Below are 72,089 nucleotides of genomic sequence, written 5' to 3'. Positions count from 1 at the left end.
AAAGGAAATATCGGAAAGCAACTACACATTACATGTTATGGAGTATGCTCTTTGTTATGGAACAATAGGCTCCTACTATGCCATATTAAAAATAGAGATATTTGCATATTTGAGGGGATGCAAAGGATCTGAATAAAGGAATGCAAAGGGTCTCAGTCTAATGCTCGAACAGACGATATAACTGAAGGTCTAGGTCAGCGATGTTCCTCTGAGCCAAGATCTCCTAGCACCATGTCTCAAATTAAATATCTTCTATATCATTTGTTCTAATTGTTCGACATGCCAAGTAACATCATTCCATAACGGTTAGGGATACAAGACTCAGCAATGGAATAGTTGGATATATGCTAGCTTGGATTGGCAGGTTCAATTAGAATCCATAGTTTAATTAATTTTGCATACCCTCTCGATTGCAAAATCAAGACGTTATTGTGTTGCGATGTGAGCAGAGCACGCTCGAGCTATTTCGACCATTGTTTTTAGAATTGTTTGAGTGTATATGTTCAGTACTGGTGTTGTACTATCTTCAGTTCTATTGCAGAGTATGCCCTTCCTTTCCTGTCATACTAAGGTCACCAGACCAAATCTGATGGGGGCCGTTCCATCACAAACATTTTATACTTCACATGTAGTGCTTTCTCCATGATTCTACCACGCATGAAATTGTTTCTTCTCTTTTCATTGTACGTGATTATCCATGTCACAAGGGCAAAGCTTAGTTCCAACATGCCTAGGAACTACAACCTCCATCCTAAATTACTTAACTTAGATTTGTCTAGATACGGATGTATCTAGACACGTTTTTAGATACATCCGTATCTAGACAAATCTGAGACAACTAATTCAAGACGGAGGGAGTATATAATTGAAAATTTCAAAATGTGGTGCATGCATGCTTCTTATTTGTAGGTTTACAGTACAAAATTATTCTCTCCAAGCTTAGCATCCTATTTCTATTTTGCCATTGGATAGTCAGACTAATCCTTGCGCAACACTATCGTTTTTTCAGATTCACTCCATATTAATGGTAGTAAGATGTTATGCATATATTTCATAATACTACAAATCAATAATATACCTTTTTGATAATATTCAAATGGAAGAATTTAGCTGGAACAACAATTTTTTAAGGAATGATGTAATTCTACCAAGTAAGCATATCATTTTCTGATAGTGCTAGTATTCGACTAGAGGGGGGGTGAATAGGCGATTTTATTAAAGTCTTCAAAACACGGGGGCTTTGAAGACTAACAGTAGAAATGAACCTATTGATATGCAGCGGAAGGTAGACTACACTAGACAAGCCATAGTCAAGTAAGCAATGAAGTGAAAACACGAAGACTATCAGCAGCTAGGTAGTATGGATCAGGATGGAAGACAGTATGAAGCCAAACAATAAATAGTCTTCACTCAGTGAAGATAATCAGATCAGACAAGCAGGCAATGACTTCACGAAGATAAACTGTAAAGTAAAGGGAAGTGAAGGATAGAACCAGTTGCTTGATGAAGACAAGTATTTGGTAGACCAGTTCTAGTTGCTGTGACAACTGTACGTCTGGTTAGGGAGGCTGAGATTTAACTCAGAAGGCCGCGTCTTCACCTTATTCCCCTTGAGCTAAGGACACCCAGTCCTCGCCTAATCACTCTGGTAAGTCTTCAAGGGTAGACTTCCAAACCTTCACAGACTTCGTTCACCGGCGATCCACAATGACTCTTGGATGCTCAGAACGCGACGCCTAACCGGCTGGAGGATTCACAGTCCTCAAGTGTAACAAGTCTTCAGATCACGCGGACAGAAAGACTTCAGTGATGCCTAACACTCTTTGGCTCTGGGTGTTTTGGGCTTTGTCCTCGCAAGGATCTCCCTCTCAAATGCTTCGGGGATGGGTTGCTCTCAAATGATAAAAGTCGTGCACTAACTCTGAGCAGCCACCAATTTATGGTGTAGGGGGTGGGCTATTTATAGCCAGGAGGCAACCCGGCCTAATTTGTCCGAAATGACCCTGGGTCACTAAGGAACTAACACGTGTCCAACGGTCAGATTTCAAACACACGCGGCAGCTTGACTTGGGCTACAAGTAAAGCTGACTCATCCAGCTCTGGATAAGATTTGCTCTCATTGTCTTCGCTCGAAGACATAGGATTTGGTTGAACATCACATCAATCACTCTGATTTTGTTCACTTGGACCCCACTTAACAGTATGGTGGTTCCTATGACTCAATAAAGAAGAAAAAAATTACGAAACAACTATGTCTTCGCACCCCATAGTCTTCACGTGAATGTCTTCTCCAGTCATAATCTTCGTTGTGAATATCTTCACAGACCACCATTGTCTTCAATGTCTTCACACATTTTTAAGGGTCATCTCTGGTAGGTAAACCGAATCAATAAGGGACTACTACCTGTGTTATCCTGCAATTCTCACAAACACATTAGTTTCTCAACCAAGTTTGTCGTCAATACTCCAAAACCAACTAGGGGTGGCACTAGATGCACTTACAATTTCTACTTCAAAACCTAAGATTTAGGACTACATGTGCTAAACAAAATGTATGTGGTTTGTCCACTGATATTTGTGTCAACACACATAAATACAGTAATCCAGACCAGTAGTTATAGTCATATCAATTTTAGTGAGATGATGGTGCCGATAAATCTTTAGAGAACAATGGAACTTAATAAAAATTATATGTGACTTTTGGTCCTACTAATTATAGTACCATTTTTTTGGAGAATATAGTGCCAGTTATTACATGTTCGAAACAGTAATATATCTTCTGCATATTCGTAAAATTCTTCTTATCCAATTTGTAAAATATTTTACAATAAATAAATGTTACCTAAATGTGTAATCTGATGATTATTATAACTAGCCCATGCAGATGCACGGGTTGACGACTAGTTATTATTAATTGTGTTGAGATTGGCTAATATTATCATCTCTGGTGCTCATGTCGTCCGTAACCGGGGACACGGCTAATCGATTAGTTTAACACTCTGTAGAGGTTTGCGCACTTTACCCGCAAGATTCGATCCCTCCTGTTATGTCCTCGCACTGCCTAGTGTTTGAGAACGGGATGGTCGAAACATGGTCTTCCAAAGCGATCATTCGGCAGATGTCAGTGCCCATGCAATCCTATCGTTCGTCTACATCTACTAGCAATCTGACCAGCCAGAGTCACGACTAAGGCCAACCAAGCCATAGCCCATAATTGTTGGAAATATGCCCTAGAGGCAATAATAAATGGTTATTATTATATTTCTTTGTTCATGGTAATTGTCTATTATTCATGCTATAATTGTATTGTCCGGAAATCGTAATACATGTGTGAATACATAGACCACAACCTGTCCCTAGTAAGCCTCTAGTTGACTAGCTCGTTGATCAACAGATAATCATGGTTTCCTGACTATGGACATTGGATGTCATTGATAACGGGATCACATCATTAGGAGAATGATGTGATGGACAAGACCCAATCCTAAGCATAGCATAAAAGATCGTGTAGTTTCGTTTGCTAGAGCTTTTCCAATGTCAAGTATCTTTTCCTTAGACCATGAGATCGTGCAACTCCCGGATACCGTAGGAGTGCTTTGGGTGTGCCAAACGTCACAACGTAACTGGGTGACTATAAAGGTGCACTACGGGTATCTCCGAAAGTGTCTGTTGGGTTGGCATGGATCGAGACTGGGATTTGTCACTCCGTGTGACGGAGAGGTATCTCTGGGCCCACTCGGTAATGCATCATCATAATGAGCTCAATGTGACTAAGGCGTTAGTCACGGGATCATGCATTGCGGTACGAGTAAAGAGACTTGCCGGTAACGAGATTGAACAAGGTATTGGGATACCGACGATCGAATCTCGGGCAAGTAACATACCGATTGACAAAGGGAATTGCATACGGATTGATTGAATCCTCGACACCGTGGTTCATCCGATGAGATCATCGTGGAGCATGTGGGAGCCAACATGGGTATCCAGATCCCGCTGTTGGTTATTGACCGGAGAGGCGTCTCGGTCATGTCTGCATGTCTCCCGAACCCGTAGGGTCTACACACTTAAGGTCCGGTGACGCTAGGGTTGTAGAGATATATGTATGCGGAAACCCGAAAGTTGTTCGGAGTCCCGGATGAGATCCCGGACGTCACGAGAGGTTCCGGAATGGTCCGGAGATGAAGAATTATATATAGGAAGTCAAGTTTCGGCCACCGGGAAAGTTTCGGGGGTTACCGGTATTGTACCGGGACCACCGGAAGGGTCCCGGGGGTCCACCGGGTGGGGCCACCTATCCCGGAGGGCCCCGTGGGCTGAAAGTGGAAGGGAACCAGCCCTTAGTGGGCTGGGGCACCCTCCTTGGGCCTTTCCCCATGCGCCTAGGGTTGGGAACCCTAGGGGGGGAGCTTCCCCCTTGCCTTGGGGGGCAAGGCACCCCTTCCCCCCCACTTGGCCGCCGCCCCCCCTTGGAGATCTGATCTCCCAAGGGCTGGCGCCCCCCAGGGGTCCTATAAATAGTGGGGGGGAGGGAGGGCAGCAAGCTACAGCCTTGGGCGCCTCCCTCCTCCCCTGCAACACCTCTCTCTCTCTCTCGCAGAAGCTCGGCGAAGCCCTGCCGGAGACCCGCTACATCCACCACCACGCCGTCATGCTGCTGGATCTCCATCAACCTCTCCTCCCCCCTTGCTAGATCAAGAAGGAGGAGACGTCGCTGCACCGTACGTGTGTTGAACGCGGAGGTGCCGTCCGTTCGGCACTCGGTCATCGGTGATTTGGATCACGGCGAGTACGACTCCGTCATCCACGTTCATTGGAATGCTTCCGCTCGCGATCTACAAGGGTATGTAGATGCACTCCTTTCCCCTCGTTGCTAGTAGACTCCATAGATGCATCTTGGTGAGCGTAGGAAAATTTTAAATTATGCTACGATTCCTAACAGTGGCATCATGAGCCAGGTCTATGCGTAGTTACTATGCACGAGTAGAACACAAAGAAGTTGTGGGCGTTGAGTTTGCCAATTCTTCTTGCCGCTACTAGTCTTTTCTTGTTTCGGCGGCATTGTAGGATGAAGCGGCCCGGACCGACCTTACACGTACACTTACGTGAGACAGGTTCCACCGACTAACATGCACTAGATGCATAAGGTGGCTAGCGGGTGTCTGTCTCTCCTACTTTAGTCGGAACAGATTCGATGAAAAGGGTCCTTATGAAGGGTAAATAGAAATTGGCAAATCACGTTGTGGTCATACGTAGGTAAGAGACGTTCTTGCTAGAAACCTACAAACCACGTAAAAACTTGCAACAACAATTAGAGGACGTCTAACTTGTTTTTGCAGCAAGTGCTATGTGATGTGATATGGCCAGAAGATGTGATGAATGATATATGTGATGTATGAGATTGATCATATTCTTGTAATAGGAATCACGACTTGCATGTCGATGAGTATGACAACCGGCAGGAGCCATAGGAGTTGTCTTTATTATTTTGCATGACCTGCGTGTCATTGAATAACGCCATGTAAATTACTTTACTTTGTTGCTAAACGCGTTAGCCATAGAAGTAGAAGTAATCGTTGGCGTGACGACTTCATGAAGACACAATGATGGAGATCATGGTGTCATGCCGGTGACAAAGATGATCATGGTGCCCCGAAGATGGAGATCAAAGGAGCATGATGATATTGGCCATATCATGTCACTATTTGATTGCATGTGATGTTTATCATGTTTTTGCATCTTATTTGCTTAGAACGACGGTAGCAAGTAGGATGATCCCTTATAATAATTTCAAGAACGTGTTCACCCTAACTGTGCACCGTTGCGAAGGTTCGTTGTTTCGAAGCACCACGTGATGATCGGGTGTGATAGATTCTAACGTTCGAATACAACGGGTGTTGACGAGCCTAGCATGTACAGACATGGCATCGGAACACACGCAATACACTTAGGTTGACTTGACGAGCCTAGCATGTACAGACATGGCCTCGGAACACGGAGGACCGAAAGGTCGAGCATGAGTCGTATAGAAGATACGATCAACATGGAGATGTTCACCGATCTTGACTAGTCCGTCTCACGTGATGATCGGACACGGCCTAGTTAAACTCGGATCATGTTTCACTTAGATGACTAGAGGGATGTCTATCTGAGTGGGAGTTCATAATCAGATGAACTTCATTATCATGAACATAGTCAAAAGGGTATTTGCAAATTATGTCATAGCTTGCGCTTTAGTTCTACTGGTTAAGATATGTTCCTAGAGAAAATTTAGTTGAAAGTTGGTAGTAGCAATTATGCGGACTGGGTCCGTAAACTGAGGATTGTCCTCATTACTGCACAGAATGCTTATGTCCTTAATGCACCGCTCGGTGTGCTGAACCTCAGCGTCGTCTGTAGATGTTACGAAACATCTGACATACACGTTTTGATGACTACGTGATAGTTCGGTGCGGTTTAGAATTGTGGCACCAAAGACGTTTTTGAAACGTCGCAGAACATGTGAGATGTTCCGAAGACTGAAATTGGGATTTCAGACTAGTGCCCACGTCAAGAGGTATGAGACCTCTGACAAGTTTCTTAAGCCTGCAAACTAAGGGAGAAAAGCTCAATCGTTGAGCGTGTGCTCAGATTGTCTGAGTGCCACAATCGCTTGAATCGAGTGGGAGTTAATCTCCCAGATGAGATAGTGATAGTTCTCCATAGTCACTGCCACCAAGCTAGTAGAGCTTCGTGATGAACTATAACATATCAAGGATAGTTATGATGATCCTTGAGCTATTCGCGATGTTTGACACCGCGAGAGTAGAGATCAAGAAGGAGCATCAATTGTTGATGGTTAGTAAAACCACTAGTTTAAGAAGGGCAAGGGCAAAAGGGATACTTCATGAAACAGCAAGTTGTTTGCTGCTCTAGTGAAGAATCCCAAGGTTGAACCCAAACCCGAGACTAAGTGCTTCTGTAATGAGAGGAACGGTCACTGAAGCAGTACTACCCTAGATACTTGGTAGATGAGAAGGCAGGCAAGGTCGACAGAAGTATATTGGATATACATTATATGAATGTGTACTTTACTAGTACTCCTAGCAGCACCATGGTATTAGATACCGGTTCGGTTGCTAAGTGTTAGTAACTCAAAATAAAAGCTGTGGAATAAACGGAGACTAGCTAAAGGTGAGATGACGATATGTGTTGGAAGTGTTTCCAAGGTTGATGTGATCAAGCATCGCATGCTCCCTCTACCATCGAGATTGGTGTTAAACCTAAATAATTGTTATTTGGTGTTTGCGTTGAGCATGATTGGATTATGTTTATCGCAAAACGGTTATTCATTTAAGAAGAATAATGGTTACTCTGTTTATTTGAATAATACCTTCAATGGTCTTGCACCTAAAATGAATCTCGATCGTAGTGATACACATGTTCATGCCAAAAGATATAAGATAGTAATGATAGTACCACATACTTGTGGCACTGCCACTTGAGTCATATTGGTGTAGAACGCATGAAGAAGCTCCATGTAGGTGGATCTTTGGACTCACTCATTTTTGAAAAGATTGAGACATGCGAACCATGTCTATTGGTATATATGCATGAAGAAACTCCATACAGATGGATCGTTTGGACTCACTTGATTATGAATCACTTGAGACATGCAAATCATACCACATGGGCAAAATGACTGAAAGTCCTCGTTTTCAGTGAGATGGAACAAGAGAGCAACTTATTGGAAGTAATACATTTTGATGTACGCAGTCCAATGAGTGCTGAGGCATGCAGTGGATATCGTTATGTTCTTACTTCACAGATGATTTGAGTAGATGCTGAGTGTATTTACTTGATGAAACACTAGTCGGAATTATTGAAAGGTTCAAGTAATTTCAGAGTGAAGTTGAAGATCGTCGTGACAAGAGGATAAAATGTCTGTGATATGATCATAGAGATGAGTGTCTGAGATACGAGTTTGGCACACAATTGAGACATTGTGGAAAGTGTTTCACAATTAATACCGCCTGGAACACCATAGTGTGATGGTGTGTCCGAACATCATAACTGCACCCTATTGGATATGGTGCATACCATGATGTTTCTTATCAAATTACCACTATCGTTTATGGGTTAGGCATTAGACAACCGCATTCACTTTAAAAGGGGCACCACGCAATTCCGTTGAGACGACACCGTTTATAGAAACCTAAGTTGTCGTTTCTTAAAAGTTTGGGGCTGCGATGCTTATGTGAAAAAGTTTCAGGCTGATAAGCTCGAACCCAAAGCGGATAAATGCATCTTCATAGAATACCCAAAAACAGTTGGGTATACCTCCTATTTCTGGAAGCAAAAGTAATTGCTTCTAGAAACGAGTCCTTTCTCGAGGAAAAGTTTCTCTCAAAAGAATTGAGTGGGAGGATGGTGGAGACTTGATAAGGTTATTGAACCGTCGCTTCAACTAGTGTGTAGCAGGGCACAGGAAGTTGTTCCTGTGGCACCTACACCAATTGAAGTGGAAGCCTATGATAGTGATCATGAAACTTCGGATCAAGTCACTACCAAACCTCGTAGGACGACGAGGATGCGCACTACTTTAGAGTAATGCGTGATCCTGTCTTGGAAGTCATGTTGCTAGACAACAATGAACCTACGAGCTGTGGAGAAGCGATGGTGGGCCCATATTCCGACGAATGGCTCGAGGCCATGAAATCCGAGATAGAATCCATGTATCAGAACAAAGCATGGACTTTGGTGAACTTGCCCGATGATCGGCAAGCCATTGAGATAAATGGATCTTTAATAAGAAGACGGACATGGACGGTAATGTTACCGTCTATGAAGCTCGACTTGTGGCAAAGAGTATTTTCACAAGTTCAAGGAGTTGACTACGATGAGTTTTTCTCATCCGTAGCGATGCTTAGGTCCGTCGGAATCATGTTAGCATTAGCTACATTTATGAAATCTGGCAGATGGATGTCAAAACAAGTTTCCTTACCAGTTTTCGTAAGGAAAGGTTGTATGTGATGCAATCAGAAAGGTTTTGTCGATCCTAAGGATGCTAAAAGGTATGCTAGCTCCAGCGATCCTTCCATGGATTAGAGCAAGCATCTCGGAGTCAGAATATACGCTTTGATGGAGTGATCAAAGTTTTTGGGTTTATACAAAGTTTGTTAGAAACTTGTATTTACAACAAAGTGAGTGGGAGCGCTACAACATTTCTGATAAGTATATGTGAATGACATATTGTTGATCCGAAATGATGTAAAATTTCTGGAAAGCATAAAGGGTTGTTTGAAAGAAGTTTTTCAAAGGAAGACCTGGATAAAGCTACTTACATATTGGGCATCAAGATCCATAGAGATAGATCAAGACGCCCGATGATACTTTCAAAAGACAGCACACCTTGACATGATTTTGAAAGAGTTCAAAATAGATCAGCAAAGAAGGAGTTCTTGGCTGTGTTACAAGGTGTGAGTATTGAGTGAGACTCAAGACCTGACCACAGCAGAAGATGGAGAAAGGACGAAGGTCGTCCCCTATGCTTTAGACATAGGCTCTATAGTATGCTATGCTGTGTACCGCACATGTAGTGTGCCTTGCCATGAGTTGGTCAAGAGGGCACAATGGTGATCCGGGAAAGGATCTCATGACAGCGGTCGAACTTATCCTTAGTACCTAGTGGATTAAGGAATTTTCTCGATTATGGAGGTGGAAAGGAGTTCGTCGTAAAGGGTTACGTCGATGCAAACTTTGACACTAATCCGGATGACTCTGAGTAGTAAACCGGATTCGTATAGTAGAGCAATTATTTGAAATGGCTCCAAATAGCGCGTGGTAGCATCCACAAGATGACATAGATATTCGTAAAGCACACGGTTCTGAAAGGTTCAGACCCGTTGACTAATAACCTCTCTCACAAGCATAACATGACCAAACCAGAACACATTGAGTGATAATCACATAGTGATGTGAACTAGATTGTTGACTCTAGTAAACTCTTTAGATGTTGGCCACATGGTGATCTGACCAGTGAGTGTCAATCACATGGTGATGTGAACTAGATTATTGACTCTAGTGCAAGTGGGAGACTGTTGGAAATATGCCCCAGAGGCAATAATAAATGGTTATTATTATATTTCTTTGTTCATGGTAATTGTCTATTATTCATGCTATAATTGTATTGTCCGGAAATCGTAATACATGTGTGAATACATAGACCACAACCTGTCCCTAGTAAGCCTCTAGTTGACTAGCTCGTTGATCAACAGATAGTCATGGTTTCCTGACTATGGACATTGGATGTCATTGATAACGGGATCACATCATTAGGAGAATGATGTGATGGACAAGACCCAATCCTAAGCATAGCATAAAAGATCGTGTAGTTTCGTTTGCTAGAGCTTTTCCAATGTCAAGTATCTTTTCCTTAGACCATGAGATCGTGCAACTCCCGGATACCGTAGGAGTGCTTTGGGTGTGCCAAACGTCACAACGTAACTGGGTGACTATAAAGGTGCACTACGGGTATCTCCGAAAGTGTCTGTTGGGTTGGCATGGATCGAGACTGGGATTTGTCACTCCGTGTGACGGAGAGGTATCTCTGGGCCCACTCGGTAATGCATCATCATAATGAGCTCAATGTGACTAAGGCGTTAGTCACGGGATCATGCATTGCGGTACGAGTAAAGAGACTTGCCGGTAACGAGATTGAACAAGGTATTGGGATACCGACGATCGAATCTCGGGCAAGTAACATACCGATTGACAAAGGGAATTGCATACGGATTGATTGAATCCTCGACACCGTGGTTCATCCGATGAGATCATCGTGGAGCATGTGGGAGCCAACATGGTATCCAGATCCCGCTGTTGGTTATTGACCGGAGAGGCGTCTCGGTCATGTCTGCATGTCTCCCGAACCCGTAGGGTCTACACACTTAAGGTCCGGTGACGCTAGGGTTGTAGAGATATATGTATGCGGAAACCCGAAAGTTGTTCGGAGTCCCGGATGAGATCCCGGACGTCACGAGAGGTTCCGGAATGGTCCGGAGGTGAAGAATTATATATAGGAAGTCAAGTTTCGGCCACCGGGAAAGTTTCGGGGGTTACCGGTATTGTACCGGGACCACCGGAAGGGTCCCGGGGGTCCACCGGGTGGGGCCACCTATCCCGGAGGGCCCCGTGGGCTGAAAGTGGAAGGGAACCAGCCCTTAGTGGGCTGGGGCGCCCCCCTTGGGCCTCCCCCATGCGCCTAGGGTTGGGAACCCTAGGGGGGAGCTTCCCCCTTGCCTTGGGGGGCAAGGCACCCCTTCCCCCCCACTTGGCCGCCGCCCCCCTTGGAGATCTGATCTCCCAAGGGCTGGCGCCCCCCCAGGGGTCCTATAAATAGTGGGGGGGAGGGAGGGCAGCAAGCTACAGCCTTGGGCGCCTCCCTCCTCCCCTGCAACACCTCTCTCTCTCTCTCTCGCAGAAGCTCGGCGAAGCCCTGTCGGAGACCCGCTACATCCACCACCACGCCGTCGTGCTGCTGGATCTCCATCAACCTCTCCTCCCCCCTTGCTGGATCAAGAAGGAGGAGACATCGCTGCACCGTACGTGTGTTGAACGCGGAGGTGCCGTCCGTTCGGCACTCGGTCATCGGTGATTTGGATCACGGCGAGTACGACTCCGTCATCCACGTTCATTGGAATGCTTCCGCTCGCGATCTACAAGGGTATGTAGATGCACTCCTTTCCCCTCGTTGCTAGTAGACTCCATATATGCATCTTGGTGAGCGTAGGAAAATTTTAAATTATGCTACGATTCCTAACAATAATGACTCGCGGTTGCACACGTAAGCTTTCCGGCCTTGAAGTATCCATCCATCTCTTTGAGCCTGGGTGGCATTATGTCGGGATGATCACAGGTAGATACCAGGATTCCTGAGCATAACCATGATAGATATCAGGCTGCCAGATGCAATACCATTCCATCTAGAGGTATATTGAGTCCTTGAAGTCTTGATCATCATGCATGTCTTGAATTATTAATCCTCACGACACTCTTGTATCACACATCCAACCCCCATCTACTAGAGCGTAGCAATAATGCAAGGTAACGTCCCTTCCATGACAATGGTAAACAGGGGTATTGGGTTTCTCCTACCTCATGAATACTACCTCAAGTTTCAAGCTCAATATAACTACTCGAGGAATGTTGAAGGTGACACTAAATGCAATAAAGCATAGGTATGAAAATATGGTCAAAGTGAACTTGCGTGGTATTACTTGATGAAGACTATAACGTTCTCAAAAAGTTGATAGAACTAATCGTCACTCTACGAAGAAAATCTATATAGTCAAACAATATATTCACATAAGCAAACATACTAGCAAGCATTCTAGCAATCAAAAATAAAAATCAACAAATAAAAAATCAATAAGAAATCCAAATAAAAATTCAAAGGAAACTTCAAAAGAAACTATAAAGAAAACTATGAAGATTAACACACTAAACAATAATTTTTTTTGTTCTAATATAACTCAACAACAAAGGAAGCACTTAAAATAATAAATTAACAAAAAAGAAATAAAGTTTTTATTAAAATAACAGAAATAAAATTTGCTACAAATTTCTATGCAAAAAGAATCAACTTAAATTCATTTATAAAACTCCACTTATGATCAAAACAACTTTTCTTTCAACACAAAAGAAACAAAAAATATATTTTAACTACAAATAAAGTGCCTACTGTTAACTGACAGAAAGTAATTAAAACTTGTCAAATTGAAAAAATAAAAATAATTGAAAACAATTAAAACAAAAAGAAATAGGATAAATCCTAGAAATAACTAAAATAGTACCTTTTTTTGCTAATAATCAAATTTAAAATGAAACAAAAATAAAAATTGAAGTGCTACTAGATTCACAACTATTTTTGTGACAAAGTGCAAAAAGAATTAAATCAAAATAAAAATTTAAACTCAAGTTATAAGCAAAATAGCGGTTTGAGCAAATTGCATCTAATTCAAAATTTAAACATTTCAAACTCGGCCCAAATTGAATCTACAGAAACTAGATGAAAATTTGAATCTAATAAAAAAGAATCACTCAAAAATATTAGAAATCGTAAAAGATATTCAAATTCTAAAATCAGAACTATTTCTGAAATCAAAATTAAAAACAGAAAATAGGAATTTGCTACGGAGCGGTCAAGTGACACGTCGCAGCGCGAGATTTGGTCGGCTAGTGATTGAATTCAGAGAAACGGGCGGTCGACCAAACCTTATCGGAAAATGATTCAGCGTAAAAGAAGAGCGATCTAATCCTAGCCGTTAGATCTGGATCGGATGGAGGGAGAGGGTTGCCGGCGCTTACAGAGGGGAGGAGGAGTCAGGCAAGGCAGGGAGCTCGAGCTCGGTGCGGGAGGCTGCTCCAGGGGCTCCCGGCGACGACGGAGCAGCTCAGGCGATGCAGCGGTCGAGGGCGGAGAGGATGGCGACGTCGATTGGAGTCGAGGGTGACCGGAGGGTGTACAACGACGGCAATGGCGGGCGGTGGTGGTTCGGATGTCGGGCGAGGGATTGTGGGCGGTGTACGGGGTCTCTGGGATCGAGCAGGGGCGAAACGGGTCGAGGGGGTCCTCAGCTTTATAGGGAGGGAGACGTGGGGAAGGGGGCAGCCAAAATAGGCAGGGGAGACGCTCGGGACGGGGCTACCTGCGCCCGGTACGTGCGCCCATCCGTGCGCCGCTGCTACGTGTCGCTCATCCCTGCCTCTCCTCGGCGTGGTTGTTTTTGGCCGCGAAAAAAAAACAAAATACCAATCCTAATACGCGTCTGTTCGGTCCAGCGGGGTCCTCTCGTATTCTTCACCTCTTTACTCCTCTCTCTCTCTCTTTCCCGTCAGAGCTCGGACATGGAGCAGAGCATGGAGGATGGAGGGGATGAAGCCGCCGCGATGTCCACCCCATGCCCCCTTACTTCAGGAGTCGACTTCTCTCTCGCCGGATTGCATCTTCTCCGGCTGCTGGCCATGTTCTTCTCTCCTCGGTCGCGCAGCAGGTCAGGGGCAGCTCGAGAGCCCGACCATGGAGAGGTGGATCTTGGGCGGGCGCAGCTGCCTGCAGAGACTCACGAGCTCGAGCGCTCCAGCCCCGACCTGGAGGTGGTGGATAGTGGGTGGGGTAGTTGCTTCGACTAGCTGGAGCGCTGCAGCCCGTACATGGAGGCGGCGGATCCCGGGTGGCGCAGCAGCTCTGTACCGCCATGAGTGTGCTGCACATAGACGGAGGCAGCAGACCCGGACACCGCAGGCTCGTGGTGGAGAGCTCGTGCGGTGCCTTCGTTCGTTCACCAAGAGATTCAGCTCTACTACTTCCACAAGAGATACGACACAGCCACACAGGTAAATTTTCTTTTTTGCTTTGCTGGTCTCTTGATCTTTGATTTCTTGCTTGTTTACTAGGAACACGAGTTATGGTTGTGGGCATAGAGATAATTTGGTTGCTATTCTATTCAATCGATGTTCAATAATAAGTTCTAATGAAAAATAGTGTCAATTAAAATCGACTTCGGTGCATAGGGTTAATTTGATCGATATTCGATTCATTCCATGGCACCCCCGCAAAAAATAAAATTAAAAATCCATGGCAAATAACAAGAAAACCAGTGTCATCTACAAAATTGATTAAATTGGCTTTAGTACATGGGATGGAACTTTTTATTTAACAAGGGAGTGTCTTAACGAGCGAATGTGAGAAATTTTGTTCTGGCGTGACCAATCCTTTTGTCGTTCCATCCGCCACAAGCACGCGGGGTGGTGATGGGGTAGGAAAGGTGAATCGAGCTGGCAGCAGGACCGACAGTCATGCCATAGCTATAAACTGTTCATAACAAATTGATTAAGTTGGCTTCGGTTCATGGAAGATGACTTGATTTTGTCCTGTCATTATAGTAGAGGCAGAGGTTCCAATGCTCTGTTGCTGCAATGCCGAGTTGTGCAGTTGGAAATCGGTGTAGATGTGGTTGTTTGGATGACCCTATGCAGAAAAGTAGCAAAGTTTAATGATGCAGAAGTTTCGAAATGATAATAAAACATGACAAAGTAGAATGCTTATACCATTAGTGCATTGTATTGTTGGAATCCTGCCAGCATTCTTTGGTTCATTGGCATCGAGAATGCATTTCCAAGTGACGACTGCATTGAGGCACTTAGCAATGGGTTGTACTGCAAGTGCGGTGCAACCATTTGATTTGTCATAAACTCCAAATGACCCTACAAAAATGATAGATAAATGTCAATAAAATTATTTTTTCTATGTAAACCAAGCAGGATAGTTTTATACCCTCGATGTGCTTTCAGGTTGTGCTTGTAAAGAATCACCAGTCTTTCACTCTATGCTTACCGCCTCTCCGGACGCTAAAACCCATAACTTCAGCATACTTGTTATAAAAGGAATAAGCCTCTTCATCAGATAAAAAATTCATTCCAATCTTTGGTACCCTTTCATTAATACGATCTTTCGCATTGCTAGCTGCGGTTTCTTGCACATCCTGTATCAATCAATGTACATTATAGTTAATACACAGATGTTTAACAACCATGTTTATTTACCATCAGGGAAAAGGAGGATATGAAGACAAAAAATCACTAGGAAGATGAAAAGGAGGATATGAAGAATACAAGTAAGAATCTCACTGTTGGTGGTTCTGATCCATTATCATCATGGTTCCCATGACCACCCCCTGGAGAAGCCATCAGGGACGGACAAGAAGATCCTTCGCTTCAATCTCTAGGCCGCGCCAGACTCAGAGACGTTGCATCTGCTTGACGCTGTTGATTGATGAATGATAAAGAGTCTCCTGTTTGTTTCAGCAGGCTGTATTAATCTTTATATTTTCTGGTCCATTCCAATGCGATTTAGATATAAGGATGTTGTTTTGGCGTGATTAAGAGATCTGATTGGGCGGGATTATTCCCCTCCATTGTTTTATTCAGTTTTGATGACCAGCAAGTATTACGGGTCTTTTTTTTTTGGGGTAAAGCAAGTATTACGGGTCGATGCGTATTAGGAAGGATATTTTTGATTGTTTTTTCTGCGACTAAAAACGGCCCCACGAGGGGAGGCAGGGATGGGCGACACGTATCAGGGGCGCACGGATGGGCACAGGCAAGCCCCGTCCCACTATTACCCTAAAAAAATCAATCCCACATTATTAGCGCTGGATTAGTTACCATAGAAAACAAACGCATGCGTTGCAGATGCTGCCCCACCAAATTAGCTATCCAGTCAACCTATAATCTCTCGCCCATCTCTCGCCTGGACTAGGTAGCATATCCAACGCATGTGCTCCTTCCGATCCAACGGCCAACGAGTGGTCTCCATCGCCATCGCCGCCAGTTTCCGTTAGCACGAGTCTGATGCCTACCCTAGATCTCTCCTAGAAGTGTACTGTACAATGAAAAAAATAGCACGCTATTTCGCCGTTATAGCGCGGTTATAGCATATTCTGAAGGGAGACGTTACGTTTTGGCAAAATCGGCCGCTACGGCGCTAATTGCGTAATTAGCGCGCTACACACGCTATAACGTTGTAGCGTTACATGTTTTAACGTGCAGACCATGCAAAATTTAAACAACCACAGCCCAGCAAGCCCAGCAGGCCAAAACCAACCCACGACCACTACCTTTCTCACTCTTTTTATCTTGAAACTGTTTGAGACTTACAATTTTTATGTCCTAGATTTGGCCCTTATGCATATATTGCTTGCTCCTAGCAAAAATTTAGTTGCTTAAATACTTTATTTCTAGATATATTTGAAATTTTTTGTAAACGCTATTTTGAAATATAGCACGCTATAACTTGTGTAGCATTTGGAGAAGGGCCTCGCTATATTTTGTAGCGCGCTATTTTTGTTGTTGGTACTGTACCACCGCGCCGCCAGCCCCCAACCCCACCCCCGGTTCCGATGTTGGCTGTCCGCTGTGGCGGCGCCGGCGCCGGCGCCCACCTGACGGCCCAGAGAATAACTGCAGCTCGGAGTGGAAATGGCCGCGGGACCTTCTTGCCGCGGGCACCGGGGCCAGGGAGCTTACACACAGGGTTTCCTTCTCACCGTGCTCCCATCCCCACCGGATCGGTGCTTCATGGCCGTTGGTAGTGGCAAGTACTACTACTTTCTTCTGGGCAGCTCAGTTCCCTGATTCCACAGTTTATTCGGGCGTAATGAACTTTATGCCACTGCTTCTGCAGCGTTGCTCCCCTGGTCCTTCTCCTGGCATAGAGGATCGGCCCGTCATTAAAAACAAAAGGGACGAGGCATGGGAGGCGTTGAAGGCGGAGATGCTTGACATGTTCCGCCCTCTGATGCGCAGCGTAGCTGAGATTTGTTCGCTCCGCCGCGCATACGATCTTGAGGACTATCAAATCGGCATGGTCTTTGGTGCGTTTGAGTTTGAGTTGAATGACTCTGTTATATGTTCATTGTTTTAACTGTTGAATCACTCACATCATATGGATTATGTCTATTTGCAGGTGCATTTCTTGGATGTGTTGGCTGTTACCAACTGTGGAAGACGGCTCCTTCACTCTTTGTTGATGTCATGCTCGCCTTCATGTTCTATAGACTCAGTGTTGTATCATCAGAGTTGCATAAACGCCGCAAGTCAAACAGCTTGATAACCCGACTGAAATTTGGTAGTTTCCTTATTTTTTTAAATTGTTATTTTTCAGTTAAACGCATCAAAAGGGATTATATGATGCACAAAGTAACATAGATAATGGAGCAGATTGTATAGCAAACTACTACTCCCCCCTTTTCTTTTTACTCCGCATATAAACTTTGCCTCAAGTCAAACTTCCTAAAATTTGACCAAGTTTATAGAAAAAATATCAACACTCACAAAACTAATAATATCATTAAATGCATCATTAAATTAATTTTCATATTGTATATCTTTAGTAATGTACATGTTGATATTTTTTAATATAAATTTGGCTAAACTTCATGAAATTTGACTTAAGACAAATCTTATATGCGGAGTAAAAGGAAATGGAGGGAGTATCTTAGATCATTTCTAAGTTCTAACCCATCCCCAACTCCCAAAACCCCGCCCAATATTGCTTATATCTAACCCATTCCCTAAACTTAACTCCCAATGTTTTTTTGGTCAATTCTCACCTAACTTTGCATACAAAAACCAATTTGAACTATATTTCTACATTATTGCAGAAAAAAAGGGAAGGATGAAAAAAAATCCTTTTGACCCTTTTGTCAAATATATGTTCCGTGCATCTCCAGCAGGAGCGCACGTTGGCCGGCGGGGCTCGCTACGAACACCGCTGTGGCAGTGGGGGGAGGGGGAGGTGGCATACCAATTCGCCCTCGCTGATGCTTGAGACCACGGCACAATTTTGGAGGTGATGACAGTCAGCGCAGGGTGGGGGGAGTGGCTGCTGGGACCCTTGGGGAAGGTGTGCCAGGCACAGTAGGATGCTCGGGAGGCAGTGGTGTACTGGTGCAGCGGTGGGGAGGTGAGCTGCTGCAGTGGCTGCCGCAAGTTACGGCTCGTTGGAGGCAACGGGAGAAGGCTTGGGAGACGGAGATGGGTCACGGTGTGGCGGGAGTGGGCCGGGACACGGCCCACGGGGGTGGCTTTGCTTGTCATAGATGTCATCGACACAAGGTGGGGGTTGAGGAGGGAAACTTCCTCTCCCCCAGATACGAGTATTGGAGGGTGCAAAATATCTCAATTTGTCGGGAGGGAAGGGCTGTTTTTGAGAGCTTCCAATTTTTTAGGGAGCTAAGAGAAGTATTGCGGATGGGTTAGAGTGTGCTAACTCCCATAGTGGCAGTTTTTTTGGAGTTACAGATTTATTGCGGATGGGTTAGAGATGCTCTTACTTTTTGTACTTTTTAGTGCAGGAGAAGAGTATAAAGTATCCCTATGAATAAATAATAATACTAACACATTATCTTACTGGAGCACAAAGTCTTGTTCACAAATGTGTAGAGTGAACAAGACTTTGTGCTCCAAACAGATACTGTGAACACTGGACTGTTCCTTTGACTCAATACTGTTATGTAACTTAATAAAAAGTTATCAGCTTAATTCAAAACTATAGTCGCTTTGGGATTGAATTAACATATTTATAATGCATACACTACGGTTGTCTGGGTCACCGTCACTTGCACAAAATGCCATATACCCATTGCAAGACTCCTGACTTTATAAAGTTGTGAGAAATTACTACGAACTGAACTGTTAATATACATTTCACAAGTGACTGATCAGTGGCAACATTGATGTGTTCATTTTTTTAAATCACCAGTGGCTTTCTTTAGCAACCTCAAATAGCTTGTTTAGCATTAACTATAACTGTATTTACATTTGTGTGTATTTATAACCTAATGTCACTTTTTGTGAATTGCAAGTCATTCTACTATATTTTTTAATGGTCCAGTTTCATTTCTTTCTGCAGTAGTAGTTGTTCCACTTAGCCATATTTTTGGAGATTCATTGCATCACCTTCTCAATGTAGGTACCATACTTATCATGGTTTTGAAGGATATCAAGAAAAACTATGTCCTCCTGGATGCTATTAGGTCAGTATGCATTGTCTAACTGCTAAATCATTTAGTAGTCAGGTGCAACAGTTTTGTTTAGAGTTACCGCTTGCATTTTCAAATAACTCCTTCTAACGTTGAATTACAAATTCTTGAATGACAACTTATCCTCCAATTTGTACAGCACATAATTCTGTTTTTATGTATCCCTTTTCCCTTTCTACATTTTATTAGAACTTAGATAGCTTGTCAAACTGATATACCAACACTAAAACATCATAAGAATTATATTTCAGATCTATAGGTCAACCATAGTGGTAGCTAATGCTTTTTGGTGTTAAATTCATATCCAAGATGTGAACAGTAAGGCTTACATTCAACGTGAGTGATGGAAGAGAAAGATGGAGCAATTTTTCTTGCCCTCACTAGATTTTGTTCTTTGTATGTCACTTTGTTCTGCTGCCCGAGTTTAACTTTGTTTTTGATAGAAGTGTTAAGGGTTGTGGTTGTCTTACACTAATAATAGGGTGACAAAGATATTCATACTGCATATGAGTCACAAGCATTAACCAACGCATCATGTGTGGGCAATTAGCCTAGCAAAAATGGCCTAAAACAAGATAATGCAATGTTTCCATGGCCACATGAACAGTGATAACTTTGCTTCACATCCAGTAGGTAAGGAAATTTTGAATTGGCACATTCTCTCCCTGCTTGAGAATGCAGTTCATAATTCTGTTTGTCGAAGAATGCATGAAGTATCATTAAACTCTCATTGCACTGCATGCAAAGAGTACAAAAATGTGCAAATCACAAACTGTCGGATGCTTTCTTTCAACGTGTAATGGCATCTCATTCAGTCATTGAGTTGCCATTCAACATTGTTGGTCTAAAACGTATGTGTCTCTGCTCGAATTTTTGTCAAGCTTATCATTAACTTTGTGACTTAATATTGGAGCTTTGATATGTACATATGAAATATACTTAGTGTTGTTAGGGCTGTCACCATAAGTACAATCCTCCCACCAGAGGATCCGACTGTTCTATCTGTCAATTTTCTTATTTATCTTAGCTATACGAGATATATAGATGTTTGTAATCAGATTTCAGTAGTCTGCCAAGTCTTGATGGAACTCTGTATAGAACATAGATTCCTGAGCTATATACTTTGTGTAAGCATCTAAATTTTGTATCTGATAGGATATAAGTTGGGGTTAGCTCTCCGACCTTTATTAGTTATTAATATGAAATCGACAGTACCATCAAAAGACTTCAATAGATTGGGCTTCTTGATTTGATTATGAAACAACACAAATCTTTTTTATGCATTTCTTTTGGAGATGCTTCATTCAAGCACTAACTGAATGTTGTTTCATGACATAGAATGCCGGTTTTCCTCCTCTACATCTGTGCATTCCTATTTGATGTTGCTGGTGTGAAGAAGTATGGAAGGCGTGGTCTGATTTATTTTGTTAATTTGCTGAAAACCAGAGGCGGTATTCAAGAAATGTATAGAATTATGTGGTATCCTGGCTATATCTCTCCGTATGACGATTCTGAGGACTGGCTACGAGACTCTTAGATTCGGGTATAAAATATTGGAGCCGGTGTGGAAACTTTTGTGATAATGTAATATATGTGCGCATAAGTTCTCATTTGTACAAGCCGCCATGTTAATTACTAGTGGTATATACATCCATATTATTTGTCGCTGATTTAGTACAACTTTATTGAAGGGAGTATCTAACTTTTGAAAATCTACCAGTTGGTGTCTGATATTTGCGAGTGCTAGGATATATACTTGTGATGGATCAAAGCACTCTGAAGGTACAGTGTCTAATGTTGATACATATGTGGCCTCCCATGGAAAAGAAAGAGCAAAAGTACTCAATACATATAAAGCGGGGCGGAAGCCTTTTCGGTAAAGGAAGTACTCAATACATACGTGGCCTTCCACGGAAAAGAAAGAGCAAAAGTATATATTTTCTTTGTGAGGGAAGAGCAAAAGAAAACACGATTCATGCTAGTATGAAAAATCAAGTGAACTTGCTAATTCCCCGTGCATTACTTTTTGTGCTCGATATATACCTTATACTCATGATTTATTTTGATTATACGGTACACTCTCCGTCCATTCGGACGAGGCATCCGAGCCAATGCTTGGCATAGCTCCATCCATTTTGGCCTTCATCTTGGGATCAGCCTCATCAATCAGACGAAGGAACCTAGTTTGTGCTTGCTCCAACTCCTTCTGCTGGGCATTTGATGCGCCCTCCATCTTTGGCACACCGAAATATCGTGTGAAGTAGCTGAAGTCGTGAAACACCAGCATGCGCATCAACTCGATTTTCCCGTGTTTGGTCTTGGATAGCGCCAACAAGAAATTGAAGAGAGGATTCAGGAACTTCTTCACGCCGCTCAAGTCCGAAAGTACCGACACGGTATAAAGGAAGAAAACAGGAACCCTGCGGCGTGCCGATATTTTAGCACGCGAGACATGCAGAAATCAGCTCCCTGATTCAGTTTGTCTAAATCACATTTGAACTGTAATTGTAACCATGCTCGGTGAAACGCACGAACTAATTACCTGATGTAATCAAGGGGGACAATTCTTTTGTGGATATCCTTGATGGCCATTGTGACGCCGATGACTGAGTGTTCATCACAAAAAGTGCAGTTCAGTTTAGAAGAACGTCAAGTTCTCACATCACATAGGAGTAGCTAGGTAACAGAAGAGCAGATGGCAATGGTGACTAACCGAGCTGGACCCGGGTGATTAGGTCGTTGCAAAAGCCCTGTTTCCGGACATCCGCCGCGAGGACGCTGAGCTTGTAGAAGGCGTAGGCGAGCATGAAGTCGAGGCACGTCGAGGGATCCATCTTCCACATCTGCCACAGCCCCAAGCACGCCAGGAAGGCTCCTGCTCACGCGCGCACCAATGTTAAACACCTTGTCTTACGGTCAATGACAATCATGATGTGCGTGTACCCCTGCGCACCGAAAGGCATGCCGACGTGGTAGTCCTCCACGTCGAAGACGGTCCGGAGGGAGCGCAGCTGCTTCAGGTTGTCCAGGAGGGGCCGGAACGCACCGGCCACCGCGTCCAGCAGCGCCACCGTCGCCTCCATGTCGGCACCTGGATCCCGCGTGAAGCGGAAGCACTCGTCCGGCGCCGTGGGAGGTACGGCGGTGTTACCGTACCCACCGGCGCAGCGCTGCACGAGACAGGTCAGAGTAAGTCTAAGTCAAGATCTACATAGGTTTCTTTTCGACTTGAGCTATACGCCTATAGCTGGATTTTTTTGAGGGGTATACATATACGTACATACATAGATACAACAAGGATTGCGAGCGGTGCTCACCATCGTCAGGGAACGAGCAGTACGGAGGGGCGGGAGGCGGACCATCGAGTACGACCGGCGCCGAGAGGAGGACGGCGCCGGCACCTTGGCGACGAGAGCCACAGCGTGGGACAGGCTGGAGCACGCCATAATCGATGGGTACGTAGCGTTGAGGACAGGGTGGTTCGCGTCGTGTACGGATCGATCGGTACTTGTTTCGCCGCCGTTGCTTTTGAACTGCCCTAGCTAGCGTCGGGCCAACAGTTATATACACAGACGAAACCTGATCGATGCAGTACTCACGAATCCGGATATTTTCTCGGTAATAGAATTACAGTCCGGATATACACAGACGCTTTCCTCGGTAATAGAATTACAGTCTGCTAAGGCCTTATACAATGAGAGGTGCTTAGAAAGATGCTTAGAAAAATAAACCGGATTTTTCTAAAGCACCGGTGCCTATTTCTACAGAAGAGACGCTTAGTACAAATAAGCATCGGTGCTTAAGAAAAGCCTGGTTTATTTCTCTAAGCACCTCCCCTAAGCACCTCCCATTGTACAAGGCCTAATACATCTTCAGCTACACTCTCTGGCACACGGCGCAACCAACAAGCGGTGCTACCACCAGAACGGCCAATATTAGCAAGACTATGAGCAACTCTATTTTGATGACGCTTGCTTTTCTGTGGAATAAACCAACGCAACTCCAGAAGTTTCTTGATCTCTAGCATAAGATGTCCATAGGCGGAGCGAGCCAATGAATCATCTGATAAAGCTGCAACAACACACGAGCTGTAAGACTAAATCATAATTGGAAGATCTGACTGTTACATACTCATTGATAGTCCTTCTAGCACCGCACTAACTTCTGACTCTAGGGCATCATTGCAGTGAAATAGGTAACGATAAGCCGAAAAGATGACCACCCCATCTGAATCTCTAAGAATCATACCTGAACCCGTCCTCCTAGTTTCTTTCACAAACGACCCATCAACTAATAATGCCACCCAGCCAGGAGGAGGCCTAGGCCAAGGGGCATGATGTTTTACGCGTGGAGCCGGGGCTGCATGCACCACGTTCAGTGGCATTTTACCTTTAATCATATCCGGATATGAAGTAGGAGTACGTCACGGATCCTGATCGATTCCCCGAAAAAGAATCCTAACCGATATCGTATTTGTCTTGAATGGGTATGAAACATGTTTGTATAGTAGATGGAATGGCGCGCTCCGCTGCGCCCGGCTATAGCCGGGTTCTCCACATGCAAATTTAATTTAGCCACTATATGATTCAGAATTCTCACACATGCAAGAATGCACATTGCTACACATGTAGCCCATCAAATAGTTAACAATTGTACCTTCTCAAATGCTCCAAAATCCTTTATATTTTTTTTGAAACAAGGCAAAAGACTTGCCATTTTTATTGAATAAGAAGAAGATTGAAGAGTCTTGGCCAAAAGACCAGGTTACAAGCATCACTCTCACGGCATTATATTACACAAATATTCCGCCCCGGCAAGGCACCACATCAAAGTTTCCGCTTTGACGCGAGTCACAAGCACCCCGAGCGGAATTGCCGTGCTGTGGAACACACGTGCATTTCGCTCTTTCCAAATTTCCCGAGAGATAAGAAGCATAAGGGAAAGAAGCGCCCTTCGAGATTGTGACCTCCCGGAAGCTATGTTGCGCCACCACTCCTTGACGGAAACCATGCCTCCCCAATCCGTAGGATGGACATCATGTAAACCAAGCCATGTTTTAATCATTCCCCAAACTCTAACCGTGTAACGACATTGGAAGAGAAGATGAGCTGCTGATTGATCATTCCCCAAACTCTAACCGTGTAACGACATTGGAAGAGAAGGTGGGCTGCTGATTCTGGCGTTTGTTTGCATAGCGGGCAAAGTTACAGTTGGGCCAGCCCCTGTGCTGAAGCCGGTCTGCCGTCCAAATCCTATTGTTGATGACCAACCAAGCAAAAAAATGCATTTGGGAGGAGCCCAATTCTTCCACACCAAAAGAGACATATCTAAGTCGATAAGGCCAAGAAATTGTGCACGGTATGCCGTCATCGCCGAATATTGACCATCATTGGTGAGCTTCCAGGAAATTGAATCGGCCACGCCGGGGTTGAGTTGAATGCGTGATAGCTCACTCCAAAGGTTGACGGACTCAGCTATGTGGTTCACATCAAGCTTCCCACCAATGTCCACTCTGAAGACCCATGAGTTATTATGTAAGGCCTCTTGGACAGTGCAGTTTTTTCTTGCAGAGATCGCAAAAATATTTGGCGTGATGTCTTTTGCATTTGACATATTCAAATCAGCTAGAATCTCAATCGGGTCTTTTCATCCAGTAAGACCCAAACACATCGCGAAACTGTACAATTAATTGAAGTATGATCCAAAGAATCCCCCGTTGTTCACCGTGTCGGCCATCATTGCCGCTAGCTCATGATTCACCATTTGCAAATTTAAACATAAAATTTAGCACTTGAAGTCACACATCTTTCGCATCATGATAGATGACAATGAAAGCACTAGCATAGCCACAAAGAAATTCCCCACGCCCACGTCGTCACTCCCGCGGCGGCTCAGGCGAAACCCTAGCCCACCGCCGCCACCCCCTCCATCCATCTTCCTCCTCCCCCCTCGCCGCCGCCGGGGAGTTCCTCGTGTTCCCGTGCGTGCATCTGGCGGGGGAGGCTCCGGTCCTTCATGTCCTGCTCCCCGACGGCCGGTGACTCGCTTGATCCGGCTCAACGGCTTCCCTTGTGGCGCGCCCCGACTGCGTCGTCCGGTCTCTCCGGCTGCGCTCGGTTCTGGCAGGGTGTAGGCCGCCTGGCTTCTTGGTGGGTGCTGCACGCCCGGCGGTGCGTTGGTGCACCAGCGGCTGGTCCATGGCGGGGCAGGTGCGGGCAACCGTCGGATCCGGTCGGGCTCGCCGGATCTGGCTTGCTGGCTTTGGTTGGTGATGAGGTGGTTTGTGGTGGTCCTCCGGTGCTACTGGCGTGGTGGCGTTGGGGTGGTGTGCGGGCTAGTGGAGGTGTGGTGTGTGGGGATGTGTTTGGTGGGCGGTGCTCTTAGCGAAAGCTTGTGGGGCTTTGGCCGACCGACGGCGTGGGCGTCGTGTTACCTCCTTGGAGGCGCCGCCATGGAGTCCACCCCCCTGCACCCCCCTCCCCGAATCTAGCTCTTCGGGTGAAAGGCGCCTCTAAGACCCGGCTGGATCGGGCAACGACGTTGGCATTGTCGCTTCCCTATTTGGGGCGTCGCCTTGAAGAGCATTGTATCCCATTCGCGCTCTCCATGTTCTAGACGCTCGCGGCACTGCGGTCAGTAGGTGCCCGGCCGGCAGTGTGGCGGTGCTGTGTCCAGTTTGGCAACGACGATGATGGCTAGCAGTGCAGGGGCGCGGCAATGCTTCGGTTGTCGGTTCTTACCCGGCTTGCTCGACAGGTCTCTTCTGGGTCTCGTCGTGCCGTCGCGGAGTCGGAGCTGCTTGGGAGGTGCCTAGGTGGTGACAATGACAAGTGGCTGGTGGTCTTCGAGGAGGTGTTAGTTGGCGCCAACTCTGCCCATCTCTCCTGTGTTTTGGTTGTCTTCTTAATCGGAGTTGTCTGGCGCCTACGCCGATGGCCGACTGTTTGGCATGGGTCGGCATGGATTCCGGCGTTTGAGGCGACGAGGACTTCGTTGGTGGAAGTCGATGGTGAAATCGGAGTCGCTGACTCGTGGAGGAATGATGACGATGACACCTGGTGACGACCTTGATTTGGTGTTTCTTCTATGCAGCGTTGTTGTATCTTTGTGTGTTGTATGTATGTTGCCGCTGGCTGCAGACCAACCCACCAGGTCGCCCGCACCCGGCCACAGAAGTACTACTACTCACGCCCACCCATCACGTCGCCAGGAATTGAGGAGGAACACCATCTCAGGAACAGGTCAAACTGCAGCAGCCAACATACACCATCAAAGGAAAGGAAAAAGCTAACGCCCACACGTGTGGGCGTTTGCGCATCGCCCACACGCCTCCATCACCACTCATTTTGCCACGTATGAATAGATGACATCAGCAGGAATCTTTTTGGTTTTCGGCTTAAAAATGTTGTATCTCCTAAATAAAAAAGCGAACTAAAAATCCGTTTTCACCATTAAATCCGTCTCGACGAGATCTTCAAAACTAGACCCCATGTTGATATGTTTCGACGATTTTTTTTTGCCCAGAAGTTGCCATGATGTTTACACTGCAGTTGCCATAGGGCTTAAACTAAAGTTGCCATGTGGCAATTTTAGTTTGTAGATCATGGCAATTTTAGTATTTTGATGATGGCAACTCCAGTACTTTGACCATGAAAATTATTTTTTGTATGAACCATGGCAATTTTAGTTTATGGTTCATGGCAAGTCTAGTTTCTTGATTCCCCGTTTTATAAATGTCAAAATTTACTTTTAAATGTAGAAGAAAATAGCTGAAACATATCATGGCAACTTCAGTGTAAACACCATGGCAATTCATATGTAATAGACATGGCAAATTTTAATCAAAAAAAAATTCATCAAAACATATCAACATGAGATCTAGTTTCGAAGATCTCGTCGCGAGAGATTTAATGGTGAAAACGGATCTTCAATCGGATTTTTCGTTTAAGAGATAAAACATTTTAAAAACTGAAAATCCAAAAAAATTCCTGCATGCGATGACATGGCAATCTGTTTGCATTAGAGACGTGTGGTGCGTCTCCCTTCCTGCCACACGTGTGGCAATTATCGATGTCCAAAGGAAAAGCCATTCTAGAGCGAGGCCAGAGCCCCAGACACCACTGCGCCCACCCCACAACTGGCCCCATGCAGCAGGGACTGTACCGCCCGACGACTGGGCCCCACTCACGAGCCGATCACCAACAGTCATCACACACCCATTAATCCACCCACACACGTCGGGACTACCGCATCCCAAATGGAACGACCCCACACGCCTCCAAGGCCAGCTTCCTCCTTTGCAATATCTGGATTGTAAGACGCATCACTGTACGCTCGAAATCCTGCACTTTGAGATTGAATATATTGCAGTTGAGAAACAAAATCATCATTTTTAATAGAATTGATTTTGGGCTCATCTTTCTCCTCAATGAACGCAACACTTAGCATTGCTTTAGTAGCAAATATCACCCACATAAGACTCCATTTTTTGTTTTGAAAAAGAAAATCATTCTAGCTTTCCAAATATTCCATAAAAGTGTGAAAATGGCATCTAAATCCAAATCAGCATGTTGAGAAGAAAGAATTAAGTGAATTATATCAGAAGGATATAAGTTTGCATTTAGTTCATTAGATTTAAGCCCAAACAAGAACCATAAAGTCCTAGTGAAATCACATGTAAAGAAAAGATGTAAATCTGATTCCACTTCCCGACACCAGCAACATTCTTTTTTTTTATATGATTGGAATACCTGGATCCTCTCAGTCCTGAAGCTAAAGCTCTTCTTATAAGTCTCCATGCAAAGGTTTTTACTGTTGGAGCCCTGATCTTGCTTTTCCAAACCTGATTAAGTAGAAAGCTCTATATTTGAAATAGCATGATTTTGGGCTTGCATCCTTGGTTGCTCCTCCTGCATCAAAGCTTTGTAAGGACTTTTAGTAGTACATTGGGCATTTGGAGTATGAATCCAACATAAAGTATCTTCCATATTTGTATTAATGATAGGAGTTCGCATAATATTCCTTTTGAAATTATCTTCAAAGAACATATTAGTTTCGTCCTCGGTCATCCAATTTTTACTATTAGGTTTCCAAAGATCACTAACAACTTTAGGATAAGGCCCATCTAAATTTGGAGTAAGATGATTATAACTCTTTCCCAATTATTGCACCAAGGATTAGTCCAAATACAAGAGTTACCATTAGCTGACAAAAAGGAATATTTAGGAATATTACCATTAGCTCTCCAAATAGAAGAATTGTGAAAATACTTGGCTTTGAGAACTTTAGTCACATAAGAACCAGGATTATTAATAATTCTCCAAACCATCATTGCAACCATGGACTTATTCATAGTATTTATATCTCTAATTCCCAGCCCACCTTTATGCATAGGTTTACAAATATCATCCCAAGCTTTGAAGCAAATAGGTTTAGAATTATTATCTTTGTCAATACCTGTCCACCAAAACTTTCTGATAATAGAGGTGAGCTTATTAATAGTGGACTTACTTAACAGGATATTAGACATATAATATACAGGAAGAGAGGCAAACACAAATTTGATAAGAGTAGGTCTCCTTGCATGAGATAACCTGTTAGCTTTATAACAATTGAGTTTGGCTTTAATTTTGTCAATAATAACATTATAAGCCACAAATCTATTTTTTGTAAGTAAAATGAGAGGGTGGCCAAGATGAGTAGCATTATGATCCATATTTGGAGAAGGAAAGATACTCTTAATTTGGTGTCTCAGAATATCATCTGTATTATTACTAAAAAGTATGGTAGACTTACTCAAGTTAAGAGTTTGACCAGAAACTACACAAATTGATTAATAATACAGGCAATAATATTGGCATCATTATTACCAACTCTACCACAGACTATCAGGTCGTCGGCAAACATAAGCGAATGAATAGGGGGACAACCTGGACCTAACTGGATATTGCTCAAATGATTAGAATTTTAAAGCCCCTGCATCCAAAGCGGCAGTTCATTGACTGCTAGAATAAAAAGGTATGGAGACAGAGGGCAACCTTGTCGAATACCATGAGATCCCTTAAAGCTGCCAAATGGTTGTCCATTAATGTTAACAGAAAAAGTAGCAGATGAGATGCATTCCATGATTAAACTTATGAAATGACCAAGCAACCCTTTGCGCGTCAGTGCTCTTTTAATAAAGCACCATTCAATTCTATCAAAGGCTTTAGCTCCAGGATTTGAGAAGAAAAGAATGTGTTACTTCTTGAGCAATAATAATATTATTAGTAACCCTTCTGCCTTGAATAAAATCCTGTTGTGACTCATAAATATAATCAAGAAGAAGGTATTTAAGTCTATTTGCGAGAGTCGTTGTAATAATTGTTTGAACTACATTACAAAGACTAATGGGCCTGAAATCTTGAGGGATCTTAGCATTATTTTTCTCAGGAATTAAAGTGATACAAGTTCTATTAAGTTGGGGATGAAGTTTACCTCTTATGTAGAAGTCTTGAACTAATTTAATTATGTCATCTCCTATCCATCTCCAAGATGGTAAATAGAATGCAACATTAAGTCCATCTGGTCTAGGAGTAGCATTCCTCTTCATTCATTTTAGTACCTGCAAAATTTCTTATTTGTTTGGAATAGTAGGACAACTCATCATATTATCGTTGTTACTATGAAAAGAAGGTAAAGTGTTCAAGTTGGGATTACTAGTAGAGAAAAGATTATTGAAGTAGTTTATAAAGCAAGCTGCTATGTCATCTATGCTTTGTAACATGTTGTTGTTGTTGTTGTTGTTATTGTTATTATTATTATTATTATTATTATTATTATTATTATTATTATTATTATCATCATCATCTAGAATAGAACTGGTTCTATTTTTCCTTCTTCTTTTAAGAACTGAATTAAGGAAGTAACTAGTATTCCTGTCTCCCTTAGTAGCCCAATGTTTCTTAGCTCTTTGCCTATAATATCCCGTAAGCTTGGTCATGGTCCTGTCATATAAATCCACCAAGCTAGCTTCTTCATTATGGTCCTGAAAGTGAATGGGCTTAGACTGCAAGTTCTCAAGGTCTTTATGAATAACATCAAGTTGCTGCTTCAAGGGCCTCTTAGTTTTTCTCCACCTCCTGAGAGATCCTGCAAGCATAGAAGATCTAACATGGAAAGGTTTATTGTTAGTATTGATCCAATTATATTTTGTGTAGGGGAACGCAGCAGAAAACAAAAATTTTCCGACCTACGCACCAGCCTAGGACCACTATGGAGACTGCATACATGGTTTGATCTTTTTCGTTACTGACTCGTAGCGCAGCGGGAAGTAGAGTCGATGACGATCGGCGGTGCAGATCCCCGCAGCTAGGATTTACAACCTCCCAACCGCGAGGATGTATACCCTCATATGCTCCTCAGACAGCCCTCCAGGAGGCGGTCGAACAGCCCCCCGGACGGTGTCGCGGACAGCCCTTCGGGAGGACCCTCGAAACTCGGACGGTCACACGGACAGCCCTTCGGGAGGCACTCACGAACTAAGACCGAAACTACGATCTCTCTACAGAGTTGCACACATACGGTGTCATCTATCCGGCAGGGCTTCGCCGTCCAGAACTAGTTCCTGCCGGAACCCAGATAGCCTTACGGCTCTACGAAACTCTTTTCGTGGGAGGGAGAGAAGAAGCCAGATAATGCATGGCATGTGTATGAGAGCAAGGGATGAGTGTGGAGGGCTGCCCCTCCACCTCTATTTATAAGAAATCCCAAGGGGGTAGGGTAGTTTCACAAAAAACCCAAAATGCACATGAATGAAGTCCTTCCACAAGGACCTAGGAGTGAAACCAAGGAACAAGAGGGTCCCCAAGGGGGGATACCCCATGTGGCCGGCCACACCCCCATGAGGGGCCCAAAAAATGGCTCCTATCCATCCATGTCATCCCCAAGATCTTTTGCAGCAAAGCCCCAAAAGGTGGCTTTCCATAAAGTAACTATAAAGCTGATTTTCACTATTCACGACGAAATTTTTCAGCGTCTGATCGAACTAAAAATATTTATGTGGGCTAAGAACATTTCCAGTACCCACTAAAATGATTTTCAACGCGTTCCGAAACAATTCCGGTTTTAGTGATTTTCATCTGCGAAACGCATCTGAAGTGGCTCCGGCAGCTCCGGAACATTTCCGGTTTTTATCTCAGAAAATTCCAAAAAGCTTCCAGAATGATTCTGGCATCCTCCAAGAATTATCAGGCATGTGCTGAAACCAATTTGACTTAATGGTGTATCCCGAAACAACTTTTCGGTATCATCGAAACTTATCCGATGACCTCTCTCTGCGGTACGATTCCGCTGTCCGAAACTTTTCGGTGTCCGAAACTTTTTCGGTGATTTTCTCTCAGACTCCCTGTCTAGTATTCAGCAGATAGATGACCCTTAAGCGTGTGACCCTATAGGTTCGGTGAAGTATAGACATGAGCCGGAACCCCTTCCGATCAATGATCAACATCGGAGCCGTGGACACCCATATTGACCCCTATACCCACACGAATAAATATTCGAGTGAACCTCCAGTTGCCGTGTGCTATTCCTGTTGCTTCGCGATATGTTACAAATACCCAAGGTGAGACATGTTGGCATTCCTGTGGATCAACAACTTGTCCACTATGCTAGTTACCTCGTTACCGGTATTGTTCTCTTTTCTCGTTATCGTGTTCCGGCATCCCCGTGATCAAATCACAAAGTGTCTGGCCAGACGATGATGGATACCGTAACACCGAGAGGGCCCAGAGATATCTCTCCATCGTCGGAGGAGCAAATCCCAATCTTGAGCTATCAAGTTACTTGACACACTTTTCCATGAACCCGTAAGCCGCCGTAATAGCCACCCATTTACGGATGACGTTTAACAAACCCCAAAGTTCATGAAGCAAGCATGAAGAAACTCGATACTCTCATGGTCTAAGGAATCATGCAAACGTTAACCATCTCTGTGTTATGTACCAATAAACTTGTGACGAATGAATCTCATAGCATAACATCATGCCGGGTCGATTCAACACAAATGTTCTCTTAACATTATGCCCTCAAGGTTGGTAACATAGACATGCCCATGATCAGGAAAACATAACCATCATGCAACACTTGAGCTAGTCTTAGAGGCCAGACTAGGAATACATTTTACCGTTTATTATTCCGTACGTGCATATGAGTCTTCCTCCGAGCCTCGTGGTTATTGCAGACTCGAGAACCATAGCAGTTATAGCATGGAACATAAACATAATTATGAACTCGGAGATAAATAATATCATTTATTATTGCCTCTAGGGCATATCTCCTACAGACTCCCACTTGCACTAGAGTCAATAATCTAGTTAATGCTAATGCACTTTACACCTGTGGCACACCGGTATAAATATGCTTCGCTTGTGGTATAGCCTGATGTCCAACGGATCTGACGACTTCAGTTCCGTGTGTATCTTTGCATGTCCTCGCGTTTTCACGTTTCCACAAAATTCATATTTTGTGTGGACTTGGCTTTGTATGTATGTGAATCACAGGTCGAACCTGGATTCCTCAGACTGAGTTATGGAGCAACTACCTGCAGTAGTGTCCCATTGTCAAAAGCCATCTTGGAAATATACTAAGTTCATGAATGAACTATATGATTCAACATCTTCTTTGTCGCTTCTAAAGCGTCAACATACTTAGCCCTTGTTATAGAATTTGCCACAGTAACTAGTTTGAACAAATTCCAACTAACTGTGCCACCACATTGTGTGTTACACAAAACCCTTAACTTAAATCGAAAATCGCACGGTGAAAAGATGAAGACTATCGATGTAACATTTTACAACGAACTCTTCATGATCTCCGCTTGCAAGAAAACATATCATCAGTACTTACTCTAGTACTCAATGACATCTTTCACTGTTGTCCCACGATCAGTACTTTGATCACTTTAGTATCCATACTCGCAACACCTTGGGAGTATCGGACATATCTGGTTGTTTTACATACCATGGAATACATGATTAATCCAAACACAAAAGTGTGTGGAATCTGCATTATGTATTTTACTCATCAGTGTTTTGGGACACCGAGTCTTGCAAAAACTCTTTCCATGTGACTTTGGCAAGAATCACTCCTTGGCGTTTTAAATGCTAAAAGGTTTTAGCATCTTGTCAATATGTATTCATTGCTTAGCCCCATTAGGTAAATCTATCTCCATAGATCATCATGCCTAATATTGAGGCTATTTAGCCTAAGCACTTCATCGAAAAACTATTTTCAAATGAAGTCCTAATTCGTGTCAAGAAATTTATTTCCAATTACCAATGTGCCAAGCACATAAGGTTTTTAGAAATATTATTACGCTCCCACTTACTTTCTTGAATTACAAGCATCTTCGTTACCCATTGATGAAGTCAAAACCCCTTTGACCATTTCATCAAAACACGAAGATTCCAACTCCATTTTGCTCTCTTCTGTCCATTGCTAGAACTCTGAAGTTTGCATACCTACTAGCATCCTCTGGATCGACAAATTACTTTGGACTGTATCATATACAAGTCCTAGCTTTCATTTCCATCAGATGGAAATCCTTTTATCATCCATGTTTCATATCTCATGATTGAAATATGTATTTGCTAGTTCAACCCGAACCGACTTTAAGCATCGCTACGATGAAAACAACCTCATCGTAGTCAACTCTTGAACTTGTTATTTCAACAAGTCGAGCTTTATGGATAAAACATTTTTATCCGTATCAGTTTTAAGTTCCATAAATATTCGTTAGACTCTAAGTCTTCCGAAAGGTGTATCAAGGTTTAAATCTTGAATCACTTATATGGAAACTAATTCGGGTTGTATTGGCATTTAGCCAATTCCGGAGTCAGGGCCCATCAACGCTTCCTTGTGTATCGTAGGTATAATGTTGTCTAACAACAATATCTCGTTTGCGCACCTGAGAGGTTTGCACGAGCCTTGCCTACGTGGTTCAGCTGCAAGTTCGACCGAAGTTCATACATTTTATTGTAGAGACTTCCGTATCAGTCGCAGTAGGAAACTCTGGAATTACTTCCAAGGTCTCTTTCCTTTGATCTGATGACATAGATACTGTTTATCTCGTCGAGTTGCACTATTCTCCCACTCACCTTTTTGAAAGAACCATTCTCTTTAAAAGCACACCGTTTCGCGGCAAAACTATTTGCCTCGGTATAGTGAGGGAGGAATACCCAACATTTTGGTATAACCTACAAAGTAGCACTTGTCTGATTTGGAATAGGTTTGTAACCTTTTACACAAGCCCCATATTCCAAATGTTAAGAAAAGATATAACATGGTTGGGCGTACCATACCATGGCTTCATTTCAACAGACCCGATGTAGCTCTTTTCAGTGTAAAAGCCGCAGTCTTTAAAGCATCACTTTAAAAGGGATAATGGCAAATTTATTTATGTCATCTTTGACCTTACCATGTCATAAATGGTTTGGTTACATCTCCACAGACTTTCCACTTGCAGTGGTGTTCCGGGAGGTGCAAGTTATGAAACCCCTTTCACAACTCATCAGACATTCGCTAAACATGTAACTCAAATATTCCTTTGTGCAATCAAATTGCAGAAACATAATTTTCTTGTTACAATAACTTCTACTTCATTTTTGAAAACCTTTTGAATGATTTCAAAAGATCCAGACTTACGTCTCATCAAGTAAATATCCATATATCTACTTGAGTCATTTCTGAAGATAAATAAATCCACTACTAACAACACTTATCGGACTACACACATCAAATGTATGATCACTAATAAGTTTGTTGTTCGTTCCTTATGGCCTGTGAACGGTATTTTAGTCACTTCACTTTTCGGAGGAAAGTTGCAAGTGTCAGATGATTCAAAATCAAAAAGACTTCAAAATCCATCATAATGGAATTTTCCATGCGGGTTTCTCCAATGTGACCAAATGTAGTGCCACACTTGTGCGGTATTCTTTTAGTCTTGCGACATTTAGCGTCAGTGTTATGGATGTATCATATTTCCATCAATATTCATAACATACATGCCATCTTGGATGGAAGCATGGCCCTTCATGTTATTCATAATACTTAACAACAATTGTTGTTTTTATGAACAACTCTTTTGCAACAAACATTGTGCAATGGGCTAGCGTGTATGAAACTCTAAAATGAATTATGAAAGTAAACCCAGAGGTATTGTATTATTATCAATATTCATAACATACATCTCATTCATAATGAAAGTATGGCCCTTGTGTTATTCATAACATCGAACATAAAAAGTTCTCTTATGAACAACCTTCTTGCAAGATACCTTATGCAATGGGATAGAGTTTGTAAAACTCTAAATGAATTATGAAAATAAATACAGACGGCAATACACCGATGGAAGGTATAGTAACATTTACTATGTTCCCTGTGTATACCTTAACCTCATTTCTAGCTAGTCTTTCAGGCCATAGTAGTTCTTACATCGAGTTGCAACAGAATGCAATCGAGCGGGCAATTTTGTGATGAACTCACAATACCCAAGAATTAGTGATTAACATGTTTAACCATAATTCGCAAGAACTATATCTTTGACCAGCCTTCTATACATCAAAAACTTGTATGACATTCATACATGAGCTGGATATTCCAGTCTTCTTTCATTTTGCCTTTATACTTCTAATAGTTTAACTTTTAGTATTTCTCCTACTCTCAGAAGAAGCACCCAACTTAAGAGTGGCATTAGCCCCGGACTTCCTAGGCGTGTAAGTCATACTAACACCCTTTGGACACTTCCTTTCTCTTTAAGTTGTTGTTTTATTCACCTTTCATTATATGACAGGCGTTCTTCTGGATCCCTTTCCCAACAGTCAAATGCATAGTAAACACTTTTACTAATACTTGCAAACAAACATTGCTTTGTTTGTATCTGAAAATAATTTTCAGTTCCATGAATATCATATAACTATCCCAACTTTCGAAGTTTGGGTTTCATGGAAGCAAACATATTCCACTTGACCGTAACAGAATTCTAGCTTTTGGATCGAAGGACGAGAGTCACATGATCCATAGCATTAGCGGGAGGATACGGAAAGCATGCGATAGGACAAAGTCCTTCTCGGCACTTTTGAGGACAATCCTCATATTACGTTACCAATCGTAAAGTATAACCAGATATTTAACAGCTATTCAATTTTAATAGGGAAGGTGGAAATGCGAGCCATTATTCTACAACTATTATGCAAGAAACACTTAGACAGTGTTCATAATTAATTGCACTGAGAATTAAACATGTTAATTCAACAGTGCGCTCCCACTCAAATCAATATCTCTCACAATTAATTTTGAGTGATACAAGATCCAGACTTCAATTCATCGCCAAAGAATCATCATCTCATAACGGGAATTTTAATCGGTAGGCCAACTTGCCGATCACATCTCTATGTGACTCTTGCTCATCTTTCGATGCGTGTGTTCCGAGCTCAGGACGATCCTGCCATGAACGTCAAGACAACCAAGTGATCTTGCTGCGAGGTCTGACCTCACCCGCCTCACACTTCTCTAATCGTTCGTACCCATGCATCCATGGCGCACCCCGAAAAGATAGGTGCCGTGACGGTGCTACACTTGGGAAAACACTAACTACTTGATATTTTAAGTGAGAGATCACCCTAATAAAAGCGACTACCGCGCAATCAAGAAGGGTGCATCATAAGGGATAAACATCTCAGGCAATTCATAATAGCATGATATGGTATAGCCCTTTCTGACGGAGAAGTATTTCATTTCTTCATTTTCGGCATTCGCGTCGGTGGTCACCTTCACGAAGATTGCCACCACCTTGTCGATGCACCAGATAATATCGCTATCTCTATAGCTAACAAAATAATGCATTACAACAAGGTTGACACGCAGGTCATTAAAATGCAATCATATGGCTCCAGCCATCATGCCGAATCATGACACGCATGTCATGTTAATCAAATTACATCATATAGTCATCTCATACATAATCGAATTAGTATGAGCACTGCTATACCACATCACATGCACATCCTGCAAAACCAAGTTAGACGCCTCTAATCGGTTTATGCAAAAATTTATTTTACGTGGCTTCTAAGGTTTTGACTTAAACCGCAGCTACCAACGTTTTATCATCAAGTATGATTATTCAAGTTGCTAGATTAACATCTCGGGGTGTATGAAACCTGAGATAATTAAATCTCGAGCCCCATACTAAACTCGTCATACGCATGACCCCCGTGCAGATCATATCTGCAATGCCCTTTCATCTGCGAATTTCATCTTTCTTTTGACTATGGCAGAACCCAAAGAACTGATAGCACTTCCATGATCAATCAGGATCACGGATTGCCAGAACTTTGTCAAATTCCACCATGCTGTCTCGAGATTGAGCAAATGCAAATTCTAGGGAAGCAACAAGAACGTCGGGTAACAGATTTCAAAAATCTGTCACCCGCATAAATAATTTTCAGCAATAGATCTCATCTACTACCTAATTATATTATGCAATACCCATACATCTCTATGTATTCTAGATCGAAACCTGCATCTACGCATAGCACGGCTCTTGATGCCACTGTAGGGGAACGCAGCAGAAAACAAAAATTTTCCGACCTACGCACCAGCCCAGGACCACTATGGAGACTGCATACATGGTTTGATCTTTTTCGTTACCGACTCGTAGCGCAGCGGGAAGTAGAGTCGATGACGATCGGCGGTGCAGATCCCCGCAGCTAGGATTTACAACCTCCCAACCGCGAGGATGTATACCCTCATCTGCTCCTCAGACAGCCCTCCGGGAGGTGGTCGAACAGCCCCCCGGACGGTGTCGCGGACAGCCCTTCGGGAGGACCTTCGAAACTCGAACGGTCACTCGGACAGCCCTTCGGGAGGACCTTCGAAACTCGGACGGTCACACGGACAGCCCTTCGGGAGGCACTCACGAACTAAGACCGAAACTACGATCTCTCTACAGAGTTGCACACATACGGTGTCATCTATCCGGCAGGGCTTCGCCGTCCAGAACTAGTTCCTGCCGGAACCCAGACAGCCTTACGGCTCTACGAAACTCTTTTCATGGGAGGGAGAGAAGAAGCCAGATAATGCATGGCATGTGTATGAGAGCAAGGGATGAGTGTGGAGGGCTGCCCCTCCACCTCTATTTATAGGAAATCCCAAGGGGGTAGGGTAGTTTCACAAAAAACCCAAAATGCACATGAATGAAGTCCTTCCACAAGGACCTAGGAGTGAAACCAAGGAACAAGAGGGTCCCCAAGGGGGATACCCCATGTGGCCGGCCACACCCCCATGAGGGGCCCAAAAAATGGCTCCTATCCATCCATGTCATCCCCAAGATCTTTTGGAGCAAAGCCCCAAAAGGTGGCTTTCCATAAAGTAACCATAAAGCTGATTTTCACTATTCACGACGACATTTTTCAGCGTCTGATCGAACTGAAAATATTTATGTGGGCTAAGAACATTTCCAGTACCCACTAAAATGATTTTCAACGCGTTCCGAAACAATTCCGGTTTTAGTGATTTTCATCTGCGAAACGCATCTGAAGTGGCTCCGGCAGCTCCGGAACATTTCCGGTTTTTATCTCAGAAAATTCCAAAAAGCTTCCAGAATGATTCTAGCATCCTCCAAGAATTATCAGGCATGTGCCGAAACCAATTTGACTTAATGGTGTATCCCGAAACAACTTTTCGGTATCATCGAAACTTATCCGATGACCTCTCTCTGCGGTACGATTCCGCTGTCCGAAACTTTTTCGGTGATTTTCTCTCAGACTCCCTGTCTAGTATTCAGCAGATAGATGACCCTTAAGCGTGTGACCCTATAGGTTCGGTGAAGTATAGACATGACCCGGAACCCCTTCCGATCAATGATCAACATCGGAGCCGTGGACACCCATATTGACCCCTATACCCACACGAATAAATATTCGAGTGAACCTCCAGTTGTCGTGTGCTATTCCTGTTGCTTCGCGATATGTTACAAATACCCGAGGTGAGACATGTTGGCATTCCTGTGGATCAACAACTTGTCCACTATGCTAGTTACCTCGTTACCGGTATTGTTCTCTTTTCTCGTTATCGTGTTCCGGCATCCCCGTGATCAAATCACAAAGTGTCTGGCCAGACGATGATGGATACCGTAACACCGAGAGGGCCCAGAGATATCTCTCCATCGTCGGAGGAGCAAATCCCAATCTTGAGCTATCAAGTTACTTGACACACTTTTCCATGAACCCGTAAGCCGCCGTAATAGCCACCCATTTACGGATGACGTTTAACAAACCCCAAAGTTCATGAAGCAAGCATGAAGAAACTCGATACTCTCATGGTCTAAGGAATCATGCAAACGTTAACCATCTCTGTGTTATGTACCAATAAACTTGTGACGAATGAATCTCATAGCATAACATCATGCCGGGTCGATTCAACACAAATGTTCTCTTAACATTATGCCCTCAAGGTTGGTAACATAGACATGCCCATGATCAGGAAAACATAACCATCATGCAACACTTGAGCTAGTCTTAGAGGCCAGACTAGGAATACATTTTACCGTTTATTATTCCATACGTGCATATGAGTCTTCCTCCGAGCCTCGTGGTTATTGCAGACTCGAGATGTAGGAGATATGCCCTAGAGGCAATAATAAATGTTATTGATTATCTCCCTGTTCATAATTATGTTTATGTTCCATGCTATAACTGCTGTGGTTCCCGAGCCCGTATATCCATAAAGGCTCTGGGGAGAACCCATATGCACGTGTGGAATAATAAACGGTAAAATATATTCCTAGTCGTGCCTCTAAGACTAGCTCAAGTGTTGCATGATGATTATGTTTTCCCAATCATGGGCATGTCTATGCCAAGCAACTTTGAGGGCACAATGTCAGGAAGGACATTTGTGTTGAATCGACCCGAATTGATGTTATGCTATGAGATACATTCGTCACAAGTTAATGGTTTATAACACAGAGATAGTTAATGTTTGCATAATTCCTTAGACCATGAGAGTATCGAGTTTCTTCATGCTTGCTTCATGAACTTTGGGGTTTGTTAAACGTCATCCGTAACTGGATGGCTATTACGGCGGCTTACGGGTTCATGGGAAAGTATGTTAAGTAACTTGATAGCTCGAGATTGGGATTTGCTCCTCCGACGATGGAGAGATATACTCGGGCCCACTCGGTGTTACGGTGTCCATCATCGTCTGGCCAGACACTTGTGATTTGATCACGGGGATGCCGGAACACGAAACGAGAAAAGAGAACAAAACCGGTAACGAGGTAACTTGCATAGTGGACAAAGTGTTGGCCCACGGAGATGCAATAAATCTCACCTCAGGTGTTTGTGATATATCGTGAAGCAACAGGAATAGCTCACCTCAACTGGAGGTTCACTCGAATATTCATTCGTGTGGGTATAGGGGTCAATATGGGTGTCCACGGCTCCGATGTTGATCATTGATCGGAAGGGGTTCCAGGTCATGTCTATACTTCACCGAACCTATAGGGTCACACGCTTAAGGGTCATCTATCTGCTGAATACTAGACAGGGAGTCTGAGAGAAAATCACCGAAAAAGTTTCGGACACCGAAAAGTTTCGGACAGCGGAATCGTACCGCAGAGAGAGGTCACCGGATGAGTTTCGGTGAAACCGAAAAAGTTGTTTCGGGGTATGCCATTAAGTCAAAATGGTTTCGGCACATGCCTGATAATTCTTGGAGGGTGCCAGAATCATTCTGGAAACTTTTTGGAATTTTCAGAAATAAAAACCGAAAATGTTTCGGAGCTGCCGGTACCGCTTTGGCTGTTTTTCGCAGATGAAATTCACTAATCTGAAATTGTTTCAGAACGAATCCAAAATCATTTTAGTGGGTACTGGAATTATTCTAAGACCCACAGAAATATTTTCGGATTTAGTGGACGCGAAAAATTGTCTTCATGAATAGTGAAAACGCATTCTTGTTTGCTTTTCGCAGATGAAAATCACTAAGCCGAAATTGTTTCGGAACGCGTTGAAAATTATTTTAGTGGGTACTGGAAATGTTCTGAGCTCACATAAATATTTTCAATTCGAACGGACGCTGAAATATGTCGTCATGAATAGTGAAAATGCTTTTTGCTTGGCTTCTTGGAGAAGCCACCTTGAGGGCCTTTTTGGTATTTCCCCCCTTGGCTTCTTGGAGAAGCCACCCTTGGGCTTGGCCTATAAATAGGGGTGGAGGGGGCTGCCTAAAGGATCATCCCTTCTCACATACATGCCATTGCAATGATCTGGCTTCTTCTCTCCCTCCCAGCGAAATAGTTTCGTAGAGCCGAAAGGCTGTCTGGGTTCCGGCAGGAACTAGTTCTGGACGGCGAAGCCCTGCCGGATAGCTGACACCGTATGTGTGCAACTCTGTAGAGAGGTCGTAGTTTCGATCTTAGTGCCCTGAGGGGCTGTTCGAGAGTGCCTCCCGAAGGGCTGTCCAAGTGACGGTCCGAGTTCTGTGGGTCCTCCCGGAGGGCTGTCCGAGTGACCGTTCGAGTTTCGAAGGTCCTCCCGAAGGGCTGTCCGTGACACCGTTTAGGGGACTGTTCGACCGCCTCCCGGAGGGCTATCCGTATGGCGGATGAGGGTATACATCCTCGCGGTTGGGAGGTTGTAAATCCTAGCTGCGGGGATCTGCACCGCCGATCGTCATCGACTCTACTTCCCGCTGCGCTACGAGTCGGTAACGAAAAAGATCAAACCTTGTATGCAGTCTCCATAGTGGTCCTGGGCTGGTGCGTAGGTCAGAATTTTTTTGTTTTCTGCTACGTTACCCTACACGAGAACCATAGCAGTTATAGCATGGAACATAAACATAATTATGAACTCGGAGATAAATAATATCATTTATTATTGCCTCTAGGGCATATCTCCTACATTTTGCTATGTCTTGATAGTCCTCTTCTAGAAGCCACAAATTCTCAAATTTAAACGGACTCTTAATCTTACCAGTATTGGGTTTAGAAATGGTTAAAATAGGAGCAGGATCACTATATAGAATAGGCAGATTATAAACTGCAGTGTGAGTAAATTCATTGCACCACTCAGCATTAGCAAAGCATCTATCAAGGCGCTTATAAAACAGGAACAAAAGTAAAAAAAAAAGCTTATACACCATGTAAACGCAGGACCATTATAACCCATATCAATTAAACCACATCGTTTAACATGATTAGAGAAATTAGCCATACGATGGTGGTTCGGAATAGTACTATTATTCTTCTCCAGGGAATCTAGGATATCATTGAAATCTCCCATACAATACACATGTTTCCCTGCAGAAGAAACAACAAAATCTTCTACTAACTTCCATAGTTCCTTGTTTTTACGACGATACGGATCACCATAGACACAAACAAGCAGAAGCTAAAACTAGCACTAGTATTTACAACCGACGTAAGGACTACAGTTTTACTAGAGTAGATAATATCTAACTTGACGTCATCCATCCACATAACCCAAAGGCCTCCAGCTCGGCCTTCCGCAGGAACTACAAAACTATCATGAATAGGGACCCTGTTAGCCAAATCCTGAGGACTAATTTTAGAAGAGTGAGTCTCATAAATGAAGCATACCTTAGCATTGGTGGATGACATAAGGTTGGCAAGATATTGCATTTTGTTACTGCCTAGGGTCCTGCCTATCCCTCGGCAGTTCCAGCATATGAAATTCATGGCGGCCATGGAGCCTTGAAGGCTGGCGCCATTGCCTTTCCAGCATGAGGATCATTCCTGCTTTCATCAGCTTTATCCGCATTTGAAGTATAAGCACCATTAGCTGCACAATTTTCACCAAAATCTACATTGTGAGCTGTTGTTTTGGTAAGCATCTGATCATTATCATCCCCCGCACCCCCTCTGGTGAAGCCACTAACTGGAGCAACATAATTTCCCCAGTGTGGAAACCCCATCGAGCAAGGACCTTGATTAGTCGCCATAGCATTCTGGAGCCAGTAGTTGATCTGATTAGAATCTGCAGTGGTGGGCATTCCAGCCGATGCAGTGTCTCTAAGATACTTGGAGAACATATTTCCTCCCAGACCATGGCCGCCATGGTAGCTGCCAAGAACACCATCACCACCTCCTTTGGATGCAGAAGCAGCTCCTGGATTGGCTAAATTAGGACATCCACCAAGCACACCTCTTTCGCCGCCATCAGCCACATCCTAGCGGCTAGGTCAACCTCCTGGACGGCGCAAAATAGGAGATCGAGGGAGCTCACCACTATGTCGTGCCTCCATTCCATCAACGCGACGGCTCAAGGAGGACCCCGCATCATCGTGGGCATGTCTACTGGATCCCACATAATGTCCGCCATAGACAAAAGAGCGTGCTGAAGCACCAACTGAGTAGCTTGGCTGCATAGCTGGTGAAGTTCCCACACTGATTGGATTTGGACAAGTGGCATTGGGGCAATGGATGGCAAACTTCTTTGACGGTGAAGAATCTGGATGGAGGGAGGTGGGTTGAGATCTCTTCAAGCATAAGGAAGAACCTATGTGAGCTCTAGGGTACTTACCATGACCCTTGGGTCAGTATGCAAAGCGCTCTAGTTAGATAGAATGGCTCAGAAACTTCACGGATTCATATAATATTCATAATATTCAAGAAAGGTTCACGCATTCAAGTAATGTTTGCGAATTTGGAAAACTTTCACGAAGTCAAAAATGTTCATGAATTTTAAACAAGTTCAAATTTTGAGAGTTCTCCACGAATTTAAAAAATGATTATGAATTGAAAAGCAGAAAGTAAAATAAAAAACAACAGAAAATAAAACTGGAAAACCGGTGCAAAAAAAAAACAATGGAAGGTTCCCGAAACGACCCGAACCTTCGCAAAATCGTTCGGCAGTTTTTTTAGTCTGTGACTGAGGTCCTAGCGCTTGCCGGCCCATGTTTCGTCATTTGCGCCTCGCGCCTCGCTCCCCGAAATAATTGTCTTGCTGTAGCGTGACGCGGGCCAGATATAGGGTTCGGAGAGAGCCCATTAGGCGTTGCCACACGCACACACGCTTCCCCCACCACCACGCTTCTGCCGTCACACTCGCGACTCGCCTCGTATCGTCTCCACGGGCGGCATGGCCACCGCCGGCGAGCTCGCCCTACCCGCGGGCGCGAAGGGAAGGCTTGTGCGCCCGCGCTTCGCTCGAGGTCCTACCATCCCCGCCTCCGGGTCCCTCCGCCGCAATGCGTCCTCCACCGCGCCCCTCCTCCGCCTCCCTCCCCCCTCTCGCTACGCCGCGACGCGGTCCTCGCTGGCTGTCGTGCGCGTCGGCCGTCGTCACTCCTTATTCGGTAAGAACGTGGAAGATCTGGAGGTTCCAGGGCGGCAGTTTGTGCTTAAATAGGCAGTTCTAACCTGCGGGATCATACGCACAGGGCTCGGGAGCAGCGGCGCGGAGGCCGGGGCTGACCAAATGCGCGGAGGCCTGGTCTTACCAAATGCGACTGGGAATACTACCGCTCCTGGTAAGTTTTGAGAAGTACTCCACTCCTGAATATCTGCCGCTATTTTTGTTTGGAAATCGCATTGTCAGCGTGGCAGCGCCTTCCGCGTGCCATCTTCCTGTTCCACCATGTCGGTGGCGCCCGACGGGCTGCGGAGGGTTACGTTTAGGGCCTATGTATGTTAATCTTATGAACGAACATGGCAATTGCTATTCTCCGTGATTGGTATATTTTCTGACTGTCGTTGGCAATTGGAGAGCTTTTTTTGTTTGGAAAGTTTCAGATTCAGGTTCAATTTACAGGAAGCAATTAATCAGCTTGAACGGTGCTTCTTCAACCAAGCCTTGCTAGCTAGGCAAGCTTGGCGGCTCAATTGTTCGGCCTGATAGTTGTGTGCTAGGCTTTTCAAGGCTAGATACTACAGAAGAGGAAATTGACCTGACAGTGTTTTCTCGGGCACGTCTTCTGCAGTCTGGAAAGCCATTGAGTATGGCTTGGAGTTAGTCAAGAAGGTATGGTGAACTGAAATGACAGGTCAGTCAGGGTGTGGATGGATCCGTGGAAACTGGTGATATGTCCAAACACCCGTTGTCGGAACGAGGAAATAGCAGATTCACAGGAGTGTCCAGCTTTGTGCCTGCTGATGGATCATGGGATGTGGACTGATTGACTGAATCGTTTATACCTGATGACGTGGAAGGATTCTGAAGATAAAAGTGTCGCCCTGGTTGGCTGATGACTCCGTTGCATGTCATCCGGAAAAGGGCAGGAGGTTCTCTGGCAGAAATGTGTAACATCTAGTGCATGCAGAAGGGTGCCCAGGTTCGACTACTTTCCCTCGGGGGAAAAGACCTGAATGGAAGATGTTCTGGGAATTTATGTGCAAGCCAAAGTTAAGGTCGGCGTCTGGAATATGTTACTAGGTGGCTTACTTACAGTGGCAACGAAGAATGAAATGCGTATGGCTAGTCTGGATCCGGCCCACATGTGATGCCCCAGTGAAGGACACATTTCATACTTTGGTGGCTTTTCCTGCAGCCCAGCATGTATGGGAAGCAATGAGGGAGACCTGGACTCTCCCGAACAACTCTGACTTGATGATCACCTATCTCGGGATCCCCCTCACGATACGACGGCCTGCTGCTGCCCAACTGCAGCCGCTAGTTGATGGGATCGCTGGACGGCTCCCTGCCTGGAAGGCTGGTCTGATGTCCAAACCTGGGCGCCTCGCGCTAGTGAAATCTGTCCTGGGAGCCATTCCAGTGACCAGCTACTCGCCTTTGCACCGCCAAAAAAGACTCTGCGCCAAATTGAGAAGATCCAGCGCGGCTTCCTATGGGCCGGCCGCGCGGCGGCTAACGGCGGTCACTGTCATGTCAACTGGCGACGCATCTGCCGGCCCATCTCGCTCGGTGGTCTCGGAGTCCAGGACCTCGAGCGCGCTGGCCTCGCCCTGAGACTACGATGGCTTTGGTACTCTCGCACTGATCATGAGCGCGCCTGGCATGGCCTGGACCTGCAGTTCTCTGCCGAGGAGAGGGCGCTCTTCTTCACCTCCACCACTATGACCATTGGAGATGGCCAGACTGCACTTTTCTGGGAGGACCGCTGGATAAATGGACAGTCCATCAGTGAAATAGCCCCAGCCCTGTACAACTGCATCGCCAAGCGCCACCGCAAGACTCGAACTGTCGCTCAAGGTATACATGGCAACAGCTGGGCGAGCGACATTCATGGGACTGTAGGGATCAACGAGATTGGCCAACATGTGCAAGTCTGGCAGGCGATCGAGCACTTCTTACTCTCGGATGCCCCTGACCAGCTTGTCTGGAAGTGGACTATCTCTGGCACCTATACAGCATGCTCCTGCTACCTAGCCACATTCCAGGGATCCACAACTTGTTTCTCCTGGAAGCTCATCTGGAAAAGCTGGGCGCCGCCACGTGTCAAAATTTTCCACTGGCTGGCCAACCTTGATAGGTGCTGGACTGCAGACCGCCTTGCTCGTCGTGGCCTCCAGCACCAACCCCGGTGCCCGCTATGCGACCAGGCGCCCGAGACGATGCGACACCTGCTCCTGGAGTGCCCTTTCGCCAAACAAACCTGGCATGAGATCCTAGCTTGGCTCAGGATGACAATCGCACGGCCAAACCAGGAGGATACTCTCATGGACTGGTGGCTCCATGCCAAGCAAAACGCGCCTACGCCGATGCGCAAGGGTCTCGCCTCCATGGCACTCCTGATGCCGTGGATGATTTGGAAGCAGCGCAACGAATGCATATTCGACGGTGCCCAGCCTCTTGTCCCAGTCCTGGTCTCTAGGATCAAGGATGAAGCTGAGCAATGGGCACGAGCTGGTGCCCGTGGCTTGCGGGTCATCTTACCCACCACCTGGGATGTACACTAGATGTTACTGATCCGGCATGAACTTGGCCTCTTAAGAGGAATGTAAAAAAACTTCAATCTTTCCAATGCAATGAAACGCAAGTCCTTTGCGTTTTCTCGAAAAAAAAAAACTCCGACTTGATGAACACAAGACTGGAATGTCTCTTCGATGTCCTTGTTCGGGTACATGGTTCTTAAAGGATGCATACCTTGATGCTCATATGGCGGATTCTGGAAGGATGGGTATCTTGATGTCCATGGTATGAGACGACACTTGAAGCAACACGGAATTTTTTGTGCAGCTATGTGCAGTCTCTGTTGCAAATCCGACAAGAAGATGACAGAGACTTGGTAAAGGGAAAGTCGGTAATTGCTGATGACAATGTGCGGAAGAGAACTAAGCTTTCCAAGCCAATCAACCCTCAACCTTGGCCTCCATCGACGGATGGGTTGGTTGCGGTCTCAGTGAATGGATCATTCATGTAATCAGATCGAACTGCTGGAGTGGGAGCTGTCATGCATGATCAGTTGGGTTATTTTATGATAGCCTCCTGCAGATTCTTCAGCAAGTGTGCTAATGCGTTTGAGGCCAAGCTGTCAGCAGCGAGAGAAGGATTAGAGCTGGCACGCCAGTACACTGCTGGGCCAAATTGTTCTTCAGATAGACTACGCAGAGATTCTGAAGGTTTTAACTAACAGGGATTCAGATTGCTCTACTGTGGCACACATTGTCAATTAGATGAAGGTCCAGCTTAATGGAGATAGGGAGTTTGTACTCAAGTTAGTTAAGCGAGATCAAAATAGAAGTACAGTTTTGGTGGCAAAACATTCTATAGGGGAGCAGTTAACTGGTTTGTGGTTGCAAGGTGCTCTGGTTTTTGTGGCAGATCAATTGGCTGCAGATTGTACTTCTAATCGAGATTTTTATTGATGTGAGAAATAAGCACCAAGTTCACACACTTGGGAGGCAATCCTGAAGAAGAAAGTACTTGAGATAGGCTTAGTGAAGAGAATTTGAGATGGCACGACCAAGAATATTCAAGTTGACCACTGAATACCTGATGTCCAAGGGGGGAGAGCATATGTATATTGCCGGTAACGAGGGTGAGGAAGCTGGGCGAACATGTTTTGTGCTGACAGTAGGAGGTGGAATGCGGACGACTCTCCAAGAGAAGTTCTTAATATCAGACATCTGGGTGATAAAGAAGACCCCTCTTAGAAAACTGAACCAGGATATGTGGGCTTGGAGTCTTGAACATCATCATGTCATGTATATGGTGCATGTTGTAAGAGCGCTTCAATGTAGCAGTACCATCCTTCGGAGAGGAGAACACTTCAATGGTGGGGTGCGATCCAGAATTTTCTGTCTTTCAGGGCTAACTTGCACCGACGGTACATGGAGCAGCAGAGCACATGTACAGACTGGATCAAAAGATGATACAACATGACATGCTTACCCCCCCCCCCCCCCCCCCCCCCCCCTCCCTCCCCATAGTTGTACAACATCAAGTTTCTGATTACACCCGCTCACAGGAGCCATGGGCCTGGTAGATGGCTCCTTTTGTGTTATTGGCACGGCCTGCTAGGCCTAAGCGGGATTTTTTATTACAAAAAAAATATTAAAATGGGCTGGCACACATCAAAAGCCCACGCTATGTTTTGTAGAAATAATGAGTAGGAAGGCCTGTCGGCTGGAGCAGCGGCTGCTGCACTTTCCGTCTCTGGTCCATCTTGTTCGTCAGGCCTCCATGGAAGGCAAATATAGTGAATGACTCCCTGGAGGGTTTAATACAGATTAGGGATATTACTGTAGCATAGGTCTGACTGGGGCATCTAGAGGTTTTTTTTGTACAAATGTGTGAGTACTAACATGTTCAGATGTCACTGATTTATTTATGTGTCGTTTCAGGTGGGCTTATGTGTTTATGTTGTTTTGTTTCAGGTGATGGCACGCCTACACTGGATGACGACGAAATGGCCTGGGTGCTCAAAATAATGCCATTGCTCTTAAAGATTCACCAAAAGCAGATGTTGAGGCGCCATTGGGCCAGGGAGCTGATGAACATGGTGGTTAAACTATTGGTGCTGAGTTTCTGTCTATGGATAGGCCACCTGGCCGTCAAGGGTGACGAGAACGCTCTCCTACTTGTGGCGATCTGTGACAAGGGCGATAAGCTTTACAAGATAGCCTCGGCAATTAAGACAATTGTGTTCGGTTAAACAGCTGTTGCTCAGGTAAGTCAGTGTTTTCATCTTGCTATTTTCTCCTTTTGCTGCCAAAGCTACAACATCAGACTATATATAGAATGGGTGTGGAATTATTAGTTTTAACACGAAGTGATATGTGCAATGTGCAGGAACAAGTTTCGTTGTTGCACTGTTGCTAGTTGACTGAGGTCATTGGTTCGTTCTTTCTGAGTCGAAGCATGTAGGGAGGTGTACAGGATGGTGATCAGCTTTGGTTCTGGTTTTGGTTCTTCGGCAACTTTTGATGCGAGTCTCGTGAATCGCCGCTACAGTTAGGCATACATACTTCTTTCGGATGAGACGCTGCCGAGTTTGCCAATTAATATCTCTAGTGTCACAGTTCTACCTATACGCCAACAGAATGAAGTGTAATATCTCTCGTGTTACAGTACCATACGCCAACAGAACGATGTTCCATTCACCAACCATCGCTTGACTGTGGGGCTGTGGGCTACGTATAACCTTGACTGCAAAAGCATATTCTTGTGGGGTGAATGGAAATTTGTTTTTTCTCTTTGTCAATGCTGAGTGTGGAAGATTAATTGTTTCTTGTTATCACATCTCTCTATTATATCGGTGGTCACCCTTACTAGTGCTGAACCCAATGCATGGAATTTGGGTACTCGTTCTGATCGAGCGCGCCAACCGTCGATATTTCATTAAACCCCTCTATTTTGTTTTTGATATTTTGGCCTTTTGTAGGGCTTTTGGGACATAAAGTAAAAGGTGTGTCTAGAACACATCTAGATGTGACATAACTATGTCACATCTAAGTCTTCTTCACCACATATATTTCTATCCCAACACTTGTTTTCTTTCTTTCTTTGTTTGTTTCGTGTTTTGAGGTTGTTCGTCTGATCGACCGACGGCCTACGTACCACTAGTAGAAAAACGACTTTACGTGAGCCCCATTAGCTCCGGTTTGATAACGGCCCGGTACTAATGTGACCAATAGTTCCGGTTCCAACGGCTAGGGGGCAGGCATCATTAGTCCCGGTTCGTGGCGTGCCTCTAGTTCCGGTTCGTGTCACAAACCGGGACTAAAGGGGTGGTGGCAGGCTTGTGTCAGGCTTGGGCCCCCACGAGCACATTTAGTCCCGGTTCTTGTCACAAACCGGGACGAGAGATGCACCTTTAGTCCCGGTTTGTATAACCAACCGGGACTAAAGAGATCACTATATATAGTGCTTCGTCCAGCCCGAGCCAAAGCCCTCTGTTTTTCCCCTTTCCTCTCTGTTTTCTTCCCCTCTTGCTCGAGCTCACCTCCATTTTTGCCAAAAATTGTCAAGATTTGAAGGCACCCCATCCATCCAAGTGCTCACAAAGGTTAGCAACTTTGTCCTTTCATCTCTCATTGCTAGATTACCTCTTGCAATGCTCTATAAGTATAGTGGGTTTTAGCTTGGGAGTAATTATATGTGGTAGTTTATTTGATTTATATGCAATTTGAGCTCAAATTAACCTCTTAGTTTTCATATGTAGGTGTGGTTTGCTTAGTGCCTTCCCGTCCCCGTCCTAACCACCGTCGATCGCCCGCACCGTCCCGTCGCCCGCACCACCTTGGTGACCCTCTTGTTCTTATCCTTTTTATAAAAACAAATCATGTTTTTGTATTTAGATAGTTACTTGTATAATTTTCTTACCCGTACGTTGTTTGTTATACATAGTGGCATGGTTTTGATATCCGTCCCCGTCGGCCCTCGTCCGGTCTATGATTCGGATGTGGTATATTCTCTTTCATAACTATTTGTTGCATTTCGTGTTTATGACAATTATGCCCATCAAGTTGACATAGATATTTTTATCTAGGAGGTATGTGATCCGTAAATTGCAATCGACCCTCTTGTCGAGAAGTTAAATTTAGTTGAAAAAGAAAACGAGTATTTGAAAGAAAAATTGAAAAGAATTGAAGAAGAGAAGATGAAACTGGAGTTGTATGTTGCCGATGTCGTCGATGATCACAAGATCAAGATGGATGCAATGCGCTTGAAGATTAGAAAGATTAGAAAATATGCCATTGATAATGAGGCTTGGTATCAGTTGGATCAATTGTTACCTTAGTTGCCATCTTAATCACATTTGTTGTTGCATTTAAATGCTTTAGCTAGAGAGTTTGTATGTTGTTTTATGAGAATAAGTGTGTATGAACTTCTATTAATTTGGTCTTTTCGGTGTTGTGTAATGAAGATGAGCCGACAATGGATGTACGATGATAGATGCTCTCCCCAGTTCATTAATGGAGTGCATACTTTTCTGGTTGCGGCTGAGGCAAACAAGTGGTCGGATGGTTTTATGTGTTGTCCATGTGCTATCCGTAAGAATGATATACTCTAATGTAAGGACCATTCACATCCACCTGTTTACGTCCGGTTTCATGTCCGGCTATAACTGTTGGACCAAGCACGGAGAAAGAGGGGTTCTAATGGAAGAGAATGAAGAAGAAGAGGATGATGACAGCTATCCTGGCCATGGGTTCCCTGAATACAATGGTACTACAATGGGAGAAGAAGCTGAGCCGGCAATGGGGGAAGAAGCTGAGCCGGCAATGGGGGAAGAAGCTGAAGAAGAGGCATCAGATGAGCCCGATGATGATCTTGGTCGGGCCATTGCCGATGCAAAGAGAAACTGCGCAAGTGAAAAGGAGAAGCTGAAGTTGCAGCACATGTTAGAGGATCACAAGAAATTGTTGTACCCAAATTGCGAAGATGACAAGAAAAAGCTGGGCACCACACTAGAATTGTTGCAATGGAAGGCAGATGATGGTGTATCTGACAAGGGATTTGAAAAGTTGCTGATAGTGTTAAAGAAGATGCTTCCAAATGACAACGAATTGCCCGACAGTACGTACGAAGCAAAGAAGGTTGTCTGCCCTCTAGGATTAGAGGTGCATAAGATACATGCATGCCCTAATGATTGCATCCTCTACCGCGGTGAGTACGGGGATTTGAATGCATGCCCGGTATGCGGTGCATTGTGCTATAAGATCAGCCGCGATGACCCTGGTGATGTTGAGGGCGAGCGCCCCAGGAAGAAGATTCCTGCGAAGGTGATGTCGTATGCTCCTATAATACCACGGTTTTGAAACGTTTGTTCAAAAACAAAGAGCATGCCAAGTTGATGCGATGGCACAAAGAAGACCGTAAGAAAGACTGGAAGTTGAGAGTACCCGCTGACGGGTCGCAGTGGAGAAAAATCAAAAGAAAGTGGCGGGACTTTGCAGATGACGCAAGGAACGTATGGTTTGGTTTAAGTGCAGATGGCATTAATCCTTTTGGGGAGCAGAGCAGTAATCATAGCACCTTTAATTATGTATCAATAACCTTCCTCCTTGGTTGTGCATGAAGCGGAAGTTAATTATGATGACAGTGCTCATCCAAGGCCCTAAGCAACCCGGCAACGACATTGATGTGTACCTAAGGCCATTAGTTGAAGAACTTTTACAGCTGTGGAATGGAAAACGTGTACGTGTTTGGGATGAGCACAAACAGGAGGAATTTGACCTACATGCGTTACTGTTTCTAACCATCAATGATTGGCCTGCTCTCAGTAACCTTTCAGGACAGACAAACAAGGGATACCACGCATGCACGCACTGTTTAGATGATACCGACTGTATATATTTGGATCAATGTAAGAAGAATGTTGAGGGAGTCCTGGACTAAGGGGTCCTCGGGCGTCCGGCCTGTTAGCCATGGGCCGGACTGATGGGCTATGAAGATACGAAGACCGAAGACCCTACCCGTGTCCGGATGGGACTCTCCTTGACGTGGAGGGTAAACTTGGCGATCAAATATATAGATTCCTTTCTTTCTAACTAACCTTGTGTAACCCTAAATCCTCTCGGTGTCTATATAAACCAGAGGACTTAGTCCGGAGGGGGGATATTCATTACCATAGCCATACAGACTAGACTTCTAGGGTTTAGCCATTACGATCTCGTGGTAGATCAACTCTTGTAATACTCATATTCATCAAGATCAATCAAGCAGGAAGTAGGGTATTACCTCCATAGAGAGGGCCCGAACCTGGGTAAACATTGTGTCCCCTCTCTCCTGTTACCATCGACCTTAGATGCATAGTTCGGGACCCCCTACCCGAGATCCGCCGGTTTTGACACCGACATTGGTGCTTTCATTGAGAGTTCCACTGTGACGTCGACGACAGGATCGATGGCTCGCCTTGTTCTCAAAGACAACATCTGAAGGAAATATGCCCTAGAGGCAACAATAAAGTATTATATATTTCCTTATATCATGATAAATGTTTATTATTCATGCTAGAATTGTATTAACCGGAAACATAATACATGTGTGAATACATAGACAAACAGAGTGTCACTAGTATGCCTCTACTTGACTAGCTCGTTAATCAAAGATGGTTATGTTTCCTAGCCATAGACATGAGTTGTCATTTGATTAACGGGATCACCTCATTAGGAGAATGACGTGATTGACTTGACCCATTCCGTTAGCTTAGCACCCGATTGTTTAGTATGTTGCTATTGCTTTCTTCATGACTTATACATGTTCCTATGACTATGAGATTATGCAACTCCCGTTTACCGGAGGAACACTTTGTGTGCTACCAAACGTCACAACGTAAATGGGTGATTATAAAGGTGCTCTACAGGTGTCTCCAAAGGTACTTGTTGGGTTGGCGTATTTCGAGATTAGGATTTGTCACTCCGATTGTCGGAGAGGTATCTCTGGGCCCACTCGGTAATGCACATCACTATAAGCCTTGCAAGCATTGTGACTAAATGAGTTAGTTGCGGGATGATGTGTTACGGAACGAGTAAAGAGACTTGTCGGTAACGAGATTGAACTAGGTATCGAGATACCGACGATCAAATCTCGGGCAAGTAACATATCGGTGACAAAGGGAACAACGTATGTTGTTATGCGGTCTGACCGATAAAGATCTTCGTAGAATATGTGGGAGCCAATATGGGCATCCAGGTCCCGCTATTGGTTATTGACCGGAGACGTGTCTCGGTCATGTCTACATAGTTCTCGAACCCGTAGGGTCCGCACGCTTAAAGTTACGATGACAGTTTTATTATGAGTTTATGTATGTTGATGTACCGAAGGAGTTCGGAGTCCCGGATGAGATCGGGGACATGACGAGGAGTCTCGAAATGGTCGAGACGTAAAGATCGATATATTGGACGACTATATTCGGACTTCGGAAAGGTTCCGAGTGATTCGGGTATTTTTCGGAGTAAGAGTTACGGGAATACGTATTGGGCCTTATTGGGCCATACGGGAAAGAAGGAAAAGGGCCTCAAGGATGGCCGCACCCCTCCCCTTGGTCTGGTCCGAATTGGACTAGGGAAGGGGGGCGCCCCCTTCCTTCCTTCTCTTTTTCCCTTCCTCTTTTCCTATTCCATATGGGAGGTGGAATCCTACTAGGACTAGGGAGTCCTAGTAGGACTCCACACTTGGTGCGCCCCCTCCTAGGGCCGGCCTCCTCCTCCCTTGCTCCTTTATATACGGGGGCAGGGGGCACCCCATGGACACAATAATTGATCCTTGAGATCTCTTAGCCGTGTGCGGTGCCCCCCTCCACCATATTACACCTCGATAATACCGTTGCGGAGCTTAGGCGAAGCCCTGCGTCGGTGGAACATCATCATCGTCACCACGCCGTCGTGCTGACGAAACTCTCCCTCAACACTCGGCTGGATCGGAGTTCGAGGGACGTCATCGAGCTGAACGTGTGTAGAACTCGGAGGTGCCGTACGTTCGGTACTTGATCGGTCGGATCGTGAAGGCGTACGACTACATCAACTGCGTTGTGATAACGCTTCCGCTTTCGGTCTACGAGGGTACGTGGACAACACTCTCCCCTCTCGTTGCTATGCATCACCATGATCTTGCGTGTGCGTAGGAATTTTTTTGAAATTACTACGTTCCCCAACAGTGGCATCCGAGCCTGGTTTTATGCGTTGATGCTATGCACGAGTAGAACACAAGTGAGTTGTGGGCGATATAAGTCATACTGCTTACCAGCATGTCATACTTTGGTTCAGCGGTATTGTGAGATGAAGCGGCCCGGACCGACATTACGCGTACGCTTACGCGAGACTGGTTTCACCGTTGCGAGCACTCGTTGCTTAAAGGTGACTGGCGGGTGTCTGTCTCTCTCACTTTAGTTGAACCGAGTGTGGCTACGCCCGGTCCTTGCGAAGGTTAAAACAGCACCAACTTGACAAACTATCGTTGTGGTTTTGATGCGTAGGTAAGAACGGTTCTTGCTAAGCCCGTAGCAGCCACGTAAAACTTGCAACAACAAAGTAGAGGACGTCTAACTTGTTTTTGCAGGGCATGTTGTGATGTGATATGGTCAAGACATGATGTGATATAATTTGTTGTATGAGATGATCATGTTTTGTAACCGAGTTATCGGCAACTGGCAGGAGCCATATGGTTGTCGTTTTATTGTATGCAATGCAATCGCCATGTAATGCTTTACTTTATCACTAAGCGGTAGCGATAGTCGTAGAAGCATAAGATTGACGAGACGACAACGATGCTACGATGGAGATCAAGGTGTCGCGCCGGTGACGATGGTGATCATGACGGTGCTTTGGAGATGGAGATCACAAGCACGGTGCTTCGGAGATGAAGATCACAAGCACAAGATGATGATGGCCATATCATATCACTTATATTGATTGCATGTGATGTTAATCCTTTATGCATCTTATCTTGCTTTGTTTGACGGTAGCATTATAAGATGATCCTTCACTAAATTATCAAAGTATAAGTGTTCTCCCTGAGTATGCACCGTTGCGAAAGTTCTTCGTGCTGAGACACCACGTGATGATCGGGTGTGATAGGCTCTACGTTCAAATACAACGGGTGCAAAACAGTTGCACACGCGGAATACTCAGGTTAAACTTGACGAGCCTAGCATATAACAGATATGGCCTCGGAACACGGAGACCGAAAGGTCGAGCGTGAATCATATAGTAGATATGATCAACATAGTGATGTTCACCGTTGAAACTACTCCATCTCACGTGATGATCGGACATGGTTTAGTTGATATGGATCACGTGATCACTTAGAGGATTAGAGGGATGTCTATCTAAGTGGGAGTTCTTAAGTAATATGATTAATTGAACTTAAATTTATCATGAACTTAGTCCTGATAGTATTTTGCAAATTATGTTGTAGATCAATAGCTCGCGTTGTTACTTCCCTGTTTTATTTTTGATATGTTCCTAGAGAAAATTATGTTGAAAGATGTTAGTAGCAAAGATGCGGATTGGATCCGTGATCTGAGGATTATCCTCATTGCTGCACAGAAAAATTATGTCCTTGATGCACCGCTAGGTGACAGACCTATTGCAGGAGCAGATGCAGACGTTATGAACGTTTGGCTAGCTCAATATGATGACTACTTGATAGTTTAGTGCACCATACTTAACGGCTTAGAATCGGGACTTCAAAGACGTTTTGAACGTCATGGACCATATGAGATGTTCTAGGAGTTGAAGTTAATATTTCAAGCAAATACCCGAGTTGAGAGATATGAAGTCTCCAACAAGTTCTATAGCTAAAAGATGAAGGAGAATCACTCAACTAGTGAGCATGTGCTCAGATTGTCTGGGTACTACAATCGCTTGAATCAAGTGGGAGTTAATCTTCCAGATAAAATAGTGATTGACAGAATTCTGTAGTCACCATCACCAAGATAGTAGAACTTCGTGATGAACTATAGTATGCAAGGGATGATGAAAGTAATTCCCGAGCTCTTCGTGATGCTGAAATCGACGAAGGTAGAAATCAAGAAAAACATCAAGTGTTGATGGTTGACGAGACCACTAGTTTCAAGAAAAGGGCAAAGGAAAGAAGGGGAACTTCAAGAAGAACGGCAAGCAAGTTGCTGCTCAAATGAAGAAGCCCAAGTCTGGTCCTAAGCCTGAGACTAAGTGCTTCTACTGCAAAGGGACTGGTCACTGGAAGCGGAACTACCCCAACTATTTGGTGGATAAGAAGGATGGCAAAGTGAACAAAGGTATATTTGATATACAGATTATTGATGTGTACTTTACTAGTGTTTATAGCAACCCCTCGGTAATTGATACTGGTTCAGTTGCTAAGAGTAGTAACTCGAAACGGGAGTTGCAGAATAAACAGAGACTAGTAAAAGTGAACAAAGGTATATTTGATATACAGATTATTGATGTGTACTTTACTAGTGTTTATAGCAACCCCTCGGTAATTGATACTGGTTCAGTTGCTAAAGAGTAGTAACTCGAAAACGGGAGTTGCAGAATAAACAGAGACTAGTAAAAGGCGAGGTGACGATGTGTGTTGGAAGTAGTTCCAAGATTGATATGATCATCATCGCACACTCCCTGTACTTTCGGGATTAGTGTTGAAACTAAATAAGTGTTATTTGGTGTTTGCGTTGAGCATGAATATGATTTGATCATGTTTATTGCAATACGGTTATTCATTTAAATTAGAGAACAATTGTTGTTCTGTTTACATGAATAAAACCTTCTATGGTCATACACACCAACGAAAATGGTTTGTTGGATCTCGATCGTAGTGATACACATATTCATAATATTGAAGCCAAAAGATGCAAAGTTAATAATGATAGTGCAACTTATTTGTGGCACTGCCGTTTAGGTCATATTGGTGTAAAGCGCATGAAGAAACTCCATACTGATGGGATTTTGGAATCACTTGATGCTTGCGAACCGTGCCTCATGGGCAAGATGACTAAAACGCCGTTCTCCGGAACTATGGAGAGAGCAACAGATTTGTTGGAAATCATACATACAGATGTATGTGGTCCGATGAATATTGAGGCTCGTAGCAGGTATCATTATTTTCTGACCTTCACAGATGATTTGAGCAGATATGGGTATATCTACTTAATGAAACAAGAGTCTGAAACATTTGAAAAGTTCATATAATTTCAGAGAGAAGCAGAAAATCATCGTAACAAGAAAATAAAGTTTCTACGATCTGATCTTGGAGAAGAGTATTTAAGTTACGAGTTTGGCCTTCAGTTAAAACAATGTGGAATAGTTTCACAAATTCATGCCACCTGGAACACCACAGCATAATGGTGTGTCCGAACGTCATAACCGTACTTTATTGGATATAGTGCAATCTATGATGTCTCTTACCAATTTACCACTAATCGTTTTGGGGGTTATGCATTAGAGACAACTGCATTCACGTTAAATAGGGCACCATCAAAATCCGTTGAGACGACGCCTTATGAACTGTGGTTTGGCAAGAAACCAAAGTTGTCGTTTCTTAAAATTTTGGGGTTGCGATGCTTATGTGAAAAAGTTTCATCCTGATAAGCTCAAACCCAAATCGGAGAAATGTGTCTTCATAGGATACCCAAAGGAGACAGTTGGGTACACCTTCTATCACAGATCCGAAGGCAAGACATTCGTTGCTAAGTATGGATCCTTTCTAGAGAAGGAGTTTCTCTCGAAAGATGTGAGCGGGAGGAAAGTAGAACTTGATGAGGCAACTGTACCTGCTCCCTTATTGGAAAGTAGTTCATCACAGAAATCTGTTCATGTGACTCCTACACCAATTAGTGAGGAAGTTAATGATGATGATCATGTAACTTCAGATCAAGTTACTACCAAACCTCGTAGGTAAACCAGAGTAAGATCCGCACCAGAGTGGTACGGTAATCCTGTTCTGGATGTTATGTTACTAGACCATGACGAACCTACGAACTATGAAAAAGCGATGGTGAGCCCAGATTCCGCAAAATGGCTTGAAGCCATGAAATCTGAGATGAGATCCATGTATGAGAACAAAGTATGGACTTTGATTGACTTGCCCAATGATCGGCAAGCCATAGAAAATAAATGGATCTTCAAGAGGAAGACGGACGCTGATAGTAGTGTTACTATCTACAAAGCTAGACTTGTCGGAAAAAGGTTTTTGACAAAGTTCAAGGTGTTGACTACGATGAGATTTTCTCACTCGCAACGATGCTTAAAGTCTGTCCGAATCATGTTAGCAATTGCCGCATTTTATGAAATCTGGCAAATGGATAAACAAAACTGCATTCCTTAATGGATTTATTAAAGAAGAGTTGTATATGATGCAACCAGAAGGTTTTGTCAATCTTAAAGGTGCTAACAAAATATGCAAGCTCCAGCGATCCATCTATGGACTGGTGCAAGTATCTCGGAGTTGGAATATACGCTTTGATAAGTTGATCAAAGGATATAGTTTTATACAGACTTGCGGTGAAGCCTGTATTTACAAGAAAGTGAGTGGGAGCACTACAACATTTCTGATAAGTATATGTGAATGACATATTGTTGATCGGAAATAATGTAGAATTATTCTGCAAAGCATAAAGGAGTGTTTGAAAGGAGTTTTTCAAAGAAAGACCTCGGTGAAGCTACTTACATATTGAGCATCAAGATCTATAGAGATAGATCAAGACGCTTGATAAGTTTTTTCAATGAGTACATACCTTAACAAGATTTTGAAGTGGTTCAAAATGAAACAGTCAAAGAAAGAGTTTCTTGCCTGTGTTACAAGGTGTGAAATTGAGTAAGACTCAAAACCCGACCACGGCAGAAGATAGAAAAAGAATGAAAGTCATTCCCTATGCCTCGGCCATAGGTTCTATAAAGTATGCCATGCTGTGTACCAGATCTATTGTATACCCTACACTGATTTTGGCAAGGGAGTACAATAGTGATCTAGGAGTAGATCACTGGACAGCGGTCAAAATTATCCTTACTGGAATAAGGATATGTTTCTCGATTATGGAAGTGACAAAAGGCTTGTCGTAAAGGGTTACGTCGATGCAAGTTTTTACACTAATCTAGATGACTCTAAGTCTCGGTCTAGATACATATTGAAAGTGGGAGCAATTAGCTAGAGTAGCTCCATGCAGAGCATTGTAGACATAGAAATTTGCAAAATACTTACGGATCTGAATGTGACAGACCCGTTGACTAAAATTATCTCACAAGCAAAACATGATCACACCTTAGTACTCTTTGGGTGTTAATCACATAGCGATGTGAACTAGATTACTGACTCTAGTAAACCCTTTGGGTGATGGTCACATGACGATGTGAACTATGGGTGTTAATCACATGGTGATGTGAATTATTGATGTTAAATCACATGGCGATGTGAACTAGATTATTGACTCTAGTGCAAGTGGGAGACTGAAGGAAATATGCCCTAGAGGCAACAATAAAGTATTATATATTTCCTTATATCATGATAAATGTTTATTATTCATGCTAGAATTGTATTAACCGGAAACATAATACATGTGTGAATACATAGACAAACAGAGTGTCACTAGTATGCCTCTACTTGACTAGCTCGTTAATCAAAGATGGTTATGTTTCCTAGCCATAGACATGAGTTGTCATTTGATTAACGGGATCACCTCATTAGGAGAATGACGTGATTGACTTGACCCATTCCGTTAGCTTAGCACCCGATCGTTTAGTATGTTGCTATTGCTTTCTTCATGACTTATACATGTTCCTATGACTATGAGATTATGCAACTCCCGTTTACCGGAGGAACACTTTGTGTGCTACCAAACGTCACAACGTAAATGGGTGATTATAAAGGTGCTCTACAGGTGTCTCCAAAGGTACTTGTTGGGTTGGCGTATTTCGAGATTAGGATTTGTCACTCCGATTGTCGGAGAGGTATCTCTGGGCCCACTCGGTAATGCACATCACTATAAGCCTTGCAAGCATTGTGACTAAATGAGTTAGTTGCGGGATGATGTGTTACGGAACGAGTAAAGAGACTTGCCGGTAACGAGATTGAACTAGGTATCGAGATACCGACGATCAAATCTCGGGCAAGTAACATACCGGTGACAAAGGGAACAACGTATGTTGTTATGCGGTCTGACCGATAAAGATCTTCGTAGAATATGTGGGAGCCAATATGGGCATCCAGGTCCCGCTATTGGTTATTGACCGGAGACGTGTCTCGGTCATGTCTACATAGTTCTCGAACCCGTAGGGTCCGCACGCTTAAAGTTACGATGACAGTTTTATTATGAGTTTATGTATGTTGATGTACCGAAGGAGTTCGGAGTCCCGGATGAGATCGGGGACATGACGAGGAGTCTCGAAATGGTCGAGACGTAAAGATCGATATATTGGACGACTATATTCGGACTTCGGAAAGGTTCCGAGTGATTCGGGTATTTTTCGGAGTACGGAGAGTTACGGGAATACGTATTGGGCCTTATTGGGCCATACGGGAAAGAAGGAAAAGGGCCTCAAGGGTGGCCGCACCCCTCCCCTTGGTCTGGTCCGAATTGGACTAGGGAAGGGGGGCGCCCCCTTCCTTCCTTCTCTTTTTCCCTTCCTCTTTTCCTATTCCATATGGGAGGTGGAATCCTACTAGGACTAGGGAGTCCTAGTAGGACTCCACACTTGGTGCGCCCCCTCCTAGGGCCGGCCTCCTCCTCCCTTGCTCCTTTATATACGGGGGCAGGGGGCACCCCATGGACACAACAATTGATCCTTGAGATCTCTTAGCCGTGTGCGGTGCCCCCCTCCACCATATTACACCTCGATAATACCGTTGCGGAGCTTAGGCGAAGCCCTGCGTCGGTGGAACATCATCATCGTCACCACGCCATCGTGCTGACAAAAATCTCCCTCAACACTCGGCTGGATCGGAGTTCGAGGGACGTCATCGAGCTGAACGTGTGTAGAACTCGGAGGTGCCGTACGTTCGGTACTTGATCGGTCGGATCGTGAAGACGTACGACTACATCAACCGCGTTGTGATAACGCTTCCGCTTTCGGTCTACGAGGGTACGTGGATAATACTCTCCCCTCTCGTTGCTATGCATCACCATGATCTTGCGTGTGCGTAGGATTTTTTTTGAAATTACTACGTTCCCCAACAACATCACCTCCGGAGGAGCACTGGCCCCAGGCCAAACCCTCCGGCTGGGCGGCTTTACCATGACCGCCCGTTCGGCCGTTAAGCCGTCGATGACCTCTCGGGTCATCAAGAACCCTCTCCATGTCGAATCCGAGCTCACCAAGCAGATGGATCCGACAGAGTTTTCGTCTTTGAACGAGCTTCTTGATCGCATTGCCGCCCTGGGGGTCGCCACAGATTACGAGCGGATTGGGCTTAAACCCGATCAAATAGAAATCAAATCTTCACCGATCACTCACCAGATAGCGGTAGTCATGGAGCAAGATGACGATCCCTCCTCTATACCGAGGACGAATTATGTTCGGATCTCCGACCCCGAAGAGCCGGACACCCACCATCAAGAAGGTGCGACCTTCCTTCCGAACATAGAATCGGATGGTGGGCCTAAGCAATCAACACACACTCCGGAGCCCGGACTGTTAAGTCCGGAGGATCTTCAGACTTTAGGTCAACAATCAGGTCAGGGTCCGGATTTAAAACCGGTCCCACCTTCATTCCCAGTCGGGAGGCGCGGTGTGCGGGAAATATAACACTTGACGTGGTATTCGGCACGCCGGAGAATTACCGGTCCGAAGAGATAACCTTCCAAGTGGCCCCTTTCAACAGTGGATATCACGCCCTGTTAGGGCGAGATGCTTTTACACGCTTCCAAGCTATACCTCATTACGGGTACATTAAGCTCAAGATGCCCGGGCCCAAAGGCATAATCACTCTTGTCAGTGATCCGGATATAGCACTCCGCGCTGAAAACAAAACCGCATCCCTGGCCCTGGAGGCATTATCGGAAGCCCTCACAGCCGAAGAATTAACCGCACTGCGCTCCAGGGTGGATAGGGATGATGTGATCCTAGACAAACGACCCAAATCCACCTCCTTCAAACCGGCAGAAGAAATAGTCAAATTCCAGGTCCACCCAACGGACCCCAAGAAGACAGTATCTATTGGAGCGCAACTAGACCCAAGAGTCGACGCTGCGCTACGGGATTTTCTTCGCGAAAACTGGGATATATTCGCCTGGCACCCTTCTGACATGCCAGGAATCCCACGCAAGCTGGCCGAACACAGTCTCAATATATTAAAGGGATACAAACCAGTCAAACAAGCATTGCGGCGCTTTTCCGAACCCAAACGCCAAGCTATGGGGGAGGAGCTAGCCAAGTTACTCGAAGCCGGATTCATCAGAGAAATCAAACACCCGGACTGGCTAGCAAACCTGGTGATGGTACCAAAGAAGGATAAATCCTGGCGCCTATGCGTCGATTTCAAAGACCTCAACAAGGCTTGCCCTAAGGATCCCTCCCCCCTTCCTCGTATCGATTAGATCATTGATGCAACCACAGGACACGATTCACTGTGTTTCCTCGACACGTACTCCGGATACCATCAGATCAAGATGAAGGAGTCCGATCAAGCTGCAACAACATTCATTACCCCATATGGGCCATTCTGCTTCAACACCATGCCCTTCGGGCTCAAGAACGCTGGCGCCACTTACCAACGCATGATTCAAACATGGCTGGAGAAACAGATTAGAAAGACAGTTGAAGCTTATGTGGACGACATCGTAATCAAAACAAGGCACGTCGAAACACTAATAGACGACTTACGTCTCACATTCGACAACCTCCGCGCATATGACATTAAGCTCAATCCGGAAAAGTGTGTTTTCGGTGTCCCTGTAGGAAAGCTGCTGGGCTTCATCGTTTCCAATAGAGGAATTGAAGCAAATCCAGCCAAAATCTGAGCTTTGTCACAATTGGCTACGCCAACGGACCTTAAACAAGTCCAAAAACTCACTGGTTGCATGGCAGCTCTAAGCCGCTTTATCTCCAGATTGGGAGAAATGGCACTGCCACTCTATCGCCTTCTACGGCGCACCGATCACTTCGAGTGGACGGACGCAGCAACATCCGTACTGGAAGAAATAAAATCCCGGCTAGCGAGCAACCCAATCCTGGCCGCGCCGAACGTCGGCGAACCCATGTTACTATACATATTGGCAACACATCAGGTGGCGAGCGCCGTGCTCGTCGTTGAACGAGAACAGGACGGACACAAATTCCCGCTCCAGAAGCCAGTATACTATGTATCCACTGTCCTCACACCATGCAAATCCCGGTACCCCCATTATCAAAAGATAGCATACGCGGTCTTCATGGCATCCCGAAAGCTACGACACTACTTCCAGGAGTGTTCGCTCACGGTGGCTTCTGAAGTACCACTCAATGACATAATAAACAACCGCGATGCCACGGGCCGGATTGCCAAATGGGCCATTGAGCTCCTTCCATTCGACATAACGTACAAACCACGTCGAGCCATAAATCCCAAGTGCTGGCTGACTTCGTCGTCGAATGGACAGAGGATGAACTCCCTAAAGAGTACGGCACATATTCCAACTGGGTTATGTATTTTGATGGCTCCAAAATGCTGGCAGGGCTAGGAGCGGGCGTCATTTTAACGTCCCCCACTGGAGATATCGTCCAATACGTACTCCAAATATTATACACAGACTTCAATAACGCAGCCGAATACGAGGCCTTATTGCATGGTCTCTGGATGGCTGTCTCCAAGGGCATACATCGCCTGGAAGTGCGCGGGGACTCAAACCTTGCAATATCTCAAATAAATGGAGACTTCGATGCCAAAGATCCGAAGATGGCGGCTTATCGTAATGCCGTCCTGAAAATGTCGGCTCGGTTTGAGGGGCTCGAGTTCCATCACGTGGCCCGAGAAAGTAATCAAGCGGCAGACGTCCTCGCTCGTATCGGCGCCAAGCGCGACCCCGTCCCACCTAACATTTTCCTGGAATGGCTTTTTAAGCCATCCGTGGTGTGGCAAGGGGAGGGCGGCAACACCAGTCTGGATCCGAACACAACCCCAGATTCCGAATAGACCGATATCATTGGGGGCTCAGCCACCGAAATAACACCGTCGGCCCATCTCATTATGGCAGTAATTGCCCCATGGACTGAACCCTTCTTGGCCTACCTCAATAGGAAGGAACTCCCTGAAGATCAGAACGAGGCCCGCCGCATTGTCCGGCGTTCGAAGGCCTACAAGGTTCACGAAGGAGAGCTCTACAACAAAAGCGCTACCGGAGTCCTTCAAAGATGTATCTCCGAGGAGGAGGGGCGGCAACTCTTGGCTGAAATTCATGCCGGTCTTGGCGGCCACCATGCCACAGCTCGGGCCCTTGTTAGCAAGGCCTTCCGTACATGTTTTTATTGGCTGACGGCCCGAGCAGACGCGCAGGACCTTGTCCAACGTTGCGTCGGATGCCAGCTTTTTGCCAACCAGAGCCATATGCCACCTACGCTCTGCAAACAATCCCAATCACTTGGCCTTTCGCGGCTGGGGGCTTGATATGGTCGGACCCCTTAAAGGAGGAAGCCATAAGAAAAAATATCTGCTGGTCATGGTGGACAAATTCACCAAGTGGATAGAGGCCAAACCAGTTAAAACGGCCGAAGCCGGACCAGTAATAGACTTTATATCCGGTGTTGTACACCGTTATGGTGTTCCACACAGCATCATCACCGATAACGGCTCCAATTTCACAGCCGATGAGGTAAAAATTTGGTGCGCCAATCTGGGCATTAAGCTCGATTATGCCTCCGTCCATCACCCGCAAACAAATGGTCAAGTCAAATAGGCCAATGGTCTTATTATGAGCGGCATCAAACCCAGGCTGGTGCGGTCCTTGAAGGAATTAGACAAACACTGGGTTGATGAGCTCGACTCCGTGCTCTGGGGGCTGCGGACCACGCCCAATCACACTACCGGATACACACCTTTTTTCATGGTGTACAGCGCAGAGGCTGTGCTACCCTGCGACATTATACATGACTCACCTCGGGTGTGCATGTATGAAGAGAGAGAGGCCGAACTCGATCAGCAGGACAGCCTAGACGCCCTGGAGGAGGAGCGCGACGTCGCAAAAGCCCATTCCGCATTTTATCAACAACAGGCCCGCAGATATCAAAGCAGAGAAGTACGGGCCAAGACTTATAACGTTGGCGAATTCGTTCTACGCTTGCCGGAGAAGAAAAATGACAAACTCAAGCCCAAATGGGAGGGTCCCTTCATCATTGACTAAGTTCTCACCGGAGGAGCGTACCGCCTGCGTGATGCATCAGACAATCGCCTCGAGCCGAACCCCTTCATCATTTTTCTCTCTCTTTTCGTTTTTTCTCTTCAGCCTTACAGCTTTCGTGCGGTTAGACCGTGCACGCCTGACGCATACATCTTTAAATATGTACGTCCATTATACCTGGGGGCTTCTTGATCAGAAGCTTGCTATTATTATTTCCCGAGCATCAAGCTCATCACATATGCTTTTTTCCATATGTACCTTTTCTTCGCCATTATATGCATCGATATGACTTAAGTTTTGGCCAAGCTGAAGGAAATATGCCCTAGAGGCAATAATAAAGTTATTATTTATTTCCTTATTTCATGATAAATGTTTATTATTCATGCTAGAATTGTATTAACCGGAAACATAATACATGTGTGAATACATAGACAAACAGAGTGTCACTAGTATGCCTCTACTTGACTAGCTCGTTGATCAAAGATGGTTAAGTTTCCTAACCATAGACATGAGTTGTCATTTGATAAACGGGATCACATCATTAGGAGAGTGATGTGATTGACTTAACCCATTCCGTTAGCTTAGCACTTGATCGTTTTAGTTTACTGCTATTGCTTTCTTCATAACTTATACATGTTCCTATGACTATGAGATTATGCAACTCCTGATTACCGGAGGAACACTTTGTGTGCTACCAAACGTCACAACATAACTGGGTGATTATAAAGGTGCTCTACATGTGTCTTCGATGGTACTTGTTGAGTTGGCATAGATCGAGATTAGGATTTGTCACTCCGATTGTCGGAGAGGTATATCTGGGCCCTCTCGGTAATGCACATCACTATAAGCCTTGCAAGCAACGCAACTAATGAGTTAGTTGCAGGATGATGCATTACAGAACGAGTAAAGAGACTTGCCTGTAACGAGATTGAGCTAGGTATTGAGATACCGACGATCGAATCTCGGGCAAGTAACATACCGATGACAAAGGGAACAACGTATGTTGTTATGCGGTTTGACCGATAAAGATCTTCGTAGAATATGTAGGAACCAATATGAGCATCCAGGTTCCGCTATTGGTTATTAACCAGAGACGTGTCTCGGTCATGTCTACATAGTTCTCGAACCCGTAGGGTCTGCACGCTTAAAGTTCCGTGACGATCGGTATTATGAGTTTATGTGTTTTGATGTACCGAAGGTAGTTCGGAGTCCCGGATATGATCACGGACATGACGAGGAGTCTCGAAATAGTCGAGACATAAAGATTGATATATTGGAAGCCTATATTTGGACATCGGAATGGTTCGGGATGAAATCGGGATTTTACTGGAGCGCCGGGGGGGGGGGGGGGGTTACCGGAAGCCCCCGGGGGTTAACGAGCCTTGTTGGGCCCTAGTGGAGAGAGAGAGGGGCCGGACAGGGCAGGCGGCACGCCCCCTCTCCTTGAGTCCGAATAGGACAAGGAAGGGGGGGCGGCGCCCCCCTTGCCTTTCCCCTCTCCCGCTCCTTCCTTCCGCCTCCTAGTGGGACTAGGAAAGGGGAGTCCTACTCCCACTAGGAGGAGGACTCCTCCTCCTGGCGCGCCCTGCAAGGGCCGTCTGGCCTCCCCCTTGCTCCTTTATATACGGGGGCGGGGGGGGGCACCCTAGAACACACAAGTTGATCATTGATCTCTCTTAGCCGTGTGCGGTGCCCCCCTCCACCATAATCCACCTCGGTCATATCGTAGCGGTGCTTAGGCGAAGCCCTGCGTCGGTAACTTCATCAACACCATCACCATGCGGTCGTGCTGACGAAGCTCTTCCCCGAAGCTCTACTGGATCGTGAGTTCGCGGGACGTCGCCGAGCTGAATGTGTGTTGAACGCGGAGGTGCCGTACGTTCGGTACCGATGATTGGTCGACCGTGAAGACGTACGACTACATCAACCGCGTTGTTGTAACGCTTCTGCTTCGGTCTACGAGGGCACGTAGACAACACTCTCCCCTCTCGTTGCTATGCATCACCATGATCTTGCGTGCGCGTAGGATTTTTTTTGAAATTACTACGTTCCCCAACAGTGGCATCCGAGCCAGGTTTATGCGTAGATGTTATATGCACGAGTAGAACACAAGTGAGTTGTGGGCGATACAAGTCATACTGCTTACCAGCATGTCATACTTTGGTTCGGCGGTATTGTTGGATGAGGCGGCCCGGACCGACATTAGGCGTACGCTTACACGAGACTGGTTCTACCGACGTGTTTCACACACAGGTGGCTGGCGGGTGTCAATTTCTCCAACTTTAGTTGAACCGAGTGTGACTACGCCCGGTCCTTGCTGAAGGTTAAAACAACACTAACTTGACGAAATATCGTTGTGGTTTTGATGCGTAGGTAAGAACGGTTCTTGCTCAGCCCGTAGCAGCCACGTATAACTTGCAACAACAAAGTAGAGAACGTCTAACTTGTTTTTGCAGGGCATGTTGTGATGTGATATGGTCAAGGCATGATGCTATGTTTTATTGTATGAGATGATCATGTTTTGTAACGGAGTTATCGGCAACTGGCAGGAGCCATATGGTTGTCGCTTTATTGTATGCAATGCAATCGCCCTGTAATTGCTTATTTTATCACTAAGCGGTAGCGATAGTCGTAGAAGCAATAGTTGGCGAGACGACAACGATGCTACGATGGAGATCAAGGTGTCGCGCCGGTGACGATGGTGATCATGACGGTGCTTTGTAGATGGAGATCAAAGGCACAAGATGATGATGGCCATATCATATCACTTATATTAATTGCATGTGATGTTTATCTTTTATGCATCTTATTCTGCTTTGATTGACGGTAGCATTATAAGATGATCTCTCACTAAATTTCAAGGTACAAGTGTTCTCCCTGAGTATGCACCGGTGCCAAAGTTCGTCGTGCCGAGACACCACGTGATGATCAGGTGTGATAAGCTCTACGTTCATATACAACGGGTGCAAGCCAGTTTTGCACATGCAGAAATACTCGGGTTAAACTTGACGAGCCTAGCATATGCAGATATGGCCTCGGAACACTGAGACCAAAAGGTTGAACATGAATCATATAGTAGATATGATCAACATAGTGATGTTCACCATTGAAAACTACTCCATCTCATGTGATGATCAGACATGGTTTCGTTGATATGGATCACGTGATCACTTAGATGATTAGAGGGATGTCTATCTAAGTGGGAGTTCTTAAGTAATTTGATTAATTGAACTTTAATTTATCATGAACTTAGTACCTGATAGTATTTGCATGTCTAAGTTGTTGTAGATAGATGGCCCGTGTTGTTGTTCTATTGAATTTTAATGCGTTCCTTGAGAAAGGAAAGTTGAAAGATGATGGTAGCAATTACACGCACTGGGTCCGTAACTTGAGGATTATCCTCATTGCTGCACAGAAAAGTACGTCGTGGAAGCACCGCTGGGTGCCAAACCCACTGCAGGAGCAATGCCAGATGTTATGAACGTCTGGCAGAGCAAAGCTGATGACTACTCGATAGTTCAGTGTGCCATGCTTTACAGCTTAGAAACGGGACTTCAACGACGTTTTGAACGTCATGGAGCATATGAGATGTGCCAGGAGTTGAAGTTAATATTTCAAGAAAATGCCCGGATTGAGAGATATGAAGTCTCCAATAAGCTCTACAGCTGCAAGATGGAGGAGAATAGTTCTATCAGTGAGCATATACTCAAAATGTCTGGGTATAACAATCACTTGATTCAACTGGGAGTTAATCTTCCGGATGATAGTGTCATTGACAGAATTCTTCAATCACTGCCACCAAGCTACAAAACCTTCATGATGAACTATAACATGCAAGGGATGGATAAGACAATTCCCGAGCCCTTCGCGATGCTAAAGGCTGCGGAGGTAGAAATCAAGAAGGAGCATCAAGTGTTGATGGTCAACAAGACCACCAGTTTCAAGAAAAAGGGTAAAGGGAAGAAGAAGGGGAACTTCAAGAAGAACGACAAACAAGTTGCTGCTTAGGAGAAGAAACCCAAGTCTGGACCTAAGCCTGAGACTGAGTGCTTCTACTGCAAAGGGACTGGCCACTGGAAGCGGAACTGCCCCAAGTATTTGGCGGATAAGAAGGATGCCAAGGTGAACAAAGGTATATGTGATATACATGTTATTGATGTGTACCTTACTAAAGCTCACAGTAGCACCTGGGTATTTGATACTGGTTCTGTTGCTAATATTTGCAACTCGAAACAGGGACTACGGATTAAGCGAAGATTGGCTAAGGACGAGGTGACGATGCGCGTGGGAAATGGTTCCAAAGTCGATGTGATCGCCGCCGGCACGCTACCTCTACATCTACCTTCGGGATTAGTTTTAGACCTGAATAATTGTTATTTCGTGCCAGCGTTGAGCATGAATATTATATCTGGATCTTGTTTGATGCGAGACGGTTATTCATTTAAATCTGAGAATAATGGTTGTTCTATTTATATGAGTAATATCTTTTATGGTCATGCACCCTTGAAGAGTGGTCTATTTTTAATGAATCTCGATAGTAGTAATACACATATTCATAATGTTGAAGCCAAAAGATGCAAAGTTGATAATGATAGTGCAACTTATTTGTGGCACTGCCATTTAGGTCATATTGGTGTAAGGCACATGAAGAAACTCCATTCTGATGGACTTTTGGAATCACTTGATTATGAATCACTTGGTACTTGCGAACCATGCCTCATGGGCAAGATGACTAAAACACCGTTCTCCGGAACAATGGAGCGAGCAACAGATTTGTTGGAAATCATACATACTGATGTATGTGGTCCGATGAATGTTGAGGCTCGCGGCGGGTATCGTTATTTTCTCACCTTCACAGATGATTTGAGAAGATATGGGTATATCTACTTAATGAAACATAAGTCTGAAACATTTGAAAAGTTCAAAGAATTTCAGAGTGAAGTAGAAAATCATCGTAACAAGAAAATAAAGTTTCTACGATTTGATCGTGGAGGAGAATATTTGAGTTACGAGTTTGGTCTTCATTTGAAACAATGCGGAATAGTTTCGCAACTCACGCCACCCGGATCACCACAACGTAATGGTGTGTCCGAACGTCGTAATCGTACTTTACTAGATATGGTGCGATCTATGATGTCTCTTACCAATTTACCGCTATCATTTTGGGGTTATGCTTTAGAGACAGCTGCATTCATGTTAAATAGGGCACCATCTAAATCCATTGAGACGACGCCTTATGAACTATGGTTTGGCAAGAAACCAAAGTTGTCGTTTCTAAAAGTTTGGGGTTGCGATGCTTATGTGAAAAAGCTTCAACCTGATAAG

General features: G+C 44.7%; 2 protein-coding genes and 1 pseudogene across 2 annotated transcripts; 2 read left to right on the top strand and 1 right to left on the bottom strand.

The window, feature by feature from the left end:
* The first annotated feature begins 16,934 nt into the window (after positions 1–16,934).
* LOC123120691 (uncharacterized) lies at positions 16,935–21,122 on the top strand (annotated as a pseudogene).
* A 307-nt stretch (positions 21,123–21,429) lies between these two features.
* Positions 21,430–23,092, bottom strand: LOC123125044 (uncharacterized). The gene is made up of 5 exons (XM_044545579.1): positions 22,895–23,092; positions 22,531–22,747; positions 22,291–22,452; positions 22,120–22,183; positions 21,430–21,997 (listed from the first exon to the last, which is right to left on the bottom strand). Exons 1-5 carry the CDS (start codon positions 23,021–23,023, stop codon positions 21,628–21,630), a joined length of 942 nt encoding a protein of 313 aa, XP_044401514.1. The 5' UTR covers positions 23,024–23,092; the 3' UTR covers positions 21,430–21,627.
* A 21,524-nt stretch (positions 23,093–44,616) lies between these two features.
* On the top strand, positions 44,617–50,194 carry LOC123125043 (uncharacterized). Its single transcript, XM_044545578.1, has 4 exons — positions 44,617–44,927; positions 45,012–45,101; positions 49,408–49,700; positions 49,823–50,194. Exons 1-3 carry the CDS (start codon positions 44,711–44,713, stop codon positions 49,683–49,685), a joined length of 585 nt encoding a protein of 194 aa, XP_044401513.1. The 5' UTR covers positions 44,617–44,710; the 3' UTR covers positions 49,686–49,700; positions 49,823–50,194.
* Positions 50,195–72,089: the final 21,895 nt, after the last annotated feature.

Source organism: Triticum aestivum, chromosome 5D (genome assembly GCF_018294505.1).
Source record: "Triticum aestivum cultivar Chinese Spring chromosome 5D, IWGSC CS RefSeq v2.1, whole genome shotgun sequence".
NCBI lineage: Eukaryota > Viridiplantae > Streptophyta > Magnoliopsida > Poales > Poaceae > Triticum > Triticum aestivum.
This window is presented reverse-complemented; position numbering and strand designations above follow the sequence as displayed.

What these genes read in the sequence shown, in the direction of transcription:
- LOC123125044 (XM_044545579.1), bottom strand. Translation starts at nt 23,023, where the DNA reads ATGGCGTGCTCCAGCCTGTCCCACGCTGTGGCTCTCGTCGCCAAGGTG. An exon ending in CCACGTCGGCATGCCTTTCG is followed by an intron (nt 22,453 to 22,530) that starts GTGCGCAGGGGT and finishes GCGCGTGAGCAG; the next exon opens with GAGCCTTCCTGGCGTGCTTG. An exon ending in AATCACCCGGGTCCAGCTCG is followed by an intron (nt 22,184 to 22,290) that starts GTTAGTCACCAT and finishes ATGAACACTCAG; the next exon opens with TCATCGGCGTCACAATGGCC.
- LOC123125043 (XM_044545578.1), top strand. Translation starts at nt 44,711, where the DNA reads ATGGCCACCGCCGGCGAGCTCGCCCTACCCGCGGGCGCGAAGGGAAGG. An exon ending in CCGTCGTCACTCCTTATTCG is followed by an intron (nt 44,928 to 45,011) that starts GTAAGAACGTGG and finishes TCATACGCACAG; the next exon opens with GGCTCGGGAGCAGCGGCGCG. An exon ending in TGGGAATACTACCGCTCCTG is followed by an intron (nt 45,102 to 49,407) that starts GTAAGTTTTGAG and finishes GTTTTGTTTCAG; the next exon opens with GTGATGGCACGCCTACACTG.